Source organism: Taudactylus pleione, unplaced genomic scaffold (genome assembly GCF_031769625.1).
Source record: "Taudactylus pleione unplaced genomic scaffold, aTauple2 ptg001418l, whole genome shotgun sequence".
In the NCBI taxonomy this organism is placed as follows: Eukaryota; Metazoa; Chordata; class Amphibia; order Anura; family Myobatrachidae; genus Taudactylus; species Taudactylus pleione.
In genome coordinates, this window is record NW_028285817.1 from 481,376 (window position 1) to 553,464 (window position 72,089).

Genomic DNA, 72,089 nt, shown 5'->3' on the forward strand with positions numbered 1-72,089 from the left:
GGAGGAGAGATGTATGGTAACACAGGTCTATATGTGACAGGACAGTATAGAGGAGCCCAGCACTATCACATATAGCACATTACAGTGTATTAGGGGGAGGAGAGCTGTATGGTAACACAAGTCTATATGTGACAGGACAATATAGAGGAGCCCAGCACTATCACATATAGCACATTACAGTGTATTAGAGGGAGGAGAGCTGTATGGTAACACAGGTGTATATGTGACTGGACAGTATAGAGGAGCCCAGCACTATCACATATAGCACATTACAGTGTATTAGAAGGAGGAGAGATTTATGGTAACACAGGTGTATATGTGACAGGACAGTATAGAGGAGCCCAGTACTATCACATATAGCACATTACAGTGTATTAGGGGGAGGAGAGCTGTATGGTAACACAGGTATATATGTGACAGGACAGTATAGAGGAGCACAGCACTATCACATATAGCACATTACAGTGTATTAGAGGGAGGAGAGATGTATGGTAACACAGGTCTATATGTGACAGGACAGTATAGAGGAGCCCAGCACTATCACATATAGCACATTACAGTGTATTAGAGGGAGGAGAGATGTATGGTAACACAGGTCTATATGTGACAGGACAGTATAGAGGAGCCCAGCACTATCACATATAGCACATTACAGTGTATTAGAGGGAGAAGAGATGTATGGTAACACAGGTATATATGTGACAGGACAGTATAGAGGAGCCCAGCACTATCACATATAGCACATTACAGTGTATTAGAGATAGGAGAGATGTATGGTAACACAGGTCTATATGTGACAGGATAGTATAGAGGAGCCCAGCAATATCACATATAGCACATTACAGTGTATTAGAGGGAGGAGAGCTGTATGGTAACACAGGTCTATATGTGACAGGACAGTATAGAGGAGCCCAGCACTATCACATATAGCACTATCACATATAGCACATTACAGTGTATTAGGGGGAGGAGAGATGTATGGTAACACAGGTATATATGTGACAGGACAGTATAGAGGAGCCCGGCACTATCACATATAGCACATTACAGTGTATTAGAGGGAGGAGAGCTGTATGGTAACACAGGTGTATATGTGACAGGACAGTATAGAGGAGCCCAGCACTATCACATATAGCACATTACAGTGTATTAGGGGGAGGAGAGATATATGGTAACACAGGTCTATATGTGACAGGATAGTATAGAGGAGCCCAGCACTATCACATATAGCTCATTACAGTGTATTAGAGGGAGAAGAGATGTATGGTAACACAGGTATATATGTGACAGGACAGTATAGAGGAGCCCAGCACTATCACATATAGCACATTACAGTGTATTAGAGGGAGGAGAGGTGTATGGTAACACAGGTATATATGTGACAGGACAGTATAGAGGAGCCCAGCACTATCACATATAGCACATTAAAGTGTATTAGAGGGAGAAGAGATGTATGGTAACACCGGTATATATGTGACAGGACAGTATAGAGGAGCCCAGCACTATCACATATAGCACATTACAGTGTATTAGAGGGAGGAGAGATGTATGGTAACACGGGTATATATCTGACAGGACAGTATAGAGGAGCCCAGCACTATCACATATAGCACATTACAGTGTATTAGAGGGAGGAGGGATGTAGGGTATCACAGGTATATATGTGACAGGACAGTATAGAGGAGCCCAGCACTATCACCTATAGCACATTACAGTGTATTAGAGGGAGGAGAGATGTATGGTAACACAGGTATATATGTGACAGGACAGTATAGAGGAGCCCAGCACTATCACCTATAGCACATTACAGTGTATTAGGGGGAGGAGAGATGTATGGTAACACAGGTCTATATGTGACAGGACAGTATAGAGGAGCCCAGCACTATCACATATAGCACATTACAGTGTATTAGAGGGAGGAGAGATGTATGGTAACACATGTCTATATGTGACAGGACAGTATAGAGGAGCCCAGCACTATCACATATAGCACATTACAGTGTATTAGAGGGAGGAGAGATGTATGGTAACACAGGTATATATGTGACAGGACAGTATAGAGGAGATCAGCACTATCACATATAGCACATTACAGTGTATTAGAGGGAGGAGAGCTGTATAATAACACAGGTCTATATGTGACAGGACAGTATAGAAGAGCCCAGCACTATCACATATAGCACATTACAGTGTATTAGAGGGAGGAGGGATGTATGGTAACACAGGTATATATGTGACAGGACAGTATAGAGGAGCCCAGCACTATCACATATAGCACATTACAGTGTATTAGAGGGGGGAGAGATGTACGGTAACACAGGTATATATGTGACAGGACAGTATAGAGGAGCCCAGCACTATCACATATAGCACATTACAGTGTATTAGAGAGAGGAGAGCTGTATGGTAACACAGGTATATATGTGACAGGACAGTATAGAGGAGCCCAGCACTATCACATATAGCACATTACAGTGTATTAGAGGGAGGGGAGCTGTATGGTAACACAGGTCTATGTGTGACAGGACAGTATAGAGGAGCCCAGCACTATCACATATAGCACATTACAGTGTATTAGAGGGAGGAGAGCTGTATGGTAACACAGGTCTATATGTGACAGGACAGTATAGAGGAGCCCAGCACTATCACATATAGCACATTACAGTGTATTAGAGGGAGGAGAGCTGTATGGTAACACAGGTCTATATGTGACAGGACAGTATAGAGGAGCCCAGCACTATCACATATAGCACATTACATTGTATTAGGGGGAGGAGGGCTGTATGGTAACACAGGTCTATATGTGACAGGACAGTATAGAGGAGCCCAGCACTATCACATATAGCACATTACAGTGTATTAGAGGGAGGAGAGCTGTATGGTAACACAGGTCTATATGTGACAGGACAGTATAGAGGAGCCCAGCACTATCACATATAGCACATTACAGTGTATTAGAGGGAGGAGAGCTGTATGGTAACACAGGTCTATATGTGACAGGACAGTATAGAGGAGCCCAGCACTATCACATATAGCACATTACAGTGTATTAGGGGGAGGAGGGCTGTATGGTAACACAGGTCTATATGTGACAGGACAGTATAGAGGAGCCCAGCACTATCACATATAGCACATTACAGTGTATTAGAGGGAGGAGAGCTGTATGGTAACACAGGTATATATAGAGAAGAGAGGCTGTGTGTGTGCAGGTCACGTGTTACATGCTGATAGTCAGGTGCTGGTATATGGACAGGTCACCTTTGTAGTGTAATACATGTCAGGTGAAGGACTGCACTATTATAGAGGGATCAGTATGAAATACCGCCAGATGCATGTCAAATCCCGATGCCAGAAGACCGGCAAGAGAAGATCCCGACAGGTGAGTATTACTAACCCTATTTTCCCCCCTAACCCTCCCTTAGGGGTGCCTAACCCTAAGTCCCCGCCAGGAGACCTTCTCCTAACCCTCCCCCCTCCGCAGCTGTCCGCGCCTGGCGCCCGGCTTAGCTTCGTTCATATGCTGGGCATCGGGCTCCCGGCGTAGATATAATGACAGGCGTTGACATTTTGACCATCGGCTTCCTGACTGCGTCCCGTTATAGAGACTGATCTTATAGGAAGTGGATTTTCTGCAAAGACTGTAACTATTTCCAGTACAATTTAATACCCTGGGATTCTTATTAATGGGCCCAAACGTGCTGATCAGCCTAGAGCAGTGATTACCAACGACCGTTCTCAAGGAACACTAACCGTCCTGGTTTTAGTGATATCCATGATTGAGCACAGATGGTTAAATCAAAATAACTGAGGCACTAATTAAGTCACCTGTGCTCAAGTATGGATATCACTAAAACCTGGACTGTTATACCCCTTTTACACCGCAGCTAATAACCGGGTTATTGCAGGGGTAACCCGGGCAGCTCCCTGGTGTAAAAGGGGTGAGGGGTTGGATCGCTGCGTCGAGTGACCCGGCAATCCAACCCAGGTAACTAGCAGGGTTTAACACGGGAGTAGCCCGTGAAACCCTGCTGTGAGAACAGCGCACTCCGGGTCACGTTGACCTGGAGTGCGCTGCTAGCCAGCCGATTGGTCCGGCTTCAGTGGCACTTGGAGATGACGTCATCTTCAAGCGTCCACTTTCACGCCGGGAAAGCCGGGTCTATGCAGACCCAATTCCGGTGTGAGGGGCGCCGACTCGGGAATATCCCGAGACAGGGCCGGCTAAATTCCGGGTCTGATCCGGATAGGAACTCTGGGCCTGATTCAGACCCACTCGCGAGCGGCTGTCCACTCGCAAGTGGGTCGATGTTATGCACTGAGCATGCGCACGACGGAGGGAGCTCCGTCGTGCGCATGCGCCAGACGCGACGAGCGAAGGAAATGTTGATTGACAGCACGCCCCCTTTGGTGGGCGTGCCGGGGGCGTGCCTCCCTGACGGGGGCGTTCCCACAGGAACGCCTCCCGTCAGAAGCCGGCCCACTGACATCACTAGTGATGTCAGTGGGAGTGATTTTGGCTCTGATAGAGCCAAAATCACTCCGGAGCTTGCGGTTGAAAACCTCAACCGCAGGCTCCGGCTCGCAGTTTCGATGGTCGCGACGGTCAAGACCATCGCGGCCATCAAAATGCACGCTCGTATAGGCTGTGGGTGGTGACCCACAGCTATACGAGCGTCCAGGAGGACGCTCCATTTTCATGGAGGGCGGCCCTCATTCAGAGCGTGCGCTCTGCTCAGAGCGTATGGCTCTGAATGAGGGCCTCTGTTCCAAGTCCGTGTCAGACCCGGAATTTTGATGGAAAAGGGGTATTAGTGTGCCTTGAGGAGCATGGTTGGGAAGCCCTGGCCTAGAGTATTGACATTATTCCCATGAGCACTAGTCACGGGTTGTGGGTTGTTTATTGGAGTTTTAAAGGCCCCATACACGGTGCAATGCGACAGGGGATCCGTCGTCATACATATCGGGCAGACCATACACACAGTGCGATCGGGTGGCCGACCACCCGATATGCTGGCACCCCCCTCCCTCACCCGCATAGCAATCCCTGATCGATTGGTCCTGCAGAAAGATCAGGTGGTGTGATGTACGACTCCACAGGAGCACGTTCGGCCCGACATCAGGGCCATACACGGTGCGATATAGCAGGCAAATCGCACCATCAGTCAGATCGCCTGCTTTATCGCCCCGTGTATGGGGGCCTTTAACGTAAATTCATTTTTTATGTGTTGTGAAGTAACAATGAAAATGGTAATTATGCAGTATTAATGGTAAATGTGAGATTACTTGAATTGTATTTGCAGACCATCAAAGTGATGCTGCCAAGTGAATGTACTGAGAAGAATTCTATATTGTCTAATTATTCACTAATCTCTAACGCTGCATACACACGTAAAGATTTTCTGTCCAACCATCCAGCTAGGTGATTGGTTGGAATGTATATCTGGTAACCTATGGGAGTAACTGATGATCAGCACTTTGCTCCTAAATGCCAGAAAACAGATGAAAATGGATATTTAGACAAGTTTGTTAAATGTTTGATCCAAACCACAGGTTCTCAAACTCGGTCCTCAGGACCCCCAATCAGTGCATGTTTTCCATGTCTCCACACTGAATCAAGTGAAATAATTAGCTCCATCTGTGGACCTTTTAAAATGTGTCAGTGAGTAATGATTACACCTGTGCAACTGCTGGGTGACCTGCAAAACGTGAACTGTGTGGGGGTCCTGAGGACCGAGTTTGAGAACCGCTGATCTAAACAATTTGTTCAAACAACAGTTTTTGTCCATTTTCCGGCGTTTGGGAGCAAATTCCTGATTGTCATTTGCTTTCATTCCTATGGGGTAAATGTACTAAGATGGGACTTCTATTAAGAAGTGATGTTGCCCATAGCAACCAATCAGAGTCTAGGTATTATCTTTTAAAAGGTGCTAGATAAATGAGAAGTAGAATCTGATTGGTTGCTATGGGCAACTTCACTTCTTAATAGAACTCCCATCTTAGTAAATTTATCCCTAAGAGTTACAGTCTGTGTATAAATAAACCCATGCTCTGCAAAAGGAAACTGGGTAAAAGTTCCTTTGTGACTCTCATCCTCCTTACCTCTCCGAGTCCATCTGAAGAACCTGCTACAGGCATCTTGGCTACAAGGTAAACTGTTTAGAGTTTGTCTTTAGGGTGTGACATTGTGTATTAGGGTTAGGCTGTGGATGTACTGTGACACTGTACAGTCTACACAGTAAAGATGGAGCCAAATACACATCAGTAATATCCCAGCAGTGCCGTCATCTTGTTGGAGGTTGCGCCTCCCTCTTACTCTGGGTCCTAATACCCAGCATATGTATATATACTTTTTGTGCATTTTAATTTTAACTCCTTCATCCCCAGCCAAAACTAAACAATTCATTGACTTCACAGTCATCCATCACCCATAAGCAATAGAACCGTACTACCGGGATATAGAATAACATTACCGGCAATTATAGGTGTGAGAATAGGAGAACTCTTGCACCTAAGGGTTTTTCCCGAAGGTGTGGAATTTTTTGCTATTCGGTTACATGCGGGGATTTTCATATTTTCAGCGTTGGGAGTTTTTTCTCTCGCAGCCCGAAAAAACGAATGTTTTCTAAAATCCATATTTTTAGAAATAATGGTCGGGATTTGCTTTAGCTCCCCTGCAGCAATTTTATTAAATTGGATACTGTGGGTATTGGGAGTGCGCAAACCCGTGGCAATCCATAATGAGGCACGAGGTTTTGTGCCACTCCCTGTTGAACATGCCCCTATACTGTATGTACAATTCCCAAAGTCTGTTGTTCTCCGCCTGTGCCCCCTCGGTGTCTCTGCTGGTTACCACCGATTATCCGCTCTGCCTAAACCTCAGCAGTCACCGTGCTCTCAGCATGAGATGATTCGTTCTCTTCCAATTCACTGTTTCAGGGCTTCTGCCATAAAATGACGTATAGTTTTGCGTTCTCCATCAGCCCATATATGATGTATTTGTTGAACGGATCAGGAGACTTCATCAGTCATAATATTTTACTGCAGAATTATTTCATTCCCTAAGTGGTGACACAGATTCATAAAAGATGTATGTGATGTGATAGGTGAAATAACAGGTTTAATTAGCAATTACTATGTGATATATTACATCTACAACGTGACATATGCACTGCGGCAGCAACAGATAGAGCTTCACCCTAATATCACATAGTGACACATCCTGTGCTTGCCCTGTATACATGTGATACTGGTAATGATATTGGCGTGTATACACGTGGCCCTGGTAATGATATTGGCGTATATACACGTGTCACTGGTAATGATATTGGCGTGTATACATGTGTCACTGGTAATGATATTGGTGTGTATACACGTGTCACTGGTATTTATATTGGCGTGTATACACGTGTCACTGGTAATGATATTGGCGTGTATACACGTGTCACTGGTAATGATATTGGCGTATATACACGTGTCACTGGTAATGATATTGGCGTGTATACATGTGTCACTGGTAATGATATTGGCGTGTATACACGTGTCACTGGTAATGATATTGGCATGTATACACGTGTCACTGGTAATGATATTGGCGTGTATACACGTGTCACTGGTAATGATATTGGCGTATATACACGTGTCACTGGTAATGATATTGGCGTGTATACACGTGTCACTGGTAATGATATTGGCGTGTATACACGTGTCACTGGTAATGATATTGGCGTGTATACACGTGTCACTGGTAATGATATTGGCGTATATACACGTGTCACTGGTAATGATATTGGCGTGTATACACGAGTCACTGGTAATGATATTGGCGTGTATACACGTGTCACTGGTAATGATATTGGCGTATATACACGTGTCACTGGTAATGATATTGGCATGTATACACGTGTCACTGGTAATGATATTGGCGTGTATACACGTGTTACTGGTTATGATATTGGCGTGTATACATCTGACACTGGTAATGATATTGTCGTGTATACATGTAGCCCTAGTAATAACATTGGCGTGTATACACGTGTCACTGGTAATGATATTGGCGTGTATACACGAGTCACTAGTAATGATATTGGCGTATATACACGTGTCACTGGTAATGATATTGGCATGTATACACGTGTCACTGATAATGATATTGGCGTGTATACACGTGTCACTGGTAATGATATTGGCGTGTATACACGTGTCACTGGTATTGATATTAGCGTGTATACACGTGTCACTGGTAATGATATTGGCGTGTATACACGTGTCACTGGTAATAATATTGGCGTATATACACGTGTCACTGGTAATGATATTGGCGTGTATACACGTGTCACTGGTAATGATATTGGCATGTATACACGTGTCACAGGTAATGATATTGGCGTATATACACGTGGCACTGGTAATGATATTGGCGTGTATATACGTGTCACTGGTAATAATATTGGCGTGTATACACGTGTCATTGGTAATGATTTTGGCGTATATACACGTGTCACTGGTAATGATATTGGCGTGCATTCACGTGTCACTGGTAATGATATTGGCGTGTATACACGTGTCACTGGTAATGATATTGGCGTGTATACACGCGTCACTGGTCAAGATATTGGCGTATATACACGTGTCACTGGTAATGATATTGGCGTATATACACGTGTCACTGGTAATGATATTGGCGTATATACACGTGTCACTGGTAATATTGGCGTATATACACGTGTCACTGGTAATGATATTGGCATATATACACGTGGCACTCACTGGTAATGATATTGGCGTGTATACACGTGACACTGGTAATGATATTGGCGTGTATACACGTGTCACTGGTAATGATATTGGCGTATATACACGTGTCACTGGTAATGATATTGGCGTATATACACGTGGCACTGGTAACGATATTGGCGTGTATACACATGTCACTGGTAATGATATTGGCGTATATACACGTGGCACTGGTAATGATATTGCGTATATACACGTGGCACTGGTAATGATATTGGCGTATATACACGTGGCACTGGTAATGATATTGGCGTGTATACATCATGAGTCACTGGTAATGATATTGGCGTATATACACGTGTCACTGGTAATGATATTGGCGTGTATACACGTGTCACTGGTAATGATATTGGCGTGTAATGACGGTAATGTAGCCTGGTACAATAACCAGTGATGGAATGGTGAGAGTTTATGGTTACCTCTCTAGCTGGGATATATTACACGTGTATTACAGAAATATAGATAGTTGCAGGTATTTGAATGTGAAGGATAATGAGCTGTGATCAGAGCCTTGTGCAGGAAGGGAGACACTATTATATATATTTGTATTATCTGGTGCTGCTAATAATTGGGAACTGTAATATGTGATGGAGCCTGAGGTTATTTTAGTTGGCGGGATGTGGTGGGCCTATATTATGACTGGGCCCTGGTGTATGATTGCACCATGCAGCTTGTCAGGCTGGTCCTGGTCGGCCCTATGAGTCTGGGTGGAATGACCGTTACTGTATGGACACCGTAGAACCACTCATAGTCCTGTCCCAGCTCGGTGCTGTCTATTTCCTGGGACATCACCCAACACTTCACTCAGTTCTTTTATTTTGTGACATTTTATTGGAAGAGCAGAATTCTCCAGCAGGAATATATCACACATCACGTATCTCCATGGAAAACATGAGAGATCTGCGCCTCGGCCTCTCGCCAGCGCACGTTTTATTTATTCTGCCCTGATCCGAGGCTCTATCCTACCAGGAGTTATTTTATGTTGTCTCTGCCTAACTCTTAATCAGCTTCTCACAGTAGGTTGCTTATGAATATAGACATAAAAATGTTCTTTTCTCTGTGAGTTGCTTTGTGCCCACATCTACAATAAGGAATTGTCATTTGCGATCTTCCAGTTGTTATTTATTTCTCTTCTACATGAATGCTCCGGCTGATATAAAGAAACAGGAGGCCGGCGAGAAGCACCAGGGGTGCCCCAGCGGCAGCGAACAGGAACGACCATCCGTAATATACGCGGACGTGGGTGTCCGGGAAACACTTCTGGCTTCTTTCTAACAAAATATACTTCTCAAGGTCAGCGGCGAACTCCTTCCAGAGGGTGAAGAGGGCGATGAGAAGGGCGAGCAGCACCCCTGAAAGCAGATGAGAGTTTCCGTCACTGAATGGTTACGCAGTCATTAGCGTCTGAGGGGAAGGTCTGGGGGCCTGTGTGCAAAATCCTGACCCCCGGGGTCATCACCCACCACCACACCCATGTCTGGATGACTGTAGCATAATATAAAATCTATAACATACTTACCCCTCAGTCTGTTACTATAATTATGTCACCCACCACCACACCCATGTCTGGATGACTGTAGCGTAATATATAATCTATAACGTACTTACCACTCAGTCTGTTACTATCATTATGTCACCGGCCACCACATCCATGTCTGAATAAATGTAGCGTAATATATAATCTATAACGTACTTACCATTCAGTCTGTTACTATAATTATGTCACCCACCACCACACCCATGTCTGGATAACTGTAGCGTAATATATAATCTATAACGTACTTACCACTCAGTCTGTTACTATAATTATGTCACCCACCACCACACCCATGTCTGGATAACTGTAGCGTAATATATAATCTATAACATACTTACCATTCAGTCTGTTACTATCATTGTGTCACCCACCACCACACCCATGTCTGGATGACTGTAGCGTAATATATAATCTATAACGTACTTACCACTCAGTCTGTTACTATAATTATGTCACCCACCACCACACCCATGTCTGGATAACTGTAGCGTAATATATAATCTATAACATACTTACCATTCAGTCTGTTACTATCATTGTGTCACCCACCACCACATCCATGTCTGGATAACTGTAGCGTAATATATAATCTATAACATACTTACCACTCAGTCTGTTACTATAATTATGTCACCGGCCACCACACCAATGTCTGGATAACTGTAGCGTAATATATAATCTATAACATACTTACCATTCAGTCTGTTACTATAATTATGTCACCCACCACCACACCCATGTCTGGATAACTGTAGCGTAATATATAATCTATAACGTACTTACCACTCAGTCTGTTACTATAATTATGTCACCCACCACCACACCCATGTCTGGATAACTGTAGCGTAATATATAATCTATAACATACTTACCATTCAGTCTGTTACTATCATTGTGTCACCCACCACCACACCCATGTCTGGATGACTGTAGCGTAATATATAATCTATAACGTACTTACCACTCAGTCTGTTACTATAATTATGTCACCCACCACCACACCCATGTCTGGATAACTGTAGCGTAATATATAATCTATAACATACTTACCATTCAGTCTGTTACTATCATTGTGTCACCCACCACCACATCCATGTCTGGATAACTGTAGCGTAATATATAATCTATAACATACTTACCACTCAGTCTGTTACTATAATTATGTCACCGGCCACCACACCAATGTCTGGATAACTGTAGCGTAATATATAATCTATAACATACTTACCACTCAGTCTGTTACTATCATTGTGTCACCGGCCACCACATCCATGTCTGGATAACTGTAGCGTAATATATAATCTATAACATACTTACCACTCAGTCTGTTACTATCATTGTGTCACCCACCACCACATCCATGTCTGGATGACTGTAGCGTAATATATAATCTATAACATACTTACCACTCAGTCTGTTACTATCATTGTGTCACCCACCACCACACCCATGTCTGGATGACTGTAGCGTAATATATAATCTATAACATACTTACCATTCAGTCTGTTACTATCATTGTGTCACCCACCACCACACCCATGTCTGGATGACTGTAGCGTAATATATAATCTATAACATTCTTACCATTCAGTCTGTTACTATCATTGTGTCACCCACCACCACACCCATGTCTGGATGACTGTAGCGTAATATATAATCTATAACATACTTACCATTCAGTCTGTTACTATCATTGTGTCACCGGCCACCACACCCATGTCTGGATGACTGTAGCGTAATATATAATCTATAACATACTTACCATTCAGTCTGTTACTATCATTGTGTCACCCACCACCACACCCATGTCTGGATAACTGTAGCGTAATATATAATCTATAACATACTTACCATTCAGTCTGTTACTATCATTGTGTCACCCACCACCACACCAATGTCTGGATAAATGTAATTTAATTTAATATATAATGTTGAAGACAGGAGAATATCTCCGGTGCTGAGAAGGGAACTTTATAGATCAAAACCTCATCGTGACCCTTCCTCAGTCACGGCTGGACGTGGGTTTGAACCCGGGGTGGAGTCGGAAGGTGGTTGAGAGGACGCTGTCTGGTACTGGAACGCAGCCGGTCTCCGTGAGGTATGACTCATGAAGGAGACATGAAGTCGGGGTGACACGTAGGACGAGGTACAGCTGAGGGAACGCTCACTGAAACTCAAATCCGGATCTTGCTGATCAAGCGGGAGGTGCGGACCAGGAGACGGACTGTGATTTGGAACTGACGGGTACCAGGCGGAGTGGTGATGGGCAAGATACACTGGAACTGCGGTTCGTAAGGTATATGGGAGCACAGGGAACTAGCTCACAGCATACTCTGTGATAACGTTGCACTGGCAACCAAAGGGTCTCTTGCCAGCCCTTTAGTACCCTCAGGTAGTGCAGGATTGGCTGCTAGCTCTCTGAATCAGGCTGCCCTGATTGGCCAACCCAGGCACCTGACCCCAATCCAAGATGGCCGCGCCCAGTGAACTACAGCGCGGAAGCGCTGCCCAACTCACCCTCTCCCAGCTACCTCCAGACAGATGCGCTCAGCCTCCGGAGTCCCACAGCACCCAGCTCCACTCTCCACGGACCCACACCACCGCCGGACGACCCGCGCCAGAGCGCCCGGAGAGGTAAGGTGCGTTGTCCTGGCTGCCTCTCGGGCCCAACTGTGACATCCTCTATGCAAAGCCTGTCCCTGACTCTCCAAACTTGGGAGATGAGCTGTATAGGACCGTTAGAGGTAGTGTCAGCATATGAGCATACAGTATATGGTAGTGACATGTCACAGGATCAGTGGACGATATGGCCCATACTTGCCAACATTCTGGCTTCCCCTTATGGGAGGGGGGCAGTCAGGTCAGCACAGCGTGGAGGAAAGGGGGAGCACGTGGCCAGGGCCGGATTAAGCCTTCGCCGGATTAAGCCTTCGCACACACACACACACACATATACAGTAAGCTGTGGTGGCACTGTGGATATTGGGGCCTCATGGGGCTCCCCCATTTGCAGGACTAGTCTGGCACGTCCGTATATATGCTAGATTGAGAGGAGTGGAATACACGTCGGGGTTCCGCACATGCACAGATGTTGAGAAGAGCTGCAGGGTTCTAGTGCCCGGTGGTTACTGTGCGGTAACAGAGACAACGCAGAGCGCGCCTCTAACTGCACAGTGGAGCGGTGTGCTCCGGCTAGGGGGCCCCAGGAGAGGGGGCCTGGGGCATTGAAGCATAACTTTCCGGAGCTCATGTCTGACGTCTCAACTTTCGATGGCGTTGCCTATAGAAGACTACGAGCTTTTTATTTATTTTTTAAAAAAATCACTGGAAAGGAGTCCGATGACCGTGCATGCACACTTGGGGGCATATTCAATTGAGAGCAAAAATCCCGCACCTGCAAGGTTTTTCCTGCTGGTGTGGGATTTTTTAGAATTTGAGTGCAGGAGGTTTTCCTCACATCCCCATAGCAAGGGAAAATTGTTAACTTTATGAAAAATCAGCGGGACTTGCTCTGGGACCTCAGTGACTCTCCCCCCCCCCACCCCCAAGGACTAATTAAGCAATTGAAAGTTTCCAATTAGCTTAATTAGTCCTTAATTACTCACCTTTAGCAGCGCTGTCTTCTTCATCCAGCGTCGGGATCCGGTCTCCTGCAGCAGGGTAAGTAATGTGACTGTGGGTGAGTGAACCCCGGTGTGTGTACTCCCCTCCCTGTAATGGGCACAGGGAGAACTACATTTCCCAGCAGCCCTTCCATCTCCCACGAGCCCCCGGGACTCCCAGCAGCCCCCTCTCCAGTGACAAGATGGAGGGGAGGCCACTGGGAGCCGCGGAGACCCCCAGGCAGATAAGTGTATTTTTTATTTATATTTTCTTTTACGCGACACAAAGTTTTCAGAGCTGAAAACCCCACAACCACTTTTTTTTCTTGGATACCGTGCGCACATATCCGCGGTAATTCAAAATTTGACACAAGGTTTTTAACTCTCTCTAAACCTTGTGCCCAATTGGATATGCCCCTTGGACTCCCAGGTCCTGAACACAGAAGTAATTTCATCTATACCTGCATAGCGGCCATACAAAATGCTGGTACAGGATGCAGGCGAACAGGGGTGGGATGTATTGGAATGTACAGTAATTGTGATACTTGGTACATCCCGCCCTTAATCGGCTCCTCACACTTCACTGGGACCCGTTATTGTCATGTTGGGGCAATAGTGTCAATTTTCCATTAGCAATATTACCAGCGCAATGAGCGTAACCAGCTTAGCGACCCCTCACACTAACATGTTAGCATACCTCCCAACATTTGCCGGGAGGGAGTCGGGACCTGCGCGCGGCAAAAAGGGGGTGTGGCCTAATCTTAAAGGAGGCATGGACAGATGACACGCCCCCCATTTACATCACTAATGGGGCGTGCCCAGCATCTCCGAGATGCTGGGTAGCCCCCGGGCTTCCCCCCGTACTCTCAATAGATGCTACCTCTGCATACACGCTGCTCTGTATAGCAGCGTGTATGCTTCCCCCAACTTCCCCCCCACCGCGGGACACTGCAGCCCTCGGGCTGTACAGTCCCAGAAAAACGGGACTGTCCCGCTAAATGCGGGACAGTTGGGAGGTATGTGTTAGAGGAGCCAGTCTGTCAAGCACCTCAAAAATAAGGCATTCCTTTACCCTTAAGGGAGCTTAGAACGAGCACTGCAGCTTTAATGAAAGTCCATTTACACCTAGAGACCCCACACTCTCGCATTTTACTGTTCAGAGCACTACAGGCCCCTGGAAAATTGTGAGCCTGGCGGATTGGTGGGTGCAGGGACCCCGATCAGTGCCTGGCTTGGGTGGGATTCTGGCCCTGATTCAGAGCCAGACGCTCTGACAGTGTGCTCGCTATGAATCAGGGCCGTCCCTCTTACTTTTTGGAGAAGCCTCCTGGCCACTCGCATAGCTGTGGGTGACCACCCACAGCTATAGCGAGCGGCCAAAATGATGGTTGCGATGGTCAAGACCATCGGGCTTATGACGAGACCCTTGTGGTAGGGTCTCATCTGCGCAAGCCCTGGAGTGCCAAAAGCACTCCCACTGACATCACTAGTGATGTCAGTGGGGCCGGCCCCAGAAGGTAGGCGTTCCCATGGGAATGCCTCCGTCTGGGCAGCCACGCCCCCGGCATGCCCACCAAAGGGAGTGTGCTGTCAATCACCATCGACAGCACGCCCCCTTTGGTGCGAGACCCATAACGACGGCTTGGCCGCCGTTATTCGGGTCTCACGCATGCGCACGACAGAGCCGCCTCCGTCGTGCGCGTGCGCATGCGCACTTGGGCAACATCGACCTGCTTGTGAGCGCTCAGCGCTCGTGAGCGGGTCTGAATCAGGCCCTCTGTCTGCTGCTGATTTTGTCCTGATTTAGCTGGAGTGTTGGGAGTCGGGTAACTGATGTGTATAACAGGAGAGATGAGCGGATACAGCTGAACCCTTACATAGGATTGGAGAGAAGGGGACGGAGCAAGGAGAAGGGATTTACCACCTCTGGGAGAAAACTAAAAGCTGCTCCTTAGGGGTAAAGTGAGAGTTTTTAGAAGTGAGTTTTAAAAGTGATGTTTCCCATCAGATTCTGCTTAACATTTATCTAGCACCTTCTAGAAGATAATAGCTAGAATCTGATTGGTTGCTATGGGCAACATCTCTTTTAAAACTCACTTTTAAAAACTCTCTCACTTTAGTACATTTACCCCTAAGTATCTGTTTCCTGCCGCAAGTCACTAGTACCGCCCTGACATATACCGGTGTCGGATGCTGATGTTACTTCCAACATATGATTGGAAGCAAAAACAAATGATAATGTCCCTTTTATAAGTGCAATGCAAAATAATACAGAAAAATAAATAACAGAACCCCCCATAAATACTGCGGCGGTTTCTGGAAGTGATCGCCATAAATCAGCTTTGCTCTTGCAATGATCTTTCCCTTCAGACACAGGATTTGGCATTCACGGCACCAGTGTATCTAATTACCGGACTTGGCATCTTACCAGCAGTGATGAGGAATCCACCGCCTACTTTATAGAGCTGGGCGGCCGCGAAGGGGACAGCGCACACCAACAGGAGCCCCCCCACCAGACTGGCAGCGACAGCGAGGATGATGAATGCCGTCCAGAAGCCTCTGTACACTGGCAAATAAAACAAATATAATTGTGTTGTTTAACGACTGTAATCCCGTGGTTAGTGCTCAGCCCCTGCTTGTGTCCAATATACTGTGAGCTAAGAGACTTATTTCAGCAGCTGGGAGACGGCCGGTACTGCGAGAGAGCGAGAGAGAGCGAGAGCGAGATGCAGAATATTCTGACTATACAAAGATGTCCCCCAGCCCATCAGTACAGTATATTGTCCCCACCATGGACGGATCAGCCCATCAGTACTGTATATTGTGTCCCCGCCATGGACGGATCAGCCCATCAGTACAGTGTATTGTGTCTCCACCATGGACGGATCAGCCCATCAGTACAGTATATTGTGTCCCCACCATGGACGGATCAGCCCATCAGTACAGTATATTGTGTCCCCACCATGGAGGGATCAGCCCATCAGTACAGTATATTGTGTCCCCACCATGGACGGATCAGCCCATCAGTACTGTATATTGTGTCCCCGCCATGGACGGATCAGCCCATCAGTACATTGTATTGTGTCTCCACAATGGACGGATCAGCCCATCAGTACAGTATATTGTGTCCCCACCATGGAGGGATCAGCCCATCAGTACAGTATATTGTGTCCCCACCATGGAGGGATCAGCCCATCAGTACAGTGTATTGTGTCCCCGCCATGGACGGATCAGCCCATCAGTACAGTGAATTCTGTCTCCACCATGGACGGATCAGGCCATCAGTACTGTATATTGTGTCCCCACCATAGACGGATCAGCCAATCAGTACAGTGTATTGTGTCCCCACCATGGACGGATCAGCCCATCAGTACAGTGTATTGTGTCCCCACCATGGAGGGATCAGCCCATCAGTACAGTGTATTGTGTCCCCACCATGGAGGGATCAGCCCATCAGTACAGTGTATTGTGTCCCCGCCATGGACGGATCAGCCCATCAGTACAGTATATTGTGTCCCCACCATGGACGGATCAGCCCATCAGTACAGTGTATTGTGTCCCCGCCATGGACGGATCAGCCCATCAGTACAGTGTATTGTGTCCCCACCATGGACGGATCAGCCCATCAGTACAGTGTATTGTGTCCCCGCCATGGACGGATCAGCCCATCAGTACAGTATATTGTGTCCCCACCATGGACGGATCAGTACAGTGTATTGTGTCCCCACCATGGAGGGAACAGCCCATCAGTACAGTGTATTGTGTCCCCACCAAGGACGGATCAGCCCATCTGTACAGTGTATTGTGTCCCCATCAAGGATGGATCAGCCCATCAGTACAGTATATTGTCCCCACCATGGACGGATCAGCCCATCAGTACAGTGTATTGTGTCCCCGCCATGGACGGATCAGCCCATCAGTACAGTGTATTGTGTCCCCACCATGGATGGATCAGCCCATCAGTACAGTGTATCGTGTCCCCACCATGGACGAATCAGCCCATCAGTACAGTGTATTGTGTCCCCACCATGGACAGATCAGCCCATCAGTACAGTGTATTGTGTCAACACCATGGACGGATCAGCCCATCAGTACAGTGTATTATGTCCCCACCATGGACGGATCAGCCCATCAGTACAGAGTATTGTGTCCCCGCCATGGACAGATCAGCCCATCAGTACAGGGTATTGTGTCCCCACCATGGACGGATCAGCCCATCAGTACAGTGTATTATGTCCCCACCACGGACGGATCAGCCCATCAGTCTCTCAGAGAATAGAATGCATGATGCGGTTTTATGTATAGATGAGAGGTCTCTTCCCTGGGATAGAGCTATTCAGCAAGACGTAAGGTTTTAAACAGAAGCAAATCATTATTTTATTCATAAAACTGACCAGCATTTGTGGGATGCGGTTTTGGTCTGAAATACCGGCAGTCGGGATGCCTGCTGTCAAAATGCCGACAGCGGCAAGCTGATGCTCTGTATCCCTCGGTACACCCTCTACCCTTGCAGCTAACAGCTAAGACGCCCTGGCAGTCCCAGAATGTGATATATATTCCGCGGCTTTGATGCGGAGGCAGCTGTCGGGATTTCGAAGCCTAGCCTTCGTCCCGGGTCGGGCTTCCGATGGCCGGCATCCTGTCCACCGGCATACTGACTTCATTCCATGGGCTACATGCAAACAGCCAATAGTTGCCCCACATGAAAAATATTAAAGTATTTGCCCCCCTTGCAGTGCAACATGGTTTGTACAGGGGCCAAGTTACTGCTTTTTATTTTGCTTTGCTCAGGATCAGCCTCATTGCTCTCAGGGATGGAATGGGTATGTCAGGATTCCCGTCAGCGGCAGCCTGACAAGAGCAGAGTTAGAAGCAGCGGAAGCCCGACAGCGCTGGAAATTCCGATCGTGGATAGGTAAGTATCTGCTAACCTAAACCCCCTAACCCTAACCCTCCTTAGGGGTGCCTAACCCTAACTTCCCCCCCAAGTGCCTAACCCTAATCCACCCTCTAAGTGCCTAACCCTAACCACCCCCTTCCCCGCTGCCTAAACCTAAGTCCTCCGGGGGGGTGCCTAACCCTAAGTCCCCCCCCGGGGGTGCCTAACCATAACCCTCCCTCCCCCTAGCCTAACCCTAACCCTCGCGGGGGGGTGCCTAACCCTAAGTCCCCCCCGGGAGCCCTAACCCTCCCCCCCCGCGGCTGTCCGCTCGCGGCGCCCGGCATCACTACGATCGGGATGCCGGGCGCCGGTCTCCCGGCATCGGGGAAATTTCACCCTTGCCGGGATATGACAGTCGGGAAGCCGGCTGCCGGTATTTAGGCAGTCGGCTTCCCGATTGCTTCCCCTCAGGGATTAGATGTTTGTATATAGCAAAATCATAACACGGCGACAACAATTTACATTAGTATCCTCTCTGGACAATGGGTTGCCAGATAAAAGATGCCCCCAGTTATGTTTCCCCTCACTGATAAGATGAGCGTCGTGTGAGATGTGTCCAGGATCACTCGGTTCTGTATGAGTGACTTTGGACTAATAAATACAATGTATACCAGCACGTAATCCCAATGTTTATAGACTTTTTTTCTTAACACCTATCGCATTACAAAACAGTGGAATAATTACCTGCCAGTCCTGCAGAATAATACATTTAATAGGCTCATTAGGAAATGAGCCGGTGATGAAAATCTAGTTATTCACAATAAGTAATTGAAGGGGTCAGACGGTGTCGGTAACACGACTAATAAGGGTCAGCGGGGAGCAGTGGCAGAGAGACACCGGGGGAATTCAAAGCTTCTCTAACATGAAAGCGGAGGGACAGAATACTAAGTATCGGGTCAAGGTGAAATATAAAACAGATTAAATCTAGGTTGATGAAGAATTACAATGTGGCGCAATCTTTACCATTAATGTATTAAAGAGACAGTCACCTCTGCCTGCACGGCTAAGGGTTCCCCTCCCTGGAGAGCCTTTTATAAACCCACCATGAAAATTTGCTGCACCAACCAATCAACGCTTTGTTGCTACCAGGACAAAGTTCTCCAGGGTGTCAGTCATGGTACTAGGTGCATCTACATGCGCAGAAGGACAGGTGCTGGGAGGGATCTGATTGGATCCCTTCCATGGGGGACATCGTGAATTAAAGCCCATAGTCTGAAGATGGCATTGCCCCCGCATCAAAGCCCCGGAATATATATCGCATTCTGGGACTTAGTGTATATGAGAAATGTAGGCAGACCCCCATAAACAGAATTGTTGGGGGTTTGACCGCATTTCTAGCTTTGCTGCATCCCGCCCAGAATGAGAAGTAAGGAAAATAGAAATACACAGCGTGCCGCTGCCTTGTGTGTGTGCAGGGGGCATTGGACATTACACATGGGGCCAAATTTAATAGGGTGAGAGGTTAGAGAATGAGAGAGTCAGAGAACATGGAAACTCGCCCAATGTAATAGAGTCAGAGAACATGGAAACTCCCCCAATGTAATAGAGTCAGAGAACTTGGAAACTCGCCCAATGTAATAGAGTCAGAGAACATGGAAACTCGCCCAATGTAATAGAGACAGAGAACATGGAAACTCGACAAATGTAATAGAGTCTCAGAACATGGAAACTCGGCAAATGTAATAGAGTCAGAGAACATGGAAACTCACCCAATGTAAAGTCAGAGAACATGGAAACTCGGCCAATGTAATAGAGTCAGAGAACATGGGAACTCGCCCAATGTAATAGAGTCAGACAACATGGAAACTCAGCCAATGTAATAGAGTCAGACAACATGGAAACTCAGCCAATGTAATAGAGTCAGAGAACATGGAAACTCGCCCAATGTAATAGAGACAGACAACATGGAAACTCAGCCAATGTAATAGAGTCAGAGAACATGGAAACTCGGCCAATGTAATAGAGTAAGAGAACATGGAAACTCACCCAATGTAATAGAGACAGAGAACATGGAAACTCGCCCAATGTAATAGAGTCAGAGAACATGGAAACTCTCCCAATGTAAGAGAGTCAGAGAACATGGAAACTCGCCTGTTTTCAGACTCAAAAAACTCTCACGATTTAAACTCTCATCCAGATGTTTCCCATTCTGAAGCTACAACTTGACCAATGTGAGAGGTTACTGCTAAACTCACATTTTCTACACTCTCACCTTATTACGTTTCATTACCTCGCAACTGTTGTGTTCCAGAGATAGGGACACTTTGCGCCCGGAAGGGGGGAGGGGCTTCACTGAAAGGGGGTGGAGCCTATTGGAAACTTGCCATAGCCTTGCGGAAACCCCCCGTTCATGTCATTATAGGGGGCGTGTCCAGCACTCTCCGAGATGCTGGGCAGCCCCAGTCTCTCCCTACACAGGTGAACAGATGCCGTGCGCATGCGTACGGCATCTGCTCACCTTCTTCACACCCTTCTGCGCTCTCCCCAACTTCCCCCCCACCATGGGACACTGCGGCCCGTGCGTGGGACAGTGGGACAGTCCCAGAAAAATGGGACTGTCCTTGCTGAATGTGGGACAGTTGGGAGGTATGAGTCTGTCCCATCATGTCTATAAGCGTCAGTGTATTCTGGCCCTAACACCTCCACAGCAGCCGCTCTTACAAGCACTGTTCCTGTAAGTAAAATCTGTTGGGACCTATTCCCGATTGTCCGCACTCACACTGGGGCCTATACAGCGGGATCCGGTCTGACAATCTCACCGTGTGGGTTACAGAAAATATCCTTCTGTCTGAATAAAACCTAATGAGTGATTTTCGCCATCAGCCTTGCGAGAGAATCTAACTGGCCAGTGAATGCTTTGTGGCTGATGAAGACGAGTAGCACGCCGGTGTGTGTATCTTATGTAACAGTTTGTTAATAAACACGCATGTGCATTATAGCCCCGCATGCATTTTATATGTAGCAATCCTTACTTTTGTGTGCACTTTTCATTCCCATGTTGCTAACATCTCTGCATCAGCCCCACAGCGTGTGTTACTGATCACTACATGTGACCCGCGTGTTACTGATCACTACATGTGACCCGCGTGTTACTAATCACTACACGTGACCCGCGTGTCACTAATCACTACACGTGACCCGCGTGTCACTAATCACTACACATGACCCGCGTGTCACTAATCACTACACGTGACCCGCGTGTTACTAATCACTACACGTGACCCATGTATTACTGATCACTACACGTGACCCGCGTGTCACTAATCACTACACGTGACCCGCGTGTCACTAATCATTACACGTGACCCGCGTGTCACTAATCACTACACGTGACCCGCGTGTCACTAATCACTACACGTGACCCGCGTGTCACTAATCACTACACGTGACCCATGTATTACTGATCACTACACGTGACCCATGTATTACTGATCACTACACGTGACCCATGTATTACTGATCACTACACGTGACCCGCATGTCACTAATCACTACACGTGACCCGCGTGTCACTAATCACTACACGTGACCCGCGTGTTACTAATCACTACACGTGACCCGCGTGTTACTAATCACTACACGTGACCCATGTATTACTGATCACTACACGTGACCCATGTATTACTGATCACTACACGTGACCCATGTATTACTGATCACTACACGTGACCCATGTATTACTGATCACTACACATGACCCATGTATTACTGATCACTACACGTGACCCATGTATTACTGATCACTACACGTGACCCGCGTGTCACTAATCACTACACGTGACCCACGTGTCACTAATCACTACACGTGACCCGCGTGTCACTAATCACTACACGTGAACCGTGTGTTACTAATCACTACACGTGACCCGTGTGTTACTAATCGCTACACGTGACCCGCGTGTTACTAATCACTACACGTGACCCGCGTGTTACTAATCACTACACGTGACCCATGTATTACTGATCACTACACGTGACCCATGTATTACTGATCACTACACGTGACCCATGTATTACTGATCACTACACGTGACCCATGTATTACTGATCACTACATGTGACCCGTATGTTACTGTTGCCTACATGTGACCCGTATGTTACTGATCACTACATGTAACCCGTGTATTACTGATCACTACAAGTGACCCGTGTGTTACTGATCCCTACATGTGACCCAAGTGATCAGATCACGCAGGATGATCACCAAATGACCGAATCTCCACCTGTGTCTTCATGGTGGCAATAGATTTTGGCATTTGGCAGTAAGGCTGGTGACCACATTGCACTATGGGTGACCCCAGTATTTGTACTATTTTAATGTGTTCTATCTTTCTAAACCCAACCAGAAATAGAATAAGCGCGTCACCTACCTGCTGTGGGGTCATAAGACGGATGGGGAACCGCCCATGTGGAAATTGGCATGGGGAACAGATACCCCTGGATGCAGTGTTTGGGGTGAGCTTGACTGGCTGAAATGAGAAGATTTATAAAGCAGAATATTATTTGAGGCCGATGCTGGATAGAGAGATACAGGTGCTCTCATTGTATTACACACACAACAAGCTTCTATAATGGGGAAACTGGAGTAAACACACCAGCCCCCCCCCCCAAATCACCCTAGTAACCAGTACCCCAAAAGATTTCCCCCCCCCCACAGTAACCAGACCTCCTCCAAGTAACCAGCTCCATTATTAACCAGTTACCTCCAGTAGCTGCCCCTAGCAAGCATTTACCACTGACCCCCCAGTATCTATCTCACCTCAATAACCAGTTCCCTCCACTAACCAACTCCCTTTATTAATCAGCTCCCTCCCGTAACCAGCTGCCCCTTGTAACCAGTCCTCCTGAGTAACCAGCTCCTCCCAGTAATCAGCTCCCTCCCGTAACCAGCTAAACCCAGTAACCAGCTGACCGAAGTATCCAACTCCCTCCTTTAACTAGTTACCCTTAGTGTCCAGCTCGTTCCAATAGCTAGATACCTTAGTGACTATTTCCTCCCAGTAACCAGTTCCGTCCAGAGGCTCGCTGCCCCCAATAAGCATTTACCAACCTCTCCCCAGTATCTAACTCACCTCAATAACCAGTTCCCTTCAGTAACCAGTTCTCTCCAGTAACCAGCATCCTCCCAGTAACTAACCCACTCTCCCCCAGTAACCAACTTCCCACAGTAACCAGTACCCTCCAGTGATTAGTTTCCCCAATAACCAGCATCATACAGAGTCATACATCATTATACCGTGTCATACAGCATCATATCGCATCATACAACATTCTACAGTGTCATACAACGTCACATAGCGTCATACAGCATCATACAACATTATACAGTGTCATGCATACATCGTCATATATCATTATACCGTGTCATAGAGAGTTATACATCATTATATAGGGGTCTATTTACTAAGCAGTGTTAGGAGACAGAGTGAAAAGTGATAAGGTGCCAGCCAATCAGCTCCCAACTGTCATCTCACAGGCTGTGTTTGAAAAATGACAGTTGGGAGCTGATTGGCTGACACCCATAGTGTCATACCACATCATACATCACTATATAGTGTCATACCACGTCATACAGAGTCATACATCACTATATAGTGTCATACCACGTCATGCAGAGTCATACATCACTATATAGTGTCATACCACGTCATACAGAGTCATACATCACTATATAGTGTCATACCACGTCATACAGAGTCATACATCATTATATAGTGTCATACCACATCATACAGAGTCATACATCACTATATAGTGTCATACCACGTCATGCAGAGTCATACATCACTATATAGTGTCATACCACGTCATACAGAGTCATACATCACTATATAGTGTCATACCACGTCATACAGAGTCATACATCACTATATAGTGTCATACCACATCATACAGAGTCATACATCATTATATAGTGTCATACCACATCATACAGAGTCATACATCATTATATAGTGTCATACCACGTCATACAGAGTCATACATCACTATATAGTGTCATACCACATCATACAGAGTCATACATCATTATATAGTGTCATACCACGTCATACAGAGTCATACATCACTATATAGTGTCATACCACGTCATACAGAGTCATACATCACTATATAGTGTCATACCACATCATACAGAGTCATACATCACTATATAGTGTCATACCACGTCATACAGAGTCATACATCATTATATAGTGTCATACCACGTCATACAGAGTCATACATCATTATATAGTGTCATACCACATCATACAGAGTCATACATCATTATATAGTGTCATACCACGTCATATAGAGTCATACATCATTATATAGTGTAATACCACGTCATACAGAGTCATACATCATTATATAGTGTCATACCACATCATACAGAGTCATACATCACTATATAGTGTCATACCACATCATACAGAGTCATACATCACTATATAGTGTCATACCACGTCATACAGAGTCATACATCACTATGTGTCATACCACGTCATACAGAGTCATACATCACTATATAGTGTCATACCACATCATACAGAGTCATACATCACTATATAGTGTCATACCACGTCATACAGAGTCATACATCACTATATAGTGTCATACCACGTCATACAGAGTCATACATCACTATATAGTGTCATACCACATCATACAGAGTCATACATCACTATATAGTGTCATACCACATCATACAGAGTCATACATCACTATATAGTGTCATACCACGTCATACAGGTTCATACACACGAATCTTCCTCACCGCAGAGATTGTCTGAGTTCTGGGGGTTTGTTTGGATGCTCCAGACTGTAAATCACTTTGTTTCTAAGCACATAGGAGCCTATAGGTGCCGTGTGATGTGCATGTTAGTATGATGAGGCCAGTTATTCCCCAGTGTGTAACTACCCTTATATAATAAATGTAGGGCTCCCAGGTCTCACTCTCTCTCTTCCCGGAGAGGTCTCTTTTTATCCAACTGAAACTTTAGCTGACAAAGATTATTTCACTACAATTCAGACTTGGTGCCTGGAAATGTGCATAGACTGTATATTGTGCCCACTTCACCGGAACGTCGCACATCTCAGACATTCCCCGTACTGCTGCAAAACTTAATTAGCACCAACTGTTGCCATAATTCTACTCACCTTTACATAGCAATCGGTGGGGCCTCAACGGCTGACTACAAAGCAAGACATCTGTTTCCTAGTAGGCCTATGTGAGTATATGTGTTGTACTTTACTTACTGAACCAGAAGTTCCAGATGGTCTCCTGAAATTCTTCCCCATTGAACCAGCATCTCCAGAAAAACCCCTCGTGGTGGAAATAGAGAGGAGCCGCAGCGGAATCCGTCCCGTTCTCCTGAAAGAAAATAAAAGTTTCTTTGTCAGTGACTCCTGAATATAATATGTCAGGCATCTAACTCCCGCATTATAATCACCACTCATGGAGTGCATTCAAGGTCGGACTGGTCCACAGGGTTACGGGGGAAATCCCTCTTGGGCCCCACCCTGTCCTCTAGGGGTCTGTCCCAGATTGTACATATGTTACATTATGCTGCCTAGGATTATGGGGTATTCACTACAATTCATTGTACTTATTAATCTGGTACATTCCATTCCATACACAAGCACGGCCCCCTACCACTGCATTACCCCTGTGTGCCCCCATCCCATCATGCACAAGCCTGGGCCCCTACTACACTTCATTACCCCTGTGGGCTTCCCATTCCATCATGCACAAGCACGGCCCCCTACCACTGCATTACCCATGTGGGCCTCCATTCCATCATGCACAAGCATGGCCCCCTACCACTGCATTACCCCTGTGGGCCCCCCATTCCATCATGCACAAGCATGGCCCCCTACCACTACATTACCCCTGTGGGCCCCCCTTTCCATCATGCACAAGCATGGGCCCCCTACACTGCATTACCCCTGTGGGCCCCCCATTCCATCATGCACAAGCATGGGCCCCCTACACTGCATTACCCCTGTGGGCCCCCCATTCCATCATGCACAAGCATGGGCCCCTACTCTGCATTACCCCTGTGGGCCCCCCATTCCATCATGCACAAGCATGGGCCCCCTACACTGCATTACCCCTGTGGGCCCCCCTTTCCATCATGCACAAGCATGGGCCCCTACACTGCATTACCCCTGTGGGCCCCCCTTTCCATCATGCACAACTATGGGCCCCTACCACTGCATTACCCCTGTGGGCCCTCCATTCCATCATGCACATGCATGGGCCCCTACCACTGCATTACCCCTGTGGCCCCTCCACCGTCTTATCTTCACATTTTGCATAATTCAGCCAAAGGTGAAACACAACCTCTGATAAAAGCATGGAAATGTAGACGTGGATACTCCTTTCTTACATCACGCTAATGCGGATTATAATCCTGCACATATACTGTAGGACTGGTTTCCGCCTACATCAGCACTCACAGCTGATGGCTTCTAACTATGCGGCTGAAGCAAAGCTGTGCGCTAGTTGCTGGTGATCACTCGCAATGCGTGCGGCGAAATCACTGGTGCAAAAGATCCGCCTGCAAGCAGGTATTATTATGCGTCCACCTAATTCTGCATAGCACGCAACATGCCCACAAAACTCTGTCGCTAAACTTATCCTAGGTGGAAACGCCCTGTAACGCAGTAACAACGCTCCAGCCGGAATTGCAGTTGCTTACGGTTCTGCTTACACTTGGCTCTGCTGCGTGCACAGCGCCAAAAGTACATGATACTTCTGCAAAACTCATCTACGCAACAGCGCCAATGTTTTACTGCTGACGCTATTCATCTGCTGGAGATTAATGACAATATGTACTACTGAGTGGCCTTTTCATTGTGGTCACACAGTTGCAGTTATATTCCTTATTGTTATTACATATTTATTATTTGATTTAGTATAATAAACGCTAAAAATATTACAGTACATCCTGGATAAAGTTCTAATTGTGAGGGGAGATGCTTCCTACACCCAGTGACCTTCCTGTAAGTAAGCCTGTGGGAGGACACAGCAGTCAGCTGACTGACTGATAACAGAGAACACTAGCTTGTGGGGTAAGTGAGGGGAGATGCTTCCTACACCCAGTAACCTTCCTGTAAGTAACCCTGTGGGAGGACACAGCAGTCAGCTGACTGACTGATAACAGAGAACACTAGCTTGTGGGCTAAGTGAGGGGAGATGCTTCCTACACCCAGTAACCTTCCTGTAAGTAACCCTGTGGGAGGACACAGCAGTCAGCTGACTGACTGATAACAGAGAACACTAGCTTGTGGGGTAAGTGAGGGGGGAGATGCTTCCTACACCCAGTAACCTTCCTGTAAGTAACCCTGTGGGAGGACACAGCAGTCAGCTGACTGACTGATAACAGAGAACACTAGCTTGTGGGCTAAGTGAGGGGGGAGATGCTTCCTACACCCAGTAACCTTCCTGTAAGTAACCCTGTGGGAGGACACAGCAGTCAGCTGACTGACTGATAACAGAGAACACTAGCTTGTGGGGTAAGTGAGGGGAGATGCTTCCTACACCCAGTAACCTTCCTGTAAGTAGCCCTGTGGGAGGACACAGCAGTCAGCTGACTGACTGATAACAGAGAACACTAGCTTGTGGGCTAAGTGAGGGGGGAGATGCTTCCTACACCCAGTAACCTTCCTGTAAGTAACCCTGTGGGAGGACACATCAGTCAGCTGACTGACTGATAACAGAGGACACTAGCTTGTGGGGTAAGTGAGGGGAGATGCTTCCTACACCCAGTAACCTTCCTGTAAGTAGCCCTGTGGGAGGACACAGCAGTCAGCTGACTGACTGATAACAGAGAACACTAGCTTGTGGGCTAAGTGAGGGAAATAAAGTAACTTTTAATCAAAACTGCGGCAGAACCGTACTGTCAGGTACTGTGGGTTATAACATTTCTGAATTCAACATAGAATTGGGACAGTTACCGATTTGCTCGTTGTCCCGTTTGCTTACTGAAATATCAGGTTTCCCCCATGTTGTATTTGCATATTACCCCATGGCTGGAACCTAACGGCCGGTACCAGTCATTCTGTTCCCCCCCATCGTACAGCCAAAGTCTGAGATTATCTCCCTCTTTGGGGCATATTTACTAACAGCATTTAGGGGCCTATTCATCATAACTAAAAATTATCTGGAGGTAATTAGGTTTAGAGCTGGCATGGAGTTCTACCTAATTACCGGGGGATCTATCATTCCTCCTCCCTATAAACTATCTATTCCAAAAAGCTGTCATTTTTGCGATGACAACTTCTTGGGAAATAGAAACTTTTCCCTGCCTACACTAACTTACCGCAGCTGTAATCCGTGCTGCGCATGCGCCGTTACATCCGTGAAACCAGCACATGCGCAGCACTGCCTACACCTGCGGTAATTCTGTCACAGCATCTAGAACAGTGGTCGCCAACCCGTAGCTCGCGGTCATAAATTCTGTAGCTCAGAATCAACTATGAAGAAGTGATGAGGAAGTGTCCTCTTATGCGCGCTCCCTTGTGGCGTCGACGACGTGGGTGGAGCCATGGGGAAGCATGTCAGGTGATTGCCGTAGCTGCTACGGCAATCACCTGACACACTTCTCTGTAGCTCCACCCATAGCATTGACATCACGGCGTAGCGGCAAAATACATGACTGACGCCGCACGTGACTCCCTCCCAGCACTGTTTGGATTTAACTCACTTGGTAAGGCATTTCTCCAGTATAAGAGCTGCAGTATGACACAGTAAGTTACTAGACCACTAAACGTGGAGACACTGCAGACTTAGGGCCCAATTTATAAACAAATGAAAATACCAGCGGCAGTTTTCATTTACCATCACTGTGATACAAACGAAAATGCCACTAGTATTTATTAATACTTACCCCTCCGGCAAGGTCCCGCGAAGTCCTCGTCCTTGGCGTCGTCCCGCGCTGGAGGTCCTAAAGCTGCCAGCAATGGGGCACCAGTGTTAAGCGCATGTGCGACGGTCCGTCTGCGCGTGTGCATGACACGGGGACCCGGCAGTGCCTGGAAGGCTTCGCTGAAGCGGAAAGGCAGCGCCGGGTCTCAATTGCCGGCAACTAAAAGATGGTGAGAGCGATGCTGTGAAAACAGCGGTAATCTAAGATTACCGCTGTTTATTAATCACAGAAAGGTGGCGTAACTAATTTAGCGAGTGCTAAAGGGGTTATGTTTTGTCAGTAAATGGAGGACCTCATTCAGAGCCGGTCGCACAGAGCGTGCGGTCGGTCTGAATGAGGGGAGGACCTCTTGAATTTTCAAGACGTCCTCCTTTGCGGTGGTAAGGCTGTGGGTTAACACCCACAACCTTACGACCGCCTAAGGCGATGGTCAAGACCATCGGGGCATACGACCAGACCCTAGGGTAGGGTCTCCCTTGTCGTAAGCCCCGGAGAGCTTTCGGCTCTGTCTGAGCCGGAAGCTCTCCACTGACATCACTAGTGATGTCAGTGGGGCCGCCCCCAAACGGTAGGCGTTCCCGTGGGAACGCCCCCGTTTGGGCTGCCACCCCCCCGGCCCGCCTTCCAAACGGGGCTAGCTGTCAATCAACATCGACAGCTTGCCCCCTTTGGATCGAGACCCGCTACGATCGGCGCTGTCGGTCGTAGCGGGTCTCACGCATGTGCACGCCGGCGCCATCGTGCGCATGCTCTGTGGGGGGCCATCGACCCGGTTCGAGCGCATCGGCGCTAACGACCGGGTCTGAATGACCCCCGGAGTCCTTAGTAAATCTTCAGGATGATTCATTTATCTCGAGTAGCTCACACTCCAATTAAGGTTGGTGACCACTGACCTAGAATCAAGCGTCTCCATCAACTGCCGCTTGCATGACCAGACGACCGCGCATGCGCAGTAAGAATTGCCAGGTCTGAACCGCGAAGTAAAGTGGATGCATATGGTTCCCTGTATGGTTCTTTTTTTGATACGTTGCCCCAAGAATTCATTTTCATTGAGGTGATAGAAATGATCAGGGCTAGATTGCAGTTGTACATAAATAAGCCCCTTTGTGCCTCTCATGGAAAACCGTCCTCATTACCTCCTCTGAGCTGAAGCTGCTCACACCGTGGATCAGTATAGAAGGAATACTCACTAAAGGGGAGATGTATCAAGGGTTGGAGAGAGATCAGATGGAGAAGTTGCATCAAAGCAGCCTACCAGCTTATAATTATCACTTCATAAACTGTGCTAGATAAAAGACAGGAGCTGATTGGGTGATGTTTCCGCCTTATCTCTCTCCAAGGCTCGATACATCTCCCCCTGAAAGTTTTAGTAAATTTTGTCCATATGGGTAAAAAAATATATTTTCTAAGACAAAACAAGAATCAAATTTAAAACGTGAACTTAAACCAGGGTCACAATGTTGTGAGTGATATACAGGTCAGTGCAGGCTACAATACTAACACTACAATTCATTGTATTATTCTGTCTTCCTGGAAAACGCTGCGTCACTCAGCTGGATATTGCTGCGTTTCTGCGCTGATATCTCTGCCTATCCTATGAGAGTATGGGTCTGATTCATTAAGGATCGCCGTTGCGATCGCAGTTCCGTAATCACATGCAAATATGCTAATGAATGCTATGGCAATGTCGTCGCACTGCCAGCATAGAGACGCCCACTACCACTATCTCACATCCATAATACCTTGCAAACCTCCATATACATCGATAACATCGAGTACCATCGGCCCCTCACGCAGAATTACAGCAGCCCGGACATTACTTCGAAATTGCTGTCCTCGTTGCGCACAGTATGCGATCCCCATGGCTAATTTATGCACGCCCAAGCAATGGCGTTCAAACGGACTGACACGCCTACGTTTCTCCGACCACTCCCCCGTCACCACTCCCAAACACTCACTGCCTGTCAATCACTCTGCAATGGCTCTGCGTGATCGCAGCATTACGATGTATACGCATGCACGGTACGCAACAATTGTTCATCTGCGTATGCTTTAGCAATAGCGATCCTTACTGAAATCAGGCCCTACGCCCGCTCTGTGTCACCGCGTTACCTCAGGAGGGGGGGAGAGGCCGTCAATAGCCCCGCAGTTCTCCGTTGCCAGTAGCCAGTAGTCCGTGCCGAATGCCACCAGGAATAAGAGGACCCCAATCCCTCCAATGAGACCAGCGAGCAGGGCAGCTACTCCAACTCTCATTGTGACAGAATGTTCTGCTACTGGAAGGAGAGACACAAGAGCCCAGGGGTACAGGGCGAGGGCTGTGGGAGAGAGAGGCGGCTGCTATTTTGGGATGTAGCTGTTTCTCTTGATGACTGGTGTGGGTTTCGCAGAGGAGTGGTAAAAGAGCTATTATAAGCAGACGACCTTATCCCACTGAACAGTTGTGGTATGGAACAACCTCACAGCTCATTCCAGGAATGCCGGGGAGCACATGACCAATATTTTGGTTTGTGGGGAGGATTATTGCGCCTCTTGGTTTATTGTGAACAAACATTAAAGGATTTATAACTCTCTGTCGTCTTGAGAGACTGGTGAATAAACCTTTTATGTCATCGGATCTGTATCTGAGCTCTGGGCTTGTGTTGTATTCTGCACTTATAGATAAATTACTTAATGCACATAAAGGGCCGTATTCAATTAGAAGCGAAAAGCCGTTTTCCGTGAAAAAGTATTGCCGATCGGGGCTTTTCACGTGGCCGAAACTTATCTCCAAATTCAGTTCCAGACGGTTTTCACCTGCACAGAGAGTTAGTGCAATGTAATCAGTGACAAAGATTCACCGAAGAATAGCAGAAGAAAAGAAGAGCAACATTTTTATTTTAGGGTACAAACATGGGAAAACTACTCAGAACCCTTGGGACAGTCCCCCAAATGACAACTGTGTCAAAAAATCCCTGGAAAAAACATAAGAACACTCCAAAAAAGTTCTTTCATTTTGGGGGTGAGAAAGGTACATAGACTTCTTGGGGTGCTGTAAGGAGGGGTCAGGTGTTTTTGGGAACGCAGGTGCATGGATGAGGGTGGTTTTTCCCGTTTTTTAAAAGTTCACTTTGGAGACGTAAAAACATGCTTGCACCCATTTTCAAGTACCCCAAATTTGTCAGGACTACTTATTTTCACAGAAAAATACAGCTTAATGCCATTCTTCACCACTTGTGCAAAGACACTAATAACAAGCTATTTACACAACTTAAGTACCCAAAAGAGCTTTATTAGGGCTATTCGGGAACATCTGCATTGTTCCCCAATGTTAGTGCATCTTTTTTGGGGGGCTCAGGCTGATTTCCCCAATTCTGACAGCACTTTCCACCTGTTCTGAATTCGGCGCTTGATGTTTTCATGTGGTTTGTAATTGAATTTGGCGAATAGTGGGGATGCACGCGATAAGTTTCCGCATACAAAACACGTGATGTCAGCGAAAAGTCGGGCAGGTGAAAACTCATTGAATACCGCTCTAATGGCCTGATTCAGAGCCGCTCGCTCACGCTGTGGATTTGCAAGTGGCCCGATGTTCTGCGTACGCTTCATTCTGCGCGTGTGCGAACTACACATTGCAATCACAACCCTTTCTCTCACCCAGCAAAGGCAGCCCAGAGTAATGAGTGACAGGCAGCGTCATAGTACACGTCACCTGCCATTTTTTTACACTGATTTCCTCGCAATGCTTGTGGTAGGGTAAAGCAACCGCAAGCACTGCGTTAGCATCCGATGGTGCTCGATGTACCAATGTTTTAATACACAGTATATTAATTTTTTATTTATTTATTATAATTGATTTATGGTTGTGTTTTCTGGAAATCTTTATTGCACAAAAATATTACATAATTCTGTTTATAGAAAACGTTATAGGTGTCTTTACATACTTATTCGTTCTTCATTAAAATGTTTTTATAAATCCAAAAGACATGTTGGCTCTGGATAGTCTTTGAGTCTATATAGCTCTCTTTATATCATCTCTCTCCAAGGGGCTGATTTATATTGAATATTTGAGGTATAATCCCAGAAAACAGCCATTTTTGGGGTTTACCTCAAATATCAAGTATCCCCCGGATGTATTAAGGATGGACCTGCAGTGATTCCTCCATTCTCGCTGGCAGCCCCCTCCCCTATAGGTTTCTATGAGGGATGCGATGCATTCCCGATATTGGCCCCCTGAAGATGGCATTAGCCGCTGTGCCTATGGGTTACCACCGCATAATATGGTCGCCGCACATGTGCAATCAGCGTGACTGCCCATGCCCACCACCCCTGGCACTGGCCAGCAGCTCTCCGGGGACATCGCAGGGACAGACGCCTTTTCGTAGTCCCTCTCCATGCATGTCCCGGCTGATACATCCGGCCGCTATGGTGGTATTTAATAAATGGGGGCCCAAGGCTTAGTACATCTCCCCCTAAGTGCCTTAGATATCACAGGAATCCATAACTTTGTCTGTCGTTGAAGTAATACCTAACCAGATGTCCTCTTCCTAAGGAAGAATGAAAAGTGACACAGTGGGGTTTATTTACTAAGTGTCGGGTTGTAAAACCTGACACTTCTGTTCATGTTTATGCCCGATATTTAAAAGGGCAATTCTTTTACTAGCAAGACACGGCTAGCAGGACACAATTAGTAAAAGCATTGCCCTTTTCAATATCAGGGATGAACATGGACAGAAGTGTTGGCTGGGGTCTTGTCCTAGCTGCACCCGAGCGCAACATTCCCTTTTCCCTGTGGGTTCAGTCTCCCTACAACGTCACTATGTGCCCCGATCAGAGCTCCCCTCCAGCTATAATCAATTTAGGTTCTGGGGGGAATTTTGTAAACCAGGATTTGACTCCCAGACAAGATACCGACAGGTACCAGGACATTTCCCCGGTGTCTTTGGAAGCCAGTTGTTAGGTTTGTAGCAGAAATCACGAGGTGTGAGGCGTACAGTGACAATAACAGTATTTATTGGTATAATATATATACCACACACAAATGAGCCAGAGCACACAGCACAGGAGCCAGAATCATAGAGTCTGTATCAGGTGACCTGAACAAGAACTATACAGCGCAGGAGCCAGGACGCAATGCTGGGCGCAAACGCTATCACTGGCAGAGGTGTAGCCTCAGGACAGAGCTTAAATACCAGGCACTGGCCGCACAGCCAATCAGCACTGGCAGTAACCACACCAGCATAGCAGCTCAACTAAAGGTGGCCATACATCTGCGACGGATCATTACGATGCAGGGATGCGATCAGAAATTTCCTATCGCCCATCGGAAACTTCCGATCGCCCACCATCGATGTTCTGCGATCCATCGCCAGATCGCAGATATTTGCCATGTTAAATGTCGGCGATTTGACGATCTTGATCATTCTTTGATCGCGATCGTCAAAATCCAACATGTTGGATTTCTGCAATCCCGCGATGCCTGGTTGCAGCATCGCGGGATCATGGCAATTTATCGCAGATGGATGGGGCCCATTAGTTACAAGCAAGCTCTCACATGCAGGGTATAGCATAGCAGACACGGACATCCGCACACCGGTACTGCAGCTCAGAGTGATGGAAAGCCGCGTACCCATGGAAGATTAGTGCTTGACACTGACAACAGGGCAGAAACCTAACACCGTTGATGTGGCACGTATAATTTTTGGGCCTGTGTTGACACAGACCAGCAGTTTAAGTGTGAAAGCAGAGGAGCAGGGGCGTATTTATAATGGGTGCCCTGCACCCATATTATTTATACTCTCCTCTCCGAAGTCCTGAGTCGGCTGTAGCACTGCACAAAACACCTGGAAAATCACCGCTGCACATGCGCAGTAGGGAAATCGCCAGTGACCTCCACATGCCCAGTAGACTCTGGGCACAGATTAGTGCCCAGGGTGTACTGCTGCGCCTGCGGAAAGTGCGTGGCCGGGGAGAGAGGAGGGGGTCCCGGACAGGGAATGAACATGGGCCCCCTCCTGTCTTAATACGTCTCTGCAGAGGGATCCCATGAGCAAATCATGAAATTCATTGTGGTTCTCTCTCCGCAGTCTTCAACTGTCTTTGGTATCTTAAGCTGCATACACACGTAAGGCTGGGTACACATGTAAGGCTGGGTACACACGTAAGGTTGGGTACACATGTAAGGCTGGGTACACACGTAAGGCTGGGTACACACTAGGGGTGAGCGGGTTCGGATTTCTGAAATCCGAACCCCCCCGTGCCCCCCCGATCCGAGTCCGATCCGAGTCAGGCTCAACTTTTCCCGCCTGACTCGGATCTGAAATAGAGGCAAAACGTCATCATCCCGCCTTCCGAGTCTCGCGGGTTTTGGATCCTATATAAGGTACCCGCGTCGGCGCCATTTTCTCACTCGGCTGTGGACAGTGAAGAGGGAGGGTGGGAGTTAGGGCTGGCTGGGCTGTGTAGTGTAGTGTAGTGCAGAGTAGTGGTGTGTTGTGCTGTGCTGCGCTGTGCTGCTGTTGTCCACTACTTCAAAGTCCATAGGGGCTGGCTGTGTTGTGCTGTGCTGCTGTTGTTAATAGGGGCTGTGTCCACTACTTCAAAGTCCATAGGGGCTGGCTGGACTGTGTTGTGCAGTCAGTTCTCCATAGGGGCTGTGTCCACTCCAAAGTCCTGTGCAGTGTCCCAGTCCTAAAGGGGTGCTGTAGTGTTGTCCAGGGGGTGCTCTGTCCATCAGGGGTGCTCCCCCCAAGTGCTAAAAAAATAATATATTTTCTGTGTTTGTGAATTGTGTGCGCAGTAGCCGCACGTGCATCAACAAAGTAGTGCCAAGCGTGCGCCAGTGTCATAAGTAAAGGGCCGGCTGGCTTGACCGTTAAAGGGTGCTGTAACCCCCGAAAGTACACTCCAGTCCAAACCAAAAAAAAAATTATTTTCTGTGTTTGTGAATTGTGTGCGCAGTAGCCGCACGTGCATCAACAAAGTAGTGCCAAGCGTGCGCCTGTGTCATAAGTAAAGGGCCGGCTGGCTTGACCGTTAAAGGGTGCTGTAACCCCCAAAGTACACTCCAGTCCAAACCAAAAAAAAAATTATTTTCTGTGTTTAGCCGCACGTATATATCAAATCGATATAACATAAATGGAGGACCAAACTTTCTCCGATAAAAATAAAATAGAGAAAGATCAAGAACCACTTCCTCCTAGTGCTGAAGCTGCTGCCACTAGTCATGACATAGACGATAACATGCCATCAACGTCGTCTGCCAAGGCCGATGCCCAATGTCATAGTAGTGGGCACATACAATCCCAAATGGCAAAGTTCAGGAAAATGACCTTGAAAAAGACATTTAAATCAGCTGAAGAGAAACGTAAACTTGCCAATATGCCATTTACGACACGGAGTGGCAAGGAATGGCTAAGGTCGATCCCTAGTATGTTCATGACTAGTGGTTCAGCTTCACATGACGATGGAAGCCCTCCTCCCACTAAAAAAATCAAAAGAGTTAAGCTGGCAAAAGCACAGCGAAGAACTGTGCTTTCTAAGAAGATATCACAAATCCCCAAGGAGAGTCCAAGTGTGGTGGTGGTTGCGATGCCTGACCTTCCCAGCACTGGACGGGAAGAGGTGGCTCTTTCCACCATTTGCAAGCCCCTGCAAGTGCTGAAAGGAGCACAAACAGTCCACTTGCTGATATGCAAATTGAAGATGTCACTGTTGAAGTACAACAGGATGAGGATACTGGTGTAGCTGGCGCTGAGGAGGAAGTTGGCGAGGAGGATTCTGATGGTGATGTGGTTTGTTTAAATCAGGCTCCGGGGGAGACAGTTGTTGTCCGTGGGATGAAAAAGCCCATCACGGTCATGCCTGGGCAGAAGACCAAACATTCCACCTCTTTGGTCTGGCAATATTTCTATCCAAATCCTGACAACAACTGTCTTGCCATATGTACCATATGTAAAGGTGAAATAAGTAGGGGTAGGGACGTCAACCACCTAGGAACATCCTCCCTTATACGGCACCTGCAGCGCGTTCATAAAAAGTTACTGTCAAGTTCAGAAACTTTGGCTAAGACCGTAAGCAGTCCAGGGACACCTAAATCCCGTTGTCCTGTTGTATCCAAGCGCCTGCAAACCACACCGTCAACTCCCTCCTCGTCAATTTCCTCCTTAGTCAGGATCGGAAGTAGTCCTGCAGGCCATGTCACTGGCATGACTGACTCTCCTATCCGGGATTCCTCCGGAGGATCCTGCATTGCTACGCCTACTGCTGTCGCTGCTGCTGTTGCTGCTGCTGGGAGTCGTTCATCATCCCAGAGAGGAAGTAGGAACACCACTACTTTTACTAAACAATTGACCCTCCAACAGTCCTTAGCGAGGAGGATGAAGTACGACAGCAGTCATCCTGAAGCAAAACGTATAACTGAGGCCTTGACTGCTATGTTGGTGTTAGACGTGCGTCCGGTATCCGCCATTAGTGCAGTGGGATTTAGACAATTGATGGAGGTAGTGTGTCCCCGGTTCCAAATCCCGTCTAGATTCCACTTCACTAGGCAGGCGATACCGAGACTGTACAGAAACGTCAGAAAAAGTGTCCTCAGTGTCCTGAAAAATGCCGTTGTACACAATGTCCACTTAACCACGGACATGTGGACAAGTGGAACAGGGCAGACTAAGGACTATATGACTGTGACAGCCCACTGGGTAGATGTATCACCTTACGCAGCAACAGCAGCAGCGTCACCAGTAGCAGCATCTCAGAAACGCCAGCTCGTTACAAGGCAGGCTACGCTGTGTATCACCGGTTTCAGTAAGAGGCACACCGCCGACAACCTCTTAGAGAAACTGAGGGAAATCATCGCCCAGTGGCTTACCCCACTTAGACTCTCCTGGGGATTTATGATATCTGACAACACCACCAATATTGTGCGGGCATTACATCTGGGCAAATTCCAGCACGTCCCATGTTTTGCTCACACAATAAACTTGGTGGTGCAGAATTTTCTGAAAAGCGACAGGGGCGTGCAGGAGACGCTTTGGGTGGCCCGAAAAATTTCTGGCCACTTTCGCCATTCAGCGACTGCATGCCGAAGACTGGAGCGCCAGCAAACATTCTTGAACCTGCCCCGCCATCACCTGAAGCAAGAGGTTGTGACGCGGTGGAACTCAACCCTCTATATGCTTCAGAGGATGGAGGAGCAGCAAAAGGCCTTACAAGCCTATTCATCCACCTATGACATAGGCAAAGGAGGGGGTATGCACCTGACTCAAGCGCAGTGGAGAATGATTTCCGTGTTGTGCAAGGTTCTCCAGCCCTTCGAACTTGCCACACGTGAAGTCAGTTCAGACACTGCCAGCTTGAGTCAGGTCATTCCCCTCATCAGGCTTTTGCAGAAGCAGCTGGAGAAAGTGAAGGAGGAGCTAAGATGGAGCGATTCCGCTCGGCATGTGGGACTTGTGGATGAAGCCCTTCATTCGCTTTGCCAGGATTCCAGGGTGGTCAATCTGTAGAAATCAGACCACTACATTTTGGCCACCGTGCTCGATCCTAGGTTTAAAGCCTATGTGGTGTCTCTCTTTCCGGCCGACACAAGCCTGCAGAGGTGCAAAGACCTGCTGGTGAACACACTGTCAGCTGAAGCGGAACGTGACACGGCTCCTTCTTCATTTTCTCCCGCAACTGGGGCTGCCAGGAAAAAACTTAGGTATCCTAAGCAACCCACTGGCGGTGATGCAGGGCAGGCAGGACCAAGTTTGGACATCTGGTCCGGACTGAAGGACCTGGCAACAATTTCTGACATGTCTACTGTCACTGCATATGATACTGTCACCATTGACAGAATGGTGGAGGATTACATCGGTGACAGCATCCAAGTAGGCATGTCAGACAGTCCATACCTGTACTGGCAGGAAAAAGAGGCAATTTGGAGGCCCCTGTACAAACTGGCTCTATTTTACCTGAGTTGCCCCCCCTCCAGTGTGTACTCCGAAAGAGTGTTTAGTGCAGCCGGGAACCTTGTCAGCGAAAGGCGTAGGAGGTTGCTTCCACAGAATGTGGAGAAGATGATGTTCATCAAAATGAATTATCAGCTCTTCCAGGGAGACCAGCCTCCAGAAGGTACAGAGGGACCTGTGGTGGTGGATTCAAGTGGGGACGAGTTAATACTTTGTGAGGATGAGGATGTACACACTGAAGAGGGTGAGGAATCGGTGGATGAGGAGGATGAGGATGACATCTTGCCTCCGTAGAGCCAGTTTGTGCAGGGACACATTAATTGCCAGCTTGTTTTGTGGGGGCCCAAATGAACCAATCATTTCAGCCACAGTTGTGTGGCAGACCCTGGCGCTGAAATTATTGGTTTGTTAAAGTGTGCATGGGCCCTCCCACCCAACATAAGGGTGGGTGGGAGGGCCCAAGGACAATTCCATCTTGCACCTCTTTTTTTTCTTTGCATTATGTACAGTTTGGGGCCTAGTTTTTCTAACTGCCATCCTGTCTGCCACTGCAGTGTCACTCCTAGATGGGTCACGTGTTTGTGCCGCCCACTCGTGTCGCTTAGCATAGTCATCCAGCTACCTCGGTGCAACCTTTTGGACATAAAAACACTATTGTGAGGTGTGAGGTGTTCAGAATAGACTGGAAATGAGTGGAAATTAAGGTTATTGAGGTTAATAATAGCATAGGAGCAGAAAAACCCACAAATTCTGTGATTTTAGCTGTTTTTATGCTTTTTTTAAAAAAAATACAGATCCAAAACACAAAACCCAGAACCCAAAACACGGAAGGGTGGTTTTGGCAAAACCAATCCAGATCCAAAACACGAAGAAAGATCCAGATCCAAAACCAAAACACAAAACACGAAAAGTGGCCGGTGCACACCCCTAGTACACACGTAAGGCTGCGTACACACGTAATGATTTTCTGTCCAACTAGGTGATTGGTTGGAATGAGAATCTGGTAACGTATGGGAGTAACTGATGATCAGCAATTTGCTCCTAAATGCCAGAAAACAGATGAAAATGGCGTCAGACAAGTTTGCTAAATGTTTGATCTAAACAATTTGTTCATACATCAGTTTTTGTCCATTTTCCAGCGTTTGGGAGCAAATTGCTGATTGTCATTTACTATCATACCTTACCAGGTTCTCATTCCAACAAATCAACTAGTTGGATGGTTAGACAGAAAATCTTTACGTGTGTACCCTGCCGTACGTGTGTACCCAGCCTTACGTGTGTACGCAGCTTATACTTCTCCCCAATCAATCCCATAGGGCAGGAAAAAAATCACAGCTCACATTCTCAATCTTAAAGAGTAAATACCAATACATAACACAGGCAATACACAGAGACACTCCTCATGGTGCAACACACACAGAGACTCTACTCATGGTGCAACACACACAGAGACTCTCCTCATGGTGCAACACACACAGAGACTCTCCTCATGGTGCAACACACACAGAGACACACCTCATGGTGCGACACACACAGAGACACTCCTCATGGTGCGACACACACAGAGACACTCCTCATGGTGCAACACACACAGAGACACTCCTCATTGTGCAACACACAGAGACACACCTCATGGTGCAACACACACAGAGACACACCTCATGGTGCGACACACACAGAGACACTCCTCATGGTGCGACACACACAGAGACACTCCTCATGGTGCGACACACACAGAGACACACCTCATGGTGCGACACACACAGAGACACTCCTCATGGTGCGACACACACAGAGACACTCCTCATGGTGCGACACACACAGAGACTCTCCTCATGGTGCAACACACACAGAGACTCTCCTCATGGTGCAACACACACAGAGACACACCTCATGGTGCGACACACACAGAGACACTCCTCATGGTGCGACACACACAGAGACACTCCTCATGGTGCGACACACACAGAGACACACCTCATGGTGCGACACACACAGAGACACTCCTCATGGTGTGTCACACACAGAGACACTCCTCATGGTGCGACACACACAGAGACACTCCTCATGGTGCGACACACACAGAGACACTCCTCATGGTGCGACACACACAGAGACACTCCTCATGGTGCGACACACACAGAGACTCTCCTCATGGTGCGACACACACAGAGACACACCTCATGGTGCGACACACACAGAGACACTCCTCATGGTGCGACACACACAGAGACTCTCCTCATGGTGCGACACACACAGAGACAATCCTCATGAGAGACACACCTCGTGGTGCGACACACACAGAGACACACCTCATGGTGCGACGCACACAGAGACACTCCTCATGGTGCGACGCACACAGAGACACACCTCATGGTGCGACGCACACAGAGACACTCCTCATGGTGCGACGCACACAGAGACACTCCTCATGGTGCGACGCACACAGAGACACACCTCATGGTGCGACGCACACAGAGACACTCCTCATGGTGCGATGCACACAGAGACACTCCTCATGGTGCGACGCACACAGCGACACACACAGAGACACACCTCATGGTGCGACACACACAGAGACACTTCTCATGGTGCGACACACACAGAGACACTTCTCATGGTGCGACACACACAGAGACACTCCTCATGGTGCGACACACACAGAGACACTCCTCATGGTGCGACACACACAGAGACACTCCTCATGGTGCGACACACACAGAGACACTCCTCATGGAGCGACACACACAGAGACTCTCCTCATGGTGCGACACACACAGAGACACTCCTCATGGTGCGACACACACACAGAGACACTCCTCATGGTGCGACACACACACAGAGACACTCCTCATGGTGCGACACACACAGAGACACTCCTCATGGTGCGACACACACAGAGACACTCCTCATGGTGCGACACACACAGAGACACACCTCATGGTGCGACACACACAGAGACACTCCTCATGGTGCGACACACACAGAGACTCTCCTCATGGTGCGACACACACAGAGACACTCCTCATGGTGCGACACACACAGAGACACTCCCCATGGTGCGACACACACAGAGACACTCCCCATGGTGCGACACACACAGAGACACTCCTCATGGAGCGACACACACAGAGACTCTCCTCATGGTGCAACACACACAGAGACACTCCTCATGGTGTAATACACAGAGACACACCTCATGGTGCAACACACACAGAGACACTCCTCATGGTGTAATACACAGAGACACTCCTCATGGTGCAACACACACAGAGACACTCCTCATGGTGCAACACACACAGAGACTCTCCTCATGGTGCGACACACACAGAGACACACCTCATGGTGCGACACACACAGAGACACTCATGGTGCGACACACACAGAGACACACCTCATGGTGCGACACACAGAGCGACACTCCTCATGGTGCGACACACAGAGAGACTCTCCTCATGGTGCGACACACACAGAGACACTCCTCATGGTGCGACACACACAGAGACACTCCTCATGGTGCGACACACACAGAGACACTCCTCATGGTGCGACACACACAGAGACACTCCTCATGGTGCGACACACACAGAGACACTCCTCATGGTGCGACACACACAGAGACACTCCTCATGGTGCGACACACACAGAGACACTCCTCATGGTGCGACACACACAGAGACACTCCTCATGGTGCGACACACACAGAGACACTCCTCATGGTGTAATACACAGAGACACTCCTCATGGTGTAATACACAGAGACACTCCTCATGGTGCAACACACACAGAGACACTCCTCATTGTGTAACACACACAGAGACACACCTCATGGTGCGACACACACAGAGACACTCCTCATGGTGCGACACACACAGAGACTCTCCTCATGGTGTAACACACACAGAGACTCTCCTCATGGTGCAACACACACAGAGACACACCTCATGGTGCAACACACACAGAGACACACCTCATGGTGCAACACACACAGAGACACACCTCATGGTGCGACACACACAGAGACACTCCTCATGGTGCGACACACACAGAGACACTCCTCATGGTGCGACACACACAGAGACTCTCCTCATGGTGCAACACACACAGACTCTCCTCATGGTGCAACACACACAGAGACACACCTCATGGTGCAACACACACAGAGACACACCTCATGGTGCAACACACACAGAGACACACCTCATGGTGCAACACACACAGAGACACTCCTCATGGTGCGACACACACAGAGACACTCCTCATGGTGCGACACACACAGAGACACTCCTCATGGTGCGACACACACAGAGACACTCCTCATGGTGCAACACACACAGAGATACTCCTCATGGTGCAACACACAGAGAGACACTCCTCATGGTGTAATACACAGAGACACTCCTCATGGTGTAATACACACAGAGACACTCCTCATGGTGTAACACACACAGAGACACTCCTCATGGTGTAACACACACAGAGACACTCCTCATGGTGTAATACACAGAGACACTCCTCATGGTGTAATACACAGAGACACACCTCATGGTGTAATACACACAGAGACACACCTCATGGTGTAATACACACAGAGACACACCTCATGGTGTAATACACACAGACACACCTCATGGTGTAATACACACAGACACACCTCATGGTGTAATATCCATGTAACGACACAGAGACACTCCTCATGGTGCGACACACACAGAGACACTCCTCATGGTGCGACACACACAGAGACTCTCCTCATGGTGCAACACACACAGACTCTCCTCATGGTGCAACACACACAGAGACACACCTCATGGTGCAACACACACAGAGACACACCTCATGGTGCAACACACACAGAGACACACCTCATGGTGCAACACACACAGAGACACTCCTCATGGTGCAACACACACAGAGACACTCCTCATGGTGCGACACACACAGAGACACTCCTCATGGTGCAACACACACAGAGACACTCCTCATGGTGTAATACACAGAGACACTCCTCATGGTGTAATACACACAGAGACACTCCTCATGGTGTAACACACACAGAGACACTCCTCATGGTGTAATACACAGAGACACTCCTCATGGTGTAATACACAGAGACACACCTCATGGTGTAATACACACAGAGACACACCTCATGGTGTAATACACACAGAGACACACCTCATGGTGTAATACACACAGACACACCTCATGGTGTAATACACACAGACACACCTCATGGTGTAATATCCATGTAACACCCTTTAAGGGATGGTATTTGTAAATACACCCCTCTCAGTGTTAGAGCTTGCTTCCTGTTGTAGATATTACATGCCTGAGACCCTGATCAGTTTTCAGGTAAAGGAGGGGCTGGAGAGATAGACACGCAGGGGTGGGAAGACTGGGTGTGTAGCTGGCAGAGCAGAGGGAGGACGGGGAGAGAACAAAGGGAGTGGAGAAGAAGAATTTGGGAGAGAGCAGACATCTTTGGGAAGCTTCAGAGCTGGAAGCAGAAATGTAGCCCTCGTGCTCCCCTGGCAGGGGGAGATTGGCGGGGCCGTGGTGACTGCCACGATGCCCATCTAACGCCAAAGGAGAAATAGGTCTGGAGTGAGACCACTGAGATAAAGTCTGTGAGAGACCACAGAGAAAGAGCTGGAAGGTTGCAGTGTGAGCCGCTCAGTGAAGTGTTCAGCACCCATGAGAGGGGTAAGAGACGCAAGTATATGTGGTGAAGAGATGGGGAAGAGTAATTTCCCAGGAGCTTTTACGGTTAAGGTACCAGAGGAGTCCCTTATGCATAAAAGCCCCCCAGCAGCCATTAAAGGGGGGGTCACTGTGGTAGCAGTGTGGCTATAGGAGCCATTCCTGTAGGATAGGGATGGACAGCAGCTGAGAGTCTGATAGCTGCAATAGCAAAGTCTGTATATTGCTGTCCCATGTGATAGAGAAGGGGAGCAGAGAGAGGCAGACTGTGTATGAGACACTCTGTATATTGTCTTAGAAGAGACAAAGGAGAGGCAGAGTGCAAAAGAAGTTATGTGAGATGTGTGTGAAGCTGTGGAACTACAGGCACCAGCCAGCATAGGGCCAGGTGGACCTGCATGTATGAAGTGGAGAACTACAGGCACCAGCCAGCAAAGGGCTAGGTGGACCTGCATTTATGAAGTGAAGAACTACAGGCAACAGCCAGCAAAGGGCTAGGTGGACCTGCACGTATGAAGTGGAGAACTACAGGCACCAGCCAGCGAAGGGCTAGGTGGACCTGCACATATGAAGTGGAGAACTACAGGCACCAGCCAGCAAAGGGCTAGGTGGACCTGCACATATGAAGTGGAGAACTACAGGCACCAGCCAGCAAAGGGCTAGGTGGACCTGCACGTATGAAGTGGAGAACTACAGGCACCAGCCAGCGAAGGGCTAGGTGGACCTGCACATATGAAGTGGAGAACTACAGGCACCAGCCAGCAAAGGGCCAGGTGGACCTGTGTGGGTAAAATGCAAAGCATTCATTGTGACTATGCTTAAAGACTGTGCTGGTGAAGAAGAGGGTGATGTAATGTAACCATATCCATAAGATTGTCATATACCATCTGACATGCCAAGTATATGAGCTGGAGGGAGAGGAGAAGCTGCTGTAACCATATTCTTGTCCTGTAAAGTCATGTGCAGGAGGAGAGAAATAAATTGGTTTATTTTTATAAGAGAAGGTCTGGCGCCAAGTTCTTCAATAGAACTGTTGCTGCATGTGTCTATCTATACCTGTATCTATATGTGTGACTGTTATAAAGCCTGCATGGTCAGGGACCCCCTTCTCAGGTATTGCCCACACCCTGGAGAGCTAGCCTGAGGCAATAGGAGGTGTATCACTCCAAATGCACCTATGTACCACACCGCACACTGAAGGGGGGTTACATCCATGTTTACCTTTGTATTTCAATTCAAAACTTTCAGTTCTATTGAGATGATTGCTAGAAAGAAATACTTAGGGGCCTATTTAGTAAGGGGAGAAAATGGGGAAAAACGCTAATAGTGCTCCTCAGTATGTACTAAGGGGATTATCTCTGCCTGCAGCCTCCCAGCACTAAGTGCAGCCTACTATATCACACTGCACCTGAGGCACTTAGCGCTGCTATAGACACCTATGGCAGCGCTAAGTGTCCCAGGTATTACTAAGGGGAGAGGGCACTTACCGTCAGGTGACTTCTCCAGCGCTGATACCGCCTCCTGTAGCTGCCGGTATCTGCTGCTCCTCACTGGAGAAGCAGGACTTGAGCTGAGTCAGTTTGGCCGTTTATAAATAAAGTTTTTGGGAAAAAAATATAGGGCTGTCAGGGGGTAGGAGTCTCAGCTGTTACGGCCCAGGGGGGTATTTAACGATCACCCTCCTCAGCTGGTCTATTTTTAGTAACAGCTGCATTAGCAGGCGAAGCAGGAGTGGCATTATCTCCACGAGTCTTAGTAAATACAGTCAGGTCCATAAATATTGGGACATTGACAGAATTTTCATATTTTGGCCTCTATTCACCACCACAATGGCTTTGAAATGAAACAAACAAGATGTGCTTTACCTGCAGACTTTCAGATTTAATTTGAGGGTAATTACATCCAAATCGGGTGAACGGTGTAGGAATTACAACGGTTTCAATATGTGCCTCCCACTTTTTAAGGGGCCAAAAGTAATGGGACTATCAACTCAAAAGCTATTTCATGGACAGGTGTGGGCTATTCCCTCGTTATTTCATTATCAATTAAGAAGGTAAAAGGTCTGGAGTTGATTCTAGGTGTGACATTTGCATTTGGAATCAGTTGCTGTCAACTCTCAATATGAGATCCAAAGAGCTGTCACTATCAGTGAAGCCATCATTAGGCTGAAAAATCAAAACAAACCCATCAGAGAGATAGCAAAAACATTAGGTGTGGCCAAATCAACTGTTTGGAACATTCTTAAAAAGAAAGAACGCACCGGAGAGCTCAGCAACACCAAAAGACCCGGAAGACCATGGAAAACAACTGTGGTGGATGACAAAATAATTATTTCCCTGATGAAGAAAAACCCCTTCACAACAGGTGGCCAAATCAAGAACACTCTCCAGGAGGTAGATGTATATGATTATGTGTCAAAGTCAACAATCAAGAGAAGACTTCACAAGAGTGAATATAGAGGGTTCACCACAAGATGTAAACCATTGGTGAGCCACAAAAACAGGAAGACCAGATTAGAGTTTGCCAAACAACATCTAAAAAAGCCATTACAGTTCTGGAACAACATCCTATGGACAGATGAGACAAAGATCAACTTGTACCAGAGTGATGGGAAGAGAAGAGTATGGAGAAGGAAATGCTCATGATCCAAAACATACCACCTCATCAGTGAAGCATGGTGGTGGTAGTGTCATGGCGTGGGCATGAATGGCTGCCAATGGAACTGGTTCCCTTGTATTTATTGATGATGTGACTGCTGACAAAAGCAGCAGAATGGATTCTGAAGTGTTTCGGGCAATATTATATGCTCATATTCAGTCAAATGCTTCAGAACTCATTGGACGGCGCTTCACAGTGCAGATGGACAATGACCCGAAGCATACTGCAAAAGCAACCAAAGAGTTTTTTAAGGCTAAAAAGTGGAATGTTATGCAATGGCCAAGTCAATCCCCTGACCTGAATCCGATTGAGCATGCATTTCACTTGATGAAGACAAAACTGAAGGGAAAATGCCCCAAGAACAAGCAGGAACTGAAGACATTTGCAGTAGAGGCCTGGCAGAGCATCACCAGGGATGAATCCCACGTCTGGTGATGTCTATGCGTTCCAGACTTCAGGCTGTAATTGCCTGCAAAGGATTTGCAACAAAGTATTAAAAAGTGAAAGTTAGATTTAGCATTGTTTAGTTTGTCCCATTACTTTTGGCCCCTTAAAAAGTGGGAGGCACATATAGAAACCGTTGTAATTCCTACACCGTTCACCCGATTTGGATGTAATTACCCTCAAATTAAATCTGAAAGTCTGCAGGTAAAGCACATCTTGTTTGTTTCATTTCAAAGCCATTGTGGTGGTGAATAGAGGCCAAAATATGAAAATTCTGTCAATGTCCCAATATTTATGGACCTGACTGTAGACCCCTCAGTCTCTGTGGTGCACAAGTGTCATCTTATGAATGGTGGACGTGCAAAATGAAAAGCGAATTGAAAAAAAAGTTAACCACCGATGCATTTCCCAATATGTAACAACGTCTGACCACTCAGCATCTTCAGCTGGTGTAGAAAGATTTTGTCTTCTTTCGGTTTAGTTCATTCAAAACAGAGATCGGGAACTGAACAGCCTCTAAACTAGTGTTATTAATCAGCATGTGTAATCTCCAGTTAATGCGTAACCATACCTGCCCGCTATTTAATATTCCTGCCCGGGGAGGTGAAGCAGGTAGGCAGAGTTGGGGGCGGGGCCGGCCGGATCATATAATTAAGCCCCGCCCCCTCACAAAAAAAAAATAATAATAATAATTGACAGCGATTATGCGTATTTCAACCAGGGGGCGGGGCTAACTGACGTGATTCTCATATAATCGTGCCATTAGGCCCCGCCTCCAATGCTCAGAACCGCCGATTCCCACTAACATTATCCCCATTCTGCCTACTTCACTAGGAAGTGGGCGGGATGCAAGAGAAGTGCCTACCCTTCCGGGGGTGCGGGGGATTACCTGAAAAATCGTGAGCCTCCCGTGAACACCGGGAGGGTAGGGATGTATGTGCTTAACTCCTTTGTTTGTGTTTGTGTGTTCCTCCGATAAATGTTTTTTTACTTATGTTTAGTCTAAAATTGGTTTTATTGAAAGATGTCAACTAATGCTGGCCATATCGCTACAATTATCAGGGCGATCCGCCCGATAGCCGCGGATTGCCCCGATAATTGTAGTGTGTGTGCGCTATTAAACCCTCGGTCGGGCATGCCAGATTGTCCAGCATGCCCGTCCGATGCGATATTTATGAGTTAAACTGTCGGCCGCATGGGGCAGTGTATGCCCAGCGGTGGGCGACAGACATTTCCTGTGTTCCTTCCCATGGAAGGGAAATGTCTCCTCCCCACGGGGGCGGAGCGCAGATGTCGGGGGTAATAAATTGTGAGTAATCTCAGTGTATGCCGCGGACATCTGCGGCTGGCAGGCTGCCAGATAAAATATTTCTTGGTCGGACAGGCATTTTATCTGGACGTGTATGCCCAGCTTAAATCATGTCAAACCCTAATAACTTTGGTTTGTTAATGTTAGAAAGCATTAAAACGTGATTGATCAAGGTTTCTAATACATAGCAAGATTATTTTTTAAACATTAATGCAAAAAAAATGCTTTAAATCAAAAAAACAGGGTTTTTTTTTTTCTATTATAAAACCTGCAGCTTGGTCAGTCCAGGAATCCTTGCCCTCGGTAAAGGCCACATCACGCACCATCTCTGGTTCCTTGTCTTTACAAATTCCAGTAGTTTATTATAACTTTTTGGATGTTTTTGGCAACAAGCAGGTATAATATTCCCTCCTCTTAGACCTTATGAATGTTTTATCGAGATACGTCTAGATGGCCAAATCCACGTCCTCTCAGGTCCTTAGTTATTATTATTGTTTGGGGCACTGAGGAACTTGTTGTGTTGTCAGTGATGGAGATGTGAGTGGAGGTGGTGACCTTGGAAGGAGGGAAGATGGTGGCCATTGAGAAGCGTTGGGACATGAGGAGATAGGGGAGTAGCAGAGACGTATTCACTTTAATGGCGTGATGAAGGGTGTGAAGGAAAAGAGGATGATTACAAAATAGAAAATGGGTGAGAGGTCCAGGAGCATAAATACGATGAGGTGACCCTTAGACATTCCTACAAGCAGAACATTGATCGCTTTTGATGGGGGCGTGGCCTGATCATGGAAGGCATGGCCACATCCCCAGTGCTGTGCGCTGGGGAGGGGGCGCTGTGTGCCCCTCAGCCTGACGCACAGCCAATGGGGGGTGCAATCAGTGTGATCGCTCCTCCCATAGGCATAGGAGGCCGCTCCGGCTGCTGCTTTAGCAGCCAGGAGCAGTCTCCCACCGCAGCCCAGCACACAGCAGCGTGTGCTGGGCTGCTGTCACGTAAGAGGGAGGGGGAGCAGTGCCGAACCCGGGCCCCTCCAGGGAGCCCAGGCCCGGGTAATAACTACCCGCTCCCCCTCCCTCTCGGCGCCCCTGATAACATGAGCACAGAGATCAGAGTTGGGAATACAGTAAGATAGAGCCAGTAACTGTGCCCCTGGGTAACACCGTGCTGTACTGCAGGGGGGGCAGATATAAAATGTGCAGAGAGTTAGTTTTGGGAGGACGTGTCCAAACTGACATCTAAATTGGTTGAGTATGATATCCTGGCAGCTAAATAGCCACCGGTTCAAATACCGACGCCGGACTGTTGAAGATCCCGACTACGCCTGGAAAGTACCCTAACCCTCCCCCTCTCCCCCCCCTAACCCTCGGTGGTGCCTAGCCCTAACCTCCCCCCATTAGTGACTAAACCTAACCCTCCTGGGCAGTCGCCTAACCCTAAACTCCCCCGGGGATCCTAATCCTAACCCTCCCCGGGGTGTGCCTAACCCTAAACTCCCCCGGGGATCTCTATACCACCCATCCCCGGGCTAACAATGATGGTAAGCCGGATACTTACCTGCGGGATGCCGGAGTTGGAATCTTAGTCCAGTTCGGGATCCCGGCGTCGGGATATTGGCAGTCAGCATTCTGACCTCATCCCATCTAAATTGCAGTGTAACAATAAAGCTGTCCAGCATGTGTGGGCTACATGCAACAGCAGCCGGTATTTACCCCACATGCAATAATATGTATGTATCTGCCCCCCCTGCATTGCAAAATGGTTTGTGCAGGTGCTCAGTTACTTGTTCTATCTATCTCTATATTCCCAAACCTGAATCAGGCCCTTTATGTATTATCTGGACATAACGACCTTCACAAATGGATTTGTCAACTGCTATGACTGTAGTGAAAACGTACTGAAGCATTGCGCACATTAATGAAGCTGTCGCACATGTACACAGAGAGGGACATCTTACAGCCAGAGTGAGGCGTAAATGGGCAGCTGCCATTCAGGCTTCCTGCCCCCAGGACATCTAGGACCAGCTGACCGATACTTTAAGCTGTGGCTGATACCTAGCGCCTACCTCTAGAGGGGTTTTTGGACAGGGAATGGCAGCTGGACACAGAGGAAGAGGTTGGAGAGGAATCCACATGGCAGTAGAATGAATACCTGGGCACACACAGCGGGAGGACGGTCGTCCTCTCTGGACCAAGTACGTAGATGATAATCGCTGCTTTCTGACTGTAGTAGATGTACTATCCTGACGTTTGTGCTCTCTGACTGTAGTAGATGTACTATCCTGACGTTTGTGCTCTCTGACTGTAGTAGATGTAATATCCTGACGTTTGTGCTTTCTGACTGTAGTAGATGTAATATCCTGACGTTTGCGCTTTCTGACTGTAGTAGATGTAATATCCTGACGTTTGTGCTTTCTGACTGTAGTAGATGTAATATATCCTGACGTTTGTGCTTTCTGACTGTAGTAGATGTAATATCCTGACGTTTGTGCTCTCTGACTGTAGTAGATGTAATATCCTGATGTTTTTGCTTTCTGACTGTAGTAGATGTAACATCCTGACGTTTGTGCTTTCTGACTGTAGTAGATGTAATATCCTGACGTTTGTGCTTTCTGACTGTAGTAGATGTAATATCCTGACGTTTGTGCTTTCTGACTGTAGTAGATGTACTATCCTGACGTTTGTGCTTTCTGACTGTAGTAGATGTAACATCCTGATGTTTGTGCTTTCTGACTGTATTAGATGTAATATCCTGACGTTTGTGCTTTCTGACTGTAGTAGATGTAACTTCCTGACGTTTGTGCTTTCTGACTGTAGTAGATGTACTATCCTGACGTTTGTGCTTTCTGACTGTAGTAGATGTACTATCCTGACGTTTGTGCTTTCTGACTGTAGTAGATGTACTATCCTGACGTTTGTGCTTTCTGACTTTAGTAGATGTACTATCCTGACATTTGTGCTTTCTGACTGTAGTAGATGTACTATCCTGACGTTTGTGCTTTCTGACTGTAGTAGATGTAATATCCTGACGTTTGTGCTCTCTGACTGTAGTAGATGTAATATCCTGATGTTTGTGCTTTCTGACTGTAGTAGATGTAACATCCTGACGTTTGTGCTCTCTGACTGTAGTAGATGTAATATCCTGACGTTTGTGCTTTCTGACTGTAGTAGATGTAATATCCTGACGTTTGTGCTTTCTGACTGTAGTAGATGTAATATCCTGACGTTTGTGCTTTCTGACTGTAGTAGATGTAATATTCTGACGTTTGTGCTTTCTGACTGTAGTAGATGTAATATCCTGACGTTTGCGCTTTCTGACTGTAGTAGATGTAATATCCTGACGTTTGTGCTTTCTGACTGTAGTAGATGTAATATCCTGACGTTTGTGCTTTCTGACTGTAGTAGATGTAATATCCTGACGTTTGTGCTCTCTGACTGTAGTAGATGTAATATCCTGATGTTTTTGCTTTCTGACTGTAGTAGATGTAACATCCTGACGTTTGTGCTCTCTGACTGTAGTAGATGTAATATCCTGACGTTTGTGCTTTCTGACTGTAGTAGATGTAATATCCTGACGTTTGTGCTTTCTGACTGTAGTAGATGTAATATCCTGACGTTTGTGCTTTCTGACTGTAGTAGATGTAATATCCTGACGTTTGTGCTTTCTGACTGTAGTAGATGTACTATCCTGACGTTTGTGCTTTCTGACTGTAGTAGATGTAATATCCTGACGTTTGTGCTTTCTGACTGTAGATGTACTATCCTGACATTTGTGCTTTCTGACTGTAGTAGATGTAATATCCTGACGTTTGTGCTCTCTGACTGTAGTAGATGTAATATCCTGACGTTTGTGCTTTCTGACTGTAGTAGATGTAATATCCTGACGTTTGTGCTTTCTGACTGTAGTAGATGTACTATCCTGACGTTTGCGCTTTCTGACTGTAGTAGATGTAATATCCTGACGTTTGTGCTTTCTGACTGTAGTAGATGTAATATCCTGACGTTTGTGCTTTCTGACTGTAGTAGATGTACTATCCTGACATTTGTGCTTTCTGACTGTAGTAGATGTACTATCCTGACATTTGCGCTTTCTGACTGTAGTAGATGTAATATCCTGACGTTTGTGCTTTCTGACTGTAGTAGATGTACTATCCTGACATTTGCGCTTTCTGACTGTAGTAGATGTAATATCCTGACGTTTGCGCTTTCTGACTGTAGTAGATGTAATATCCTGATGTTTGTGCTTTCTGACTGTAGTAGATGTAATATCCTGACGTTTGCGCTTTCTGACTGTAGTAGATGTACTATCCTGATGTTTGTGCTTTCTGACTGTAGTAGATGTAATATCCTGACGTTTGTGCTTTCTGACTGTAGTAGATGTAATATCCTGACGTTTGTGCTTTCTGACTGTAGTAGATGTAATATCCTGACGTTTGTGCTTTCTGACTGTAGTAGATGTAACATCCTGACGTTTGTGCTTTCTGACTGTAGTAGATGTACTATCCTGACGTTTGTGCTTTCTGACTGTAGTAGATGTAATATCCTGATGTTTGCGATTTCTGACTGTAGTAGATGTACTATCCTGAAGTTTGTGATCTCTGACTGTAGTAGATGTACTATCCTGACGTTTGTGCTTTCTGACTGTAGTAGATGTACTATCCTGACGTTTGTGCTCTCTGACTGTAGTAGATGTACTATCCTGACGTTTGTGCTCTCTGACTGTAGTAGATGTAATATCCTGACGTTTGTGCTCTCTGACTGTAGTAGATGTACTATCCTGACGTTTGTGCTCTCTGACTGTAGTAGATGTACTATCCTGACGTTTGTGCTCTCTGACTGTAGTAGATGTAACATCCTGACGTTTGTGCTCTCTGACTGTAGTAGATGTAACATCCTGACGTTGGTGCTCTCTGACTGTAGTAGATGTAACATCCTGACGTTTGTGCTCTCTGACTGTAGAAGATGTAACATCCTGACGTTTGTGCTTTCTGACTGTAGTAGATGTACTATCCTGACATTTGTGCTTTCTGACTGTAGTAGATGTACTATCCTGACGTTTGTGCTTTCTGACTGTAGTAGATGTACTATCCTGACATTTGTGCTTTCTGACTGTAGTAGATGTACTATCCTGACGTTTGTGATTTCTGACTGTAGTAGATGTACTATCCTGACGTTTGTGCTTTCTGACTGTAGTAGATGTAACTTCCTGACGTTTGTGCTTTCTGACTGTAGTAGATGTACTATCCTGACGTTTGTGCTTTCTGACTGTAGTAGATGTACTATCCTGACGTTTGCGCTTTCTGACTGTAGTAGATGTAGTATTCTGACGTTTGTGCTTTCTGACTGTAATAGATGTAATATCCTGACGTTTGCGCTTTCTGACTGTAGTAGATGTAATATCCTGACGATTGTGCTTTCTGACTGTAGTAGATGTAATATCCTGACGTTTGTGCTCTCTGACTGTAGTAGATGTACTATCCTGACGTTTGTGCTCTCTGACTGTAGTAGATGTAATATCCTGACGTTTGTGCTTTCTGACTGTAGTAGATGTACTATCCTGATGTTTGTGCTTTCTGACTGTAGTAGATGTACTATCCTGACGTTTGCGCTTTCTGACTGTAGTAGATGTAACATCCTGATGTTTGTGCTCTCTGACTGTAGTAGATGTAACATCCTGACGTTTGTGCTTTCTGACTGTAGTAGATGTAACATCCTGACGATTGTGCTTTCTGACTGTAGTAGATGTACTATCCTGACGTTTGTGCTTTCTGACTGTAGTAGATGTACTATCCTGACGTTTGTGCTTTCTGACTGTAGTAGATGTACTATCCTGACGTTTGCGCTTTCAGACTGTAGTAGATGTAACATCCTGATGTTTGTGCTCTCTGACTGTAGTAGATGTAATATCCTGACGTTTGTGCTTTCTGACTGTAGTAGATGTAACATCCTGACGTTTGTGCTTTCTGACTGTAGTAGATGTACTATCCTGACGTTTGTGCTTTCTGACTGTAGTAGATGTACTATCCTGACATTTGTGCTTTCTGACTGTAGTAGATGTACTATCCTGATGTTTGTGCTTTCTGACTGTAGTAGATGTACTATCCTGACGTTTGTGCTTTCTGACTGTAGTAGATGTACTATCCTGACGTTTGTGCTTTCTGACTGTAGTAGATGTACTATCCTGACGTTTGTGCTTTCTGACTGTAGTAGATGTACTATCCTGACATTTGTGGTTTCTGACTGTAGTAGATGTACTATCCTGACGTTTGTGCTTTCTGACTGTAGTAGATGTACTATCCTGACGTTTGTGCTTTCTGACTGTAGTAGATGTACTATCCTGACGTTTGTGCTTTCTGACTGTAGTAGATGTACTATCCTGACGTTTGTGCTTTCTGACTGTAGTAGATGTACTATCCTGACTTTTGTGCTTTCTGACTGAAGTAGATGTACTATCCTGACATTTGTGTTTTCTGACTGTAGTAGATGTAACTTCCTGACGTTTGTGCTTTCTGACTGTAGTAGATGTACTATCCTGACGTTTGTGCTTTCTGACTGTAGTAGATGTACTATCCTGACGTTTGTGCTTTCTGACTGTAGTAGATGTAATATTCTGACGTTTGTGCTTTCTGACTGTAATAGATGTAATATCCAGACGTTTGCGCTTTCTGACTGTAGTAGATGTAATATCCAGACGATTGCGCTTTCTGACTGTAGTAGATGTAATATCCTGACGTTTGTGCTCTCTGACTGTAGTAGATGTACTATCCTGACGTTTGTGCTCTCTGACTGTAGTAGATGTAATATCCTGACGTTTGTGCTCTCTGACTGTAGTAGATGTACTATCCTGACGTTTGTGCTTTCTAACTGTAGTAGATGTACTATCCTGACGTTTGTGGTTTCTGACTGTAGTAGATGTCCTATCCTGACGTTTGCGCTTTCAGACTGTAGTAGATGTAACATCCTGACGTTTGTGCTCTCTGACTGTAGTAGATGTAACATCCTGACGTTTGTGCTTTCTGACTGTAGTAGATGTAACTTCCTGACGTTTGTGCTTTCTGACTGTAGTAGATGTACTATCCTGACGTTTGTGCTTTCTGACTGTAGATGTACTATCCTGACGTTTGTGCTTTCTGACTGTAGTAGATGTAATATCCTGACGTTTGTGCTCTCTGACTGTAGTAGATGTAACATCCTGACGTTTGTGCTCTCTGACTATAGTAGATGTACTATCCTGACGTTTGTGCTTTCTGACTGTAGTAGATGTAACATCCTGACATTTGTGCTTTCTGACTGTAGTAGATGTAATATCCTGACGTTTGTGCTTTCTGACTGTAGTAGATGTACTATCCTGACGTTTGTGCTTTCTGACTGTAGTAGATGTAACTTCCTGACGTTTGTGCTTTCTGACTGTAGTAGATGTACTATCCTGACTTTGTGCTTTCTGACTGTAGTAGATGTACTATCCTGACGTTTGCGCTTTCTGACTGTAGTAGATGTAGTATTCTGACGTTTGTGCTTTCTGACTGTAATAGATGTAATATCCTGACGTTTGCGCTTTCTGACTGTAGTAGATGTAATATCCTGACGATTGTGCTTTCTGACTGTAGTAGATGTAATATCCTGACGTTTGTGCTCTCTGACTGTAGTAGATGTACTATCCTGACGTTTGTGCTTTCTGACTGTAGTAGATGTACTATCCTGACGTTTGTGCTTTCTGACTGTAGTAGATGTACTATCCTGACATTTGTGGTTTCTGACTGTAGTAGATGTACTATCCTGACGTTTGTGCTTTCTGACTGTAGTAGATGTACTATCCTGACATTTGTGCTTTCTGACTGTAGTAGATGTACTATCCTGACGTTTGTGCTTTCTGACTGTAGTAGATGTACTATCCTGACGTTTGTGCTTTCTGACTGTAGTAGATGTATTATCCTGACGTTTGTGCTTTCTGACTGTAGTAGATGTACTATCCTGACTTTTGTGCTTTCTGACTGTAGTAGATGTACTATCCTGACGTTTGTGCTTTCTGACTGTAGTAGATGTACTATCCTGACATTTGTGCTTTCTGACTGTAGTAGATGTAACTTCCTGATGTTTGTGCTTTCTGACTGTAGTAGATGTACTATCCTGACGTTTGTGCTTTCTGACTGTAGTAGATGTACTATCCTGACGTTTGTGCTTTCTGACTGTAGTAGATGTACTATCCTGACGTTTGTGCTTTCTGACTGTAGTAGATGTACTATCCTGACGTTTGTGCTTTCTGACTGTAGTAGATGTACTATCCTGACATTTGTGCTTTCTGACTGTAGTAGATGTAACTATCCTGACGTTTGTGCTTTCTGACTGTAGTAGAAGTACTATCCTGACGTTTGCGCTTTCTGACTGTAGTAGATGTAATATTCTGTTTGTTTTTGTTTTCTGACTGTAATAGATGTAATATCCTGACGTTTGCGCTTTCTGACTGTAGTAGATGTAATATCCTGACGATTGTGCTTTCTGACTGTAGTAGATGTAATATCCTGACGTTTGTGCTCTCTGACTGTAGTAGATGTACTATCCTGACGTTTGTGCTCTCTGACTGTAGTAGATGTAATATCCTGACGTTTGTCCTTTCTGACTGTAGTAGATGTACTATCCTGACGTTTGTGCTTTCTGACTGTAGTAGATGTACTATCCTGATGTTTGCGCTTTCTGACTGTAGTAGATGTAACATCCTGATGTTTGTGCTCTCTGACTGTAGTAGATGTAACATCCTGATGTTTGTGCTTTCTGACTGTAGTAGATGTAACTTCCTGACGTTTGTGCTTTCTGACTGTAGTAAATGTACTATCCTGACGTTTGTGCTTTCTGACTGTAGTAGATGTACTATCCTGACATTTGCGCTTTCTGACTGTAGTAGATGTAATATCCTGACGTTTGCGCTTTCTGACTGTAGTAGATGTAATATCCTGACGTTTGTGCTTTCTGACTGTAGTAGATGTACTATCCTGACGTTTGTGCTTTCTGACTGTAGTAGATGTAATATCCTGACGTTTGTGCTTTCTGACTGTAGTAGATGTACTATCCTGACGTTTGTGCTTTCTGACTGTAGATGTACTATCCTGACGTTTGTGCTTTCTGACTTTAGTAGATGTAATATCCTGACGTTTGTGCTTTCTGACTGTAGTAGATGTACTATCCTGACGTTTGTGCTTTCTGACTGTAGTAGATGTACTATCCTGACATTTGTGCTTTCTGACTGTAGTAGATGTACTATCCTGACGTTTGTGCTTTCTGACTGTAGTAGATGTACTATCCTGACGTTTGTGCTTTCTGACTGTATTAGATGTACTATCCTGACGTTTGTGCTTTCTGACTGTAGTAGATGTAATATCCTGACGTTTGCGCTTTCTGACTGTAGTAGATGTAATATCCTGACGTTTGTGCTTTCTGACTGTAGTAGATGTAACATCCTGATGTTTGCGCTTTCTGACTGTAGTAGATGTAACATCCTGATGTTTGTGCTTTCTGACTGTAGTAGATGTAATATCCTGACGTTTGCGCTTTCTGACTGTATTAAATATACTATCCTGACGTTTGTGCTTTCTGACTGTAGTAGATGTAACATCCTGATGTTTGCGCTTTCTGACTGTAGTAGATGTAATATCCTGACGTTTGTGCTTTCTGACTGTAGTAGATGTAATATCCTTACGTTTGTGCTTTCTGACTGTAGTAGATGTAACATCCTGATGTTTGTGCTTTCTGACTGTAGTAGATGTAATATCCTGACGTTTGTGCTTTCTGACTGTAGTAGATGTAATATTCTGACGTTTGTGCTTTCTTACTGTAGTAGATCTAATATCCTGATGTTTGCGCTTTCTGACTGTAGTAGATGTAACATCCTGATGTTTGTGCTTTCTGACTGTAGTAGATGTACTATCCTGACGTTTGTGCTTTCTGACTGTAGTAGATGTCACATCCTGATGTTTGCGCTTTCTGACTGTAGTAGATGTAATATCCTGACGTTTGTGCTTTCTGACTGTAGTAGATGTAACATCCTGATGTTTGTGCTTTCTGACTGTAGTAGATGTACTATCCTGACGTTTGTGCTTTCTGACTGTAGTAGATGTACTATCCTGACATTTGTGGTTTCTGACTGTAGTAGATGTACTATCCTGACGTTTGTGCTTTCTGACTGTAGTAGATGTACTATCCTGACATTTGTGCTTTCTGACTGTAGTAGATGTACTATCCTGACGTTTGTGCTTTCTGACTGTAGTAGATGTACTATCCTGACGTTTGTGCTTTCTGACTGTAGTAGATGTACTATCCTGACGTTTGTGCTTTCTGACTGTAGTAGATGTACTATCCTGACTTTTGTGCTTTCTGACTGAAGTAGATGTACTATCCTGACATTTGTGTTTTCTGACTGTAGTAGATGTAACTTCCTGACGTTTGTGCTTTCTGACTGTAGTAGATGTACTATCCTGACGTTTGTGCTTTCTGACTGTAGTAGATGTACTATCCTGACGTTTGCGCTTTCAGACTGTAGTAGATGTAACATCCTGATGTTTGTGCTCTCTGACTGTAGTAGATGTAATATCCTGACGTTTGTGCTTTCTGACTGTAGTAGATGTACTATCCTGACGTTTGTGCTTTCTGACTGTAGTAGATGTACTATCCTGACGTTTGTGCTTTCTGACTGTAGTAGATGTACTATCCTGACATTTGTGCTTTCTGACTGTAGTAGATGTACTATCCTGATGTTTGTGCTTTCTGACTGTAGTAGATGTACTATCCTGACGTTTGTGCTTTCTGACTGTAGTAGATGTACTATCCTGACGTTTGTGCTTTCTGACTGTAGTAGATGTACTATCCTGACGTTTGTGCTTTCTGACTGTAGTAGATGTACTATCCTGACATTTGTGGTTTCTGACTGTAGTAGATGTACTATCCTGACGTTTGTGCTTTCTGACTGTAGTAGATGTACTATCCTGACATTTGTGCTTTCTGACTGTAGTAGATGTACCATCCTGACGTTTGTGCTTTCTGACTGTAGTAGATGTACTATCCTGACGTTTGTGCTTTCTGACTGTAGTAGATGTACTATCCTGACGTTTGTGCTTTCTGACTGTAGTAGATGTACTATCCTGACTTTTGTGCTTTCTGACTGAAGTAGATGTACTATCCTGACATTTGTGTTTTCTGACTGTAGTAGATGTAACTTCCTGACGTTTGTGCTTTCTGACTGTAGTAGATGTACTATCCTGACGTTTGTGCTTTCTGACTGTAGTAGATGTACTATCCTGACGTTTGTGCTTTCTGACTGTAGTAGATGTAATATTCTGACGTTTGTGCTTTCTGACTGTAATAGATGTAATATCCAGACGTTTGCGCTTTCTGACTGTAGTAGATGTAATATCCTGACGATTGCGCTTTCTGACTGTAGTAGATGTAATATCCTGACGTTTGTGCTCTCTGACTGTAGTAGATGTACTATCCTGAGGTTTGTGCTCTCTGACTGTAGTAGATGTAATATCCTGACGTTTGTGCTCTCTGACTGTAGTAGATGTACTATCCTGACGTTTGTGCTTTCTAACTGTAGTAGATGTACTATCCTGACGTTTGTGGTTTCTGACTGTAGTAGATGTACTATCCTGACGTTTGCGCTTTCAGACTGTAGTAGATGTAACATCCTGACGTTTGTGCTCTCTGACTGTAGTAGATGTAACATCCTGACGTTTGTGCTTTCTGACTGTAGTAGATGTAACTTCCTGACGTTTGTGCTTTCTGACTGTAGTAGATGTACTATCCTGACGTTTGTGCTTTCTGACTGTAGATGTACTATCCTGACGTTTGTGCTTTCTGACTGTAGTAGATGTAATATCCTGACGTTTGTGCTCTCTGACTGTAGTAGATGTAATATCCTGACGTTTGTGCTCTCTGACTGTAGTAGATGTACTATCCTGACGTTTGTGCTTTCTGACTGTAGTAGATGTAACATCCTGACATTTGTGCTTTCTGACTGTAGTAGATGTAATATCCTGACGTTTGTGCTTTCTGACTGTAGTAGATGTACTATCCTGACGTTTGTGCTTTCTGACTGTAGTAGATGTAACTTCCTGACGTTTGTGCTCTCTGACTGTAGTAGATGTACTATCCTGACTTTGTGCTTTCTGACTGTAGTAGATGTACTATCCTGACGTTTGCGCTTTCTGACTGTAGTAGATGTAGTATTCTGACGTTTGTGCTTTCTGACTGTAATAGATGTAATATCCTGACGTTTGCGCTTTCTGACTGTAGTAGATGTAATATCCTGACGATTGTGCTTTCTGACTGTAGTAGATGTAATATCCTGACGTTTGTGCTCTCTGACTGTAGTAGATGTACTATCCTGACGTTTGTGCTTTCTGACTGTAGTAGATGTACTATCCTGACGTTTGTGCTTTCTGACTGTAGTAGATGTACTATCCTGACATTTGTGGTTTCTGACTGTAGTAGATGTACTATCCTGACGTTTGTGCTTTCTGACTGTAGTAGATGTACTATCCTGACATTTGTGCTTTCTGACTGTAGTAGATGTACTATCCTGACGTTTGTGCTTTCTGACTGTAGTAGATGTACTATCCTGACGTTTGTGCTTTCTGACTGTAGTAGATGTATTATCCTGACGTTTGTGCTTTCTGACTGTAGTAGATGTACTATCCTGACTTTTGTGCTTTCTGACTGTAGTAGATGTACTATCCTGACGTTTGTGCTTTCTGACTGTAGTAGATGTACTATCCTGACATTTGTGCTTTCTGACTGTAGTAGATGTAACTTCCTGATGTTTGTGCTTTCTGACTGTAGTAGATGTACTATCCTGACGTTTGTGCTTTCTGACTGTAGTAGATGTACTATCCTGACGTTTGTGCTTTCTGACTGTAGTAGATGTACTATCCTGACGTTTGTGCTTTCTGACTGTAGTAGATGTACTATCCTGACGTTTGTGCTTTCTGACTGTAGTAGATGTACTATCCTGACATTTGTGCTTTCTGACTGTAGTAGATGTAACTATCCTGACGTTTGTGCTTTCTGACTGTAGTAGAAGTACTATCCTGACGTTTGCGCTTTCTGACTGTAGTAGATGTAATATTCTGTTTGTTTGTGGTTTCTGACTGTAATAGATGTAATATCCTGACGTTTGCGCTTTCTGACTGTAGTAGATGTAATATCCTGACGATTGTGCTTTCTGACTGTAGTAGATGTAATATCCTGACGTTTGTGCTCTCTGACTGTAGTAGATGTACTATCCTGACGTTTGTGCTCTCTGACTGTAGTAGATGTAATATCCTGACGTTTGTCCTTTCTGACTGTAGTAGATGTACTATCCTGACGTTTGTGCTTTCTGACTGTAGTAGATGTACTATCCTGATGTTTGCACTTTCTGACTGTAGTAGATGTAACATCCTGATGTTTGTGCTCTCTGACTGTAGTAGATGTAACATCCTGATGTTTGTGCTTTCTGACTGTAGTAGATGTAACTTCCTGACGTTTGTGCTTTCTGACTGTAGTAAATGTACTATCCTGACGTTTGTGCTTTCTGACTGTAGTAGATGTACTATCCTGACATTTGCGCTTTCTGACTGTAGTAGATGTACTATCCTGACGTTTGCGCTTTCAGACTGTAGTAGATGTAACATCCTGACGTTTGTGCTTTCTGACTGTAGTAGATGTACTATCCTGACGTTTGTGCTTTCTGACTGTAGTAGATGTACTATCCTGACGTTTGTGCTTTCTGACTGTAGTAGATGTACTATCCTGACGTTTGTGCTTTCTGACTGTAGATGTACTATCCTGACATTTGTGCTTTCTGACTGTAGTAGATGTAATATCCTGACGTTTGTGCTCTCTGACTGTAGTAGATGTAACATCCTGACGTTTGTGCTCTCTGACTGTAGTAGATGTACTATCCTGACGTTTGTGCTTTCTGACTGTAGTAGATGTAACATCCTGACATTTGTGCTTTCTGACTGTAGTAGATGTAATATCCTGACGTTTGTGCTTTCTGACTGTAGTAGATGTAATATCCTGACATTTGTGCTTTCTGACTGTAGTAGATGTAACATCCTGACGTTTGTGCTTTCTGACTGTAGTAGATGTAATATCCTGACATTTGTGCTTTCTGACTGTAGTAGATGTAATATCCTGACGTTTGCGCTTTCTGACTGTAGTAGATGTAATATCCTGACGTTTGTGCTTTCTGACTGTAGTAGATGTAATATCTTGATGTTTGTGCTTTCTGACTGTAGTAGATGTACTATCCTGACGTTTGTGCTCTCTGACTGTAGTAGATGTAACATCCTGATGTTTGTGCTCTCTGACTGTAGTAGATGTAACATCCTGACGTTTGTGCTTTCTGACTGTAGTAGATGTAACATCCTGATGTTTGTGCTCTCTGACTGTAGTAGATGTAACATCCTGACGTTTGTGCTTTCTGACTGTAGTAGATGTAATATCCTGACGTTTGTGCTTTCTGACTGTAGTAGATGTACTATCCTGACGTTTGTGCTTTCTGACTGTAGTAGATGTACTATCCTGACGTTTGCGCTTTCTGACTGTAGTAGATGTACTATCCTGACGTTTGCGCTTTCTGACTGTAGTAGATGTACTATCCTGACGTTTGCGCTTTCTGACTGTAATAGAAGTAATATCCTGACGTTTGAGCTTTCTGACTGTAGTAGATGTAATATCCTGACGTTTGTGCTTTCTGACTGTAATAGATGTAATATCCTGACGTTTGTGCTTTCTGACTGTAGTAGATGTACTATCCTGACGTTTGTGCTTTCTGACTGTAGTAGATGTACTATCCTGACGTTTGTGCTTTCTGACTGTAGTAGATGTACTATCCTGACGTTTGCGCTTTCTGACTGTAGTAGATGTACTATCCTGACGTTTGTGCTTTCTGACTGTAGTAGATGTACTATCCTGACGTTTGTGCTTTCTGACTGTAGTAGATGTACTATCCTGATGTTTGTGCTTTCTGACTGTAGTAGATGTAACATCCTGACGTTTGTGCTTTCTGACTTTAGTAGATGTAATATCCTGACGTTTGTGCTTTCTGACTGTAGTAGATGTACTATCCTGACGTTTGTGCTTTCTGACTGTATTAGATGTACTATCCTGACGTTTGTGCTTTCTGACTGTAGTAGATGTACTATCCTGACGTTTGTGCTATCTGACTGTAGTAGATGTACTATCCTGACGTTTGTGCTTTCTGACTGTATTAGATGTACTATCCTGACGTTTGTGCTTTCTGACTGTAGTAGATGTAATATCCTGACGTTTGCGCTTTCTGACTGTAGTAGATGTAATATCCTGACGTTTGTGCTTTCTGACTGTAGTAGATGTAACATCCTGATGTTTGCGCTTTCTGACTGTAGTAGATGTAACATCCTGATGTTTGTGCTTTCTGACTGTAGTAGATGTAATATCCTGACGTTTGCGCTTTCTGACTGTATTAAATATACTATCCTGACGTTTGTGCTTTCTGACTGTAGTAGATGTAACATCCTGATGTTTGCTCTTTCTGACTGTAGTAGATGTAATATCCTGACGTTTGTGCTTTCTGACTGTAGTAGATGTAATATCCTGACGTTTGTGCTTTCTGACTGTAGTAGATGTAACATCCTGATGTTTGTGCTTTCTGACTGTAGTAGATGTAATATCCTGACGTTTGTGCTTTCTGACTGTAGTAGATGTAATATTCTGACGTTTGTGCTTTCTTACTGTAGTAGATGTAATATCCTGATGTTTGCGCTTTCTGACTGTAGTAGATGTAACATCCTGATGTTTGTGCTCTCTGACTGTAGTAGATGTACTATCCTGACGTTTGTGCTTTCTGACTGTAGTAGATGTAACATCCTGATGTTTGCGCTTTCTGACTGTAGTAGATGTAATATCCTGACGTTTGTGCTTTCTGACTGTAGTAGATGTAACATCCTGACGTTTGTGCTTTCTGACTGTAGTAGATGTACTATCCTGACGTTTGTGCTTTCTGACTGTAGTAGATGTACTATCCTGACGTTTGTGCTTTCTGACTGTAGTAGATGTAACATCCTGATGTTTGCGCTTTCTGACTGTAGTAGATGTAATATCCTGACGTTTGTGCTTTCTGACTGTAGTAGATGTAACATCCTGATGTTTGTGCTTTCTGACTGTAGTAGATGTAATATCCTGATGTTTGCGCTTTCTGACTGTAGTAGATGTAACATCCTGATGTTTGCGCTTTCTGACTGTAGTAGATGTAATATCCTGACGTTTGTGCTTTCTGACTGTAGTAGATGTAACATCCTGATGTTTGTGCTTTCTGACTGTAGTAGATGTACTATCCTGACGTTTGTGCTTTCTGACTGTAGTAGATGTAATATCCTGACGTTTGTGCTTTCTGACTGTAGTAGATGTACTATCCTGACGTTTGTGCTTTCTGACTGTATTAGATGTAATATCCTGACGTTTGTGCTCTCTGACTGTAATAGATGTAATATCCTGACGTTTGTGCTTTCTGACTGTAGTAGATGTAATATCCTGACGTTTGTGCTTTCTGACTGTATTAGATGTAATATCCTGATGTTTGTGCTCTCTGACTGTAATAGATGTAATATCCTGACGTTTGTGCTTTCTGACTGTAGTAGATGTAATATCCTGACGTTTGTGCTCTCTGACTGTAGTAGATGTAACATCCTGACGTTTGTGCTTTCTGACTGTAGTAGATGTAACATCCTGACGTTTGTGCTTTCTGACTGTAGTAGATGTAATATCCTGACGTTTGTGCTTTCTGACTGTAGTAGATGTAATATCCTGACGTTTGTGCTCTCTGACTGTAGTAGATGTACTATCCTGACGTTTGTGCTTTCTGACTGTAGTAGATGTACTATCCTGACGTTTGTGCTTTCTGACTGTAGTAGATGTACTATCCTGACGTTTGTGCTTTCTGACTGTATTAGATGTACTATCCTGACGTTTGTGCTTTCTGACTGTAGTAGATGTACTATCCTGACATTTGTGCTTTCTGACTGTAGTAGATGTACTATCCTGATGTTTGTGCTTTCTGACTGTATTAGATGTACTATCCTGACGTTGTGCTTTCTGACTGTAGTAGATGTACTATCCTGACGTTTGTGCTTTCTGACTGTAGTAGATGTACTATCCTGACGTTTGTGCTTTCTGACTGTATTAGATGTAATATCCTGACGTTTGTGCTGACTGTAGTAGATGTAATATCCTGACGTTTGCGCTTTCTGACTGTAGTAGATGTAATATCCTGACGTTTGCGCTTTCTGACTGTAGTAGATGTACTATCCTGACGTTTGCGCTTTCTGACTGTAGTAGATGTAATATCCTGACGTTTGCGCTTTCTGACTGTAGTAGATGTACTATCCTGACGTTTGCGCTTTCTGACTGTAGTAGATGTAATATCCTGACGTTTGCGCTTTCTGACTGTAGTAGATGTAATATCCTGACGTTTGCGCTTTCTGACTGTAGTAGATGTACTATCCTGACTTTTGTGCTTTCTGACTGTATTAGATGTAATATCCTGACGTTTGTGCTGACTGTAGTAGATGTAATATCCTGACGTTTGCGCTTTCTGACTGTAGTAGATGTAATATCCTGACGTTTGCGCTTTCTGACTGTAGTAGATGTACTATCCTGCCGTTTGCGCTTTCTGACTGTAGTAGATGTAATATCCTGACGTTTGCGCTTTCTGACTGTAGTAGATGTAATATCCTGACGTTTGCGCTTTCTGACTGTAGTAGATGTAATATCCTGACGTTTGCGCTTTCTGACTGTAGATGTAATATCCTGACGTTTGCGCTTTCTGACTGTAGTAGATGTAATATCCTGACGTTTGTGCTTTCTGACTGTAGTAGATGTAATATCCTGACGTTTGTGCTTTCTGACTGTAGTAGATGTAATATCCTGATGTTTGCGCTTTCTGACTGTAGTAGATGTACTATCCTGACGTTTGCGCTTTCTGACTGTAGTAGATGTAATATCCTGACGTTTGTGCTTTCTGACTGTAGTAGATGTACTATCCTGACGTTTGCGCTTTCTGACTGTAGTAGATGTAATATCCTGACGTTTGCGCTTTCTGACTGTAGTAGATGTAATATCCTGACGTTTGTGCTTTCTGACTGTAGTAGATGTACTATCCTGACGTTTGTGCTTTCTTATTGCTGTATGGGAGATTTGGAAGCTTGTAATGTCCATCTGTAATCTGCGGGGATCATTGCTGTCTGAGATAAAGATGTGGGGGCCTATTCATCATCACATATTTTTCCCAAAAGCATGTGAAACTAACCATTAAGTGTCTGGGGTTATTCATCAAGTTCCATGTAATCCCCCATGTAAACAGCAGCCTGAGAAGAAATACCTGTAGCCACAGCAGAAGGATCTACTCAGATCCCTCCCTACTGTGTCTGCACTGCAGAGCCCCGGGGCTGGGTTCAAACCATAATTATCACACCTGTAACCAAGTCCATTTTGCAGAGAGATCTTCTGTGTGTTCTCACTGCGCTTTCTCTGTAGCCGAGGTTACACATCTCCGGGATCTCAGTGGTGTCTCTACTTGTGGCTGCCAAGTATAGTAGTGTATGTGTGCACATTGGGTGTAGACACCTACACACCCCATAGGCAGCCCCAACCCTGCACTGATCCTGGCACTGTACCCGGGGCAGGGTGTGCAGCAGTGATGTCATAGGTGCGTCCAATCCAGCACCACCAGGCATTGTAGTCCCTGGACACAGCTATATACTGGGGCTCCTACCCACCCATTCACAGGTATCAATATGTAAATGGTCAATATAAATAAACGTTTAGATGTATTGGTACAGATATGGGGATGAGATTGTGTTGAACTGTGTAGCAGCAGGAGTTATTCTCATGGTAGTAAGTAGCATATATAATAACAATAAGCAATTATAGCTTTATCAGTAACAGTTACCAGATGCTGTATATAAAAATAATGTGGATTATTCCTATGACACATTGTGACACTGTACTCTTACCCACTGATCCAGCACACAGCATGTGCTGCAGCCGGGGGCTGTGACCACTTCCCTAAAAATAACACGAGGATTTCTAACTTTTATTTTTCCATCTGTGGGACTGAATATTTGTCTGTGTGACTCAGGAACTCATCCCTCTCCCTGGGCTGTCTCCGCCGTGCGTAGCCCCTGTCGGCTGCCATTTTATTGTCCCATCCATTCTTATTTTTATCGCTTTCATTTTTTATTTTTCCTTTTTTTCTGAGAGTGTTGCTGCTGCCCCCGAAGTCCCAGTTGGGGAAGACAGTAAAACTGCAGCAAATAAATAACATTGTGGAAGTCCTGTAGGGGCCGGTGTATTAAACAAAGGAGCGTAACGACCCATTAATTGGGCCCCTGGTGCATTGTGTTTGGCGTGCCTGTACTATGAGTTATATCCTCGTTAAGCTCCGGCTCAGACGCAGGTCTCAGCAGCCGCCATTCTTTGCTGCTGTCATAACATGTAACAAAGGTGTTTGTCATCCATAAGTGAAGTCATTCTGGAAATATTACAGAGGTGGAAGTGGCAGGATTGGGATAGGGACTTACCTTGGTTAAATAACTTCATAGAGGAGATTCACATCTTTAAAACAAGGGGTCGCTTTTCTTATAAGGACACCTGGACATGTCGTAGTTTCCCCCTATCCTGGCGGACTGTGGCTGTTTTTGTCCACTTATGAAAACGAGTCCATAACCAGCAGGCACTGACCCCCTCCCATGCTCCGAACAGTGAAGAAGAGGCCTCAGGTTGGGGCCCACTGATGCCGGATTATTACCTGAGCTGGCAGATACTGTAGGACCTAACTGATATGAAGGGTTCGGCCGCTTCCTCTTGTGGAAAGACTTCCTATCGCACAGATGGGAAAAATCTAAAATCTCACCAACAAACAATGGAATTTAACACTTCGAGTCTGGCACAGAAATGTCTGAGACAAAGCGTCATTCACTGGCCGGTCTGATCAGCCGAGTCCCTGCCAACACAATGCGCACGGTACATGGGAACACATCATGATCCAATTTTATCAACATTGCAGTCAGGGGAACCAAACATTTTTCAAATACTTGCTGTAAAAAAAAAAATATATATTTTATTTATTTAATCTCCCTGAACCCACCCGGCCATCACCGTCACAGATGTCAGCGAGGCTGCGAGTTACTATCGCTGGCACGGAAGGAAGAGATAATGTATAAATGGCTGAAGCGAATGGAAAACCCAAATCCAGATGAAAGGATTGAGCAATGTTTTCCAGGTGACGGCCTGGTCCGTGGACAGACGGCTGTCAGCGCCGCAGTGTGATGGAGACGTAATAATGCTATTATTTACTATACAGTGTTGTGTGAATTGCAATGAAAAACAAATGACAGAATCATAATAGTACATTTGTCTATATATGTATATAAAATATACTAATAACAGATGATTTATCTGATAAAATGGGAAATTCATGTAACCTTCGTGCATGCTGCCATTTATTGCATCACAGGAGCCCTGGTTTGTGCCAATGTCTGTGTGTCCCATAGTTGTACAGTAAAGTAGCAGGTGGGGGATCTATACCCGAGACCTTCTAATGATCCCCTCCGGTGTTCTTCTTCCTTAGCCTACTGCAACTGCATCTGTTTAGTCAGTGACTGATGTGGGATTGGGTGGGGTACAAGTAATGCAGGTTATCCTACCCACCCACCACCAGGCACAATGAGGGCGTGATCTGCAATGTCTCAGTTGGCATTCCGCACAGATGATAGGTGAAAATCCCGTCTAATCTGTCTGACATTTTTTGTGTGTTGTGTGTTTGGGGTGTGTGTTGTGTGTTTGGGGTGTGTAGTGTGTTTGGGGTGTGTGTTGTATGTTGTGTGTTTGGGGTGTGTGTTGTATGTTGTGTGTTTGGGGTGTGTGTTGTATGTTGTGTGTTTGGGGTGTATGTTGTGTGTTTGGGGTGTGTGTTGTGTTTTGTGTGTTTGGGGTGTGTGTAGTGCGTTTGGGGTGTGTGTTGTATGTTGTGTGTTTGGGGTGTGTGCTGTGTGTTTGGGTTGTGTGTTGTATGTTGTGTGTTTGGGGTGCGTGTTTTTGTGTTTGGGGTGTGTGTTGTATGTTGTGTGTTTGGGGTGCGTGTTGTGTGTTTGGGGTGTGTGTTGTATGTTGTGTGTTTGGGGTGCATGTTGTGTGTTTGGGGTGTGTGTTGTATGTTGTGTGTTTGGGGTGCATGTTGTGTGTTTGTGGTGTGTGTTGTATGTTGTCTGTTTGGGGTGCAAGTTGTGTGTTTGGGGTGTGTGTTATATGTTGTGTGTTTGAGGTGTGTGTTGTGTGTTTGGGGTGTGTGCTGTGTGTTTGGGTTGTGTGTTGTGTGTTTGGGGTGTGTGTTGTATGTTGTGTGTATGGGGTGCGTGTTGTGTGTTTGGGGTGCGTGTTGTATGTTGTGTGTTTGGGGTGCGTGTTGTGTGTTTGGGGTGCGTGTTGTATGTTGTGTGTTTGGGGTGCGTGTTGTGTGTTTGGGGTGTGTGTTGTATGTTGTCTGTTTGGGGTGCGTGTTGTGTGTTTCGGGTGTGTGTTGTGTGTTTGGGGTGTGTGTAGTGTGTTTGGGGTGTGTTTTGTATGTTGTGTGTTTGAGGTGTGTGTTGTGTGTTTGGGGTGTGGGGATTTGTGGGGAAGAGCAGCTGTGTATAAGTTAGGGGTGAGCGGGTTCGGATTTCTGAAATCCGAACCCCCCCGAGCCCCCCCGATCCGAGTCCGATCCGAGTCAGGCTCGACTTTTCCCGCCTGACTCGGATCTGACATCGAGGCAAAACGTCATCATCCCGCCTTCCGAGTCTCGCGGGTTTTGGATCCTATATAAGGTACCCGCGTCGGCGCCATTTTCTCACTCGGCTGTGGACAGTGAAGAGGGAGGGTGGGAGTTAGTGCTGTGTAGTGTAGTGTAGTGTAGTGCTGCTGTTGTCCACTACTTCAAAGTCCATAGGGGCTGGCTGTGTTGTGCTGTGCTGCTGTTGTTAATAGGGGCTGTGTCCACTACTTCAAAGTCCATAGGGGCTGGCTGGACTGTGTTGTGCAGTCAGTTCTCCATAGGGGCTGTGTCCACTCCAAAGTCCTGTGCAGTGTCCCAGTCCTAAAGGGGTGCTGTAGTGTTGTCCAGGGGGTGCTCTGTCCATCAGGGGTGCTCCCCCCAAGTGCTAAAAAAATAATATATTTTCTGTGTTTGTGAATTGTGTGCGCAGTAGCCGCAC

The 72,089-nt window shown here is 45.8% G+C and overlaps 1 protein-coding gene across 2 annotated transcripts; it reads right to left on the reverse strand.

The window, feature by feature from the left end:
• Positions 1 to 9,601: 9,601 nt before the first annotated feature.
• On the reverse strand, positions 9,602 to 32,133 carry LOC148442691 (transmembrane protein 182-like). Of its 2 annotated transcripts, none has more exons than XM_088463611.1 (5): positions 31,900 to 32,133; positions 26,114 to 26,225; positions 23,245 to 23,343; positions 16,361 to 16,498; positions 9,602 to 10,145 (listed from the first exon to the last, which is right to left on the reverse strand). In XM_088463611.1, the coding sequence occupies exons 1-5, from the start codon at positions 32,041 to 32,043 to the stop codon at positions 9,916 to 9,918; spliced, it is 723 nt and encodes a 240-aa protein (XP_088319737.1). In that variant the 5' UTR covers positions 32,044 to 32,133; the 3' UTR covers positions 9,602 to 9,915. The 2 variants fall into 2 exon arrangements, with proteins under 2 accessions (XP_088319737.1, XP_088319736.1); XM_088463610.1 differs by having other exon boundaries at positions 26,114 to 26,228.
• Between the last annotated feature and the right edge of the window lie 39,956 nt (positions 32,134 to 72,089).

Coding starts and splice junctions, on each gene's coding strand:
- LOC148442691 (XM_088463610.1), bottom strand. CDS start 32,043: ATGAGAGTTGGAGTAGCTGCCCTGCTCGCTGGTCTCATTGGAGGGATT. Junction 23,344..26,113: donor CATCTGGAACTTCTGGTTCA/GTAAGTAAAGTA, acceptor TTCTCATTTCAG/CCAGTCAAGCTCACCCCAAA. Junction 16,499..23,244: donor GTCTTATGACCCCACAGCAG/GTAGGTGACGCG, acceptor TTTATTTGCCAG/TGTACAGAGGCTTCTGGACG.